The 72,089-nt window shown below is 46.8% G+C and overlaps 2 protein-coding genes across 3 annotated transcripts; one reads left to right on the top strand and one right to left on the bottom strand.

Moving 5' to 3' along the window:
* Positions 1-21,940: 21,940 nt before the first annotated feature.
* On the top strand, positions 21,941-23,327 carry LOC125553506 (probable CCR4-associated factor 1 homolog 11). The gene has a single exon (XM_048717278.1). The coding sequence runs from the start codon at positions 22,156-22,158 to the stop codon at positions 23,059-23,061; it is 906 nt and encodes a 301-aa protein (XP_048573235.1). The 5' UTR covers positions 21,941-22,155; the 3' UTR covers positions 23,062-23,327.
* A 1,502-nt stretch (positions 23,328-24,829) lies between these two features.
* LOC125550581 (probable U3 small nucleolar RNA-associated protein 7) lies at positions 24,830-30,866 on the bottom strand. 2 transcript variants are annotated; one of them, XM_048713605.1, is made up of 9 exons: positions 30,692-30,866; positions 30,525-30,660; positions 30,012-30,135; positions 29,804-29,893; positions 29,042-29,174; positions 28,442-28,560; positions 27,158-27,225; positions 26,848-26,896; positions 24,830-26,084 (listed from the first exon to the last, which is right to left on the bottom strand). In XM_048713605.1, exons 1-9 carry the CDS (start codon positions 30,849-30,851, stop codon positions 25,062-25,064), a joined length of 1,902 nt encoding a protein of 633 aa, XP_048569562.1. In that variant the 5' UTR covers positions 30,852-30,866; the 3' UTR covers positions 24,830-25,061. The 2 variants fall into 2 exon arrangements, with proteins under 2 accessions (XP_048569562.1, XP_048569561.1); XM_048713604.1 differs by having other exon boundaries at positions 30,525-30,674; positions 30,706-30,840.
* Between the last annotated feature and the right edge of the window lie 41,223 nt (positions 30,867-72,089).

The raw sequence follows: 72,089 nt of genomic DNA on the forward strand, positions 1-72,089 counted from the left end.
TGCCGAATTCAACTCCGGCGCTCCCGTGCGGCTCACCTCTTGGGTCGAGAAGAGCCCAAACTGGTGTTCGTCGGATGAGCTGATTGCGCTGCAAATGTGCATACAAAGCATGATCGGTAGGGATATCAAGCTCGTCGACATAATCCAAGTGATGCTGGTGCGCCGGATCCTCCCCTGCCAGAGCTGAAGCCGTCCTCTATGGGACTTCAACCCGAGGAAACACCATACCTTGGTGAGGCTCTTCGAAACGACTCATGAAGATGCCTGGAAGTTGCTTTTCAAGGGCAACGAGATACCGCCGGCCACCGATTCGGATTGTGGCCACGACATAAATCACCTCCCCAATGAGGTATGTTATTTTTAACACATCCCTTACTTGCTTGTTTCAAGGGTGATATCTAGTGCTTTCATTACCAGCTTTTTCAGTACTGGTCGAAGCAAGCGAAGAAGATTCGGTGTCCGGCTCCCCTGCCCGAAGAGCCAGTCACTCCGCGTTTAGCGAAGATGCTGGATCTGGTGCCTTACAAGGCACCAGAGAAGAAGGCCACAGGAAAGGCCAAGGGGGTCTGGAGTGGCCCCCGCCGCAAGGGCACTTCGGACGCGGCGTCTGAAGACAAGGCCCATTCCCCCGATGTCGAAGACGACGCAGATGATGATGAGGAGGAGGAGAGCGACTCTCCCCCCGACGGGGGGAGGAAGAAGAGGGCGGCCTCCACAACCCTGAAGGAGGAGGCGCCCAAAAAGGGGAAGGGCTCCCTAACGGGTAACTCCGCATGGGACATTGATGACAGTCCAGAGAGACCCCCCGCACTAAACCTCGGGCCGCATCGTAAGTGCTAACACCCTCTCCTCCTCATTGTATTGAAACGATTGGCAAATGTTATTGTAGTCTAGCCCACAACAGCTCCCAGCGATCCTCATCAGGAGGCTCGCTGGATTCCAAGGCGATGGCCAGCGACTCCCTGCCGGACGCACACTCCCCCAAGACCAAGGAGGATGCGGAGGTGCTATCCCAAAGGACTGTCTCCGGTGGGGGAGAGGCTCAGGAGGCGCCCAAAGGAGAAACCCCCGTCGCCGGACACCAAGGGGACTCAATCCCCAATGAGACTGGCGGGGAGGGCCGTACACAGTTCGACCCTCAACCGGACTCAATTCCGGAGACCGAGGCGGCTCCGGAATCCAGCATGCACCCTCCTTCGAAAGAAGGGGGGATACCTGTTCCGCCGGTGACCCCTGTCCAACCAGGGGCACCGGATAACCTGCTGGAGGCGCTACGAGGCGCTTCCATTATGGATGAGTACCGTACCCTTATGGGCGTGGTGATTGAAAAGGTTCAGTCCGCCAAGTGCAGATTAACCAAAGCCTGCAGTAGCTTGCTGACAAGTTTTTAGGTAAGAGACGCCGAACAAGGAGAAAATCCCAGTGTAGACCAGTAGCCCCTGAGACACTGTCCGGTGTTCGGAAAGAAAAAGCCGGACAGAGGATCAATCTCGTTTTAACAGGAAACTAACTTAATTTTTCTGAAATGCAGGCTCCCATGGCCGCTTGTTACAGGTTTGCAGCTTTGTTTTGCTCGGTTGTAGCAAAACCAGCCAGTGGTAGCTGTAACGCCCTCGATGCGGCTACATCTCCTACGTGTCGAAGCACGACTTAGAGGCTTAACCGCATTGAAAGCAATGTCACAAGTAAGGTAATCTTCACAACATCCCATGTAATACATAATAAGGGGAAAGGTAACATAGTTGGCTTACACTCGCCACGTCACACAAAGTACATAAATAGCATTACATCATCCAAACACTCATGGCCCGACTACGGTGCCAAAATAAAAGATCAACCCAACATGCGACACGGTCCCGATCGCCCCAACTGGGCACCACTACTGATCATCAGGGAAAGACACATAGTAACGACGGGAAGCTTCATCGAACTCCCACTTGAGCTCATGCGCATCATCTGGAACGGAATCATCAGGCCCTGCATCTGGTTTGGAAGTAATCTAATGTAACACCCCGGATATGATTTAGCCAATATGTACTCCAACTCTTGCCGTTTCCGACATTAAGTTATTTTATTTTCTCGGGTTCGGGTCTTTGTCTCCGTGTGTTGTTGTTGTCATGCATCTCATATCATGTGATCATGTGCATTGCATTTGCATACATGTTCATCTCATGCATTCGAGCATTTTCCCCGTTGTCCGTTTTGCATTTCGGCGCTTCGTTCTCCTAAGGTGGTCATTTATTCCTTTCTTTCATGTGTGGGGATTAAACATTTCTGGATTGGACCGAGACTTGCCAAGCGGCCTTGGTTTACTACCAGTAGACCGCCTGTCAAGTTTCGTACCATTTGGACTTCGTTTGATACTCCAACGGTTAACCGGGGGACCGAAAAGGCCTTGTGTGTGTTGCAGCCCAACACCCCTCCATTTTGGCCCAAAACCCACCAAAACCCTCTCCATCATCTAGAGCGTTCGATCACGATCGCGTGGCCGAAAACCGCACCTCATTTGGACACTCCTAGCTCCCTCTATGCCTATAAATAGGTCCTCCTCCGAAAATCCGGATCTCTCCCCCGTCCAAACCCTAAAATTCCCAGATCCGCCGCACCGGACATGTCCGGCCTGCGCCGGACAACGTCCACCGCCTCCGCCGCCAACCGGGGCGCGCCACGTGGCGAGCGGCGCCCCACATCGCCGCCTCAGCGTCGCCGGCCCGGGAATCCCATCTCCGGCCCCCGCGGCCCACTCGCCCAGCCGCCGCCCGGTGCCTTCCCTCCTCCGCGCCTACTCGGCCAAGCCGCCGCACCACCGCCACCGGCGAGCGCCGCCACCAGGGCGCGCCGTCCCCGGCGCTCCTCCCCGCCGTCCAACGCGCCGGCGAGCTGCCGCCGTCCGCCCCGCGTCGGCATGCGCCTCCTCCCCGCCGGCGTCTCACCGGCGACCTCGGGTCCGGCCGCCCCCCGGTCTTCTTCTTCCTCTCCGATCGTCTCCGGCGAACAGCTCCGGCGGACCTCGTAAATCGCGCCCCGATCCCGATCTGGATCTAGATCTCGGTTGACTTTCTCCCTAACCCTAATTTATTTGCCCTTGTTCATCGTGTCGTAACTCCGCATCCGTAGCTCCATTTTGGGCATATAGCATATCAAAATGTTCACCTCGAAGAGTACATCATTTCATCTCATTGCATCATTTTCATTTGAGTTCATCTTGATGCCCGAAATGCTGTTGGAAGTATGCTAGTTGAGATAATTGTCAGATCTGCTGCTCCATTTAGATATTTGTCATTTTTGCCATGATTATTGTGTGCGTGATATGCCCCTGAGCTCTACATGAGTTTTGTTATATGTTTTGCCATCTATCCAGAGGTGCAACCCATGTATTTTTGTGATGTGTGTGGTGACTAGCACAAGCTTACAAAGTGGTGCACTTGTTAATGCTGATTTCAGGGACTTAGCAATTCCACTAAGTCCTTGGTCTGTTTATCTCATTATGCCATATGTTCATGTTGTTTCCTAGTGATCCGTGCCTCTTTTGAGGATGATAGTAAGGATGTTTTGTTAATCTTGTAGTGCTCTATCCATCTATGTCTTTGTTTGCAATTATGGAGCACCCTAGCTTGAGTCAATCGAGCTCTACTTTTGTTATTTCGTGAATCTGGGCAGATTGTCTACTTGTTAGCAATTTTGCCGAGGATGTTGTAGTTGATCCGTGCATGCTATGTTATTGTTCTTGCCATGTCTAGCTTGTATTTTGTGTATTCTTGATGGGTGTATGCTTAGCTTGTCATGACTTGCTTTGTAGTGAGTGCATCGAGCTCGTAAACATGCCTACTTGATATCTGTTTTCAGCATGCTCCAGTTTTCACTAAGTCTGAGAACTGATTATGTTTTTGCCATGTTCACATGCTTGCAAATGTATTTTCTGATCCCTTTTGGCTCAAGGTCACTAAGGGACTTTTGTTAAGCTCTTTGAGTAGCTCCATGCCATATTTTACTTTGCCATGTTCAGGTCCTATAGTGTATAGTTTTGATGCTCCAAAGAGTGCTATCTGATCTGAAATTCCAGACAAGTGTTAACTTCACTAAGTCTGAAATCTGTTTACCAAATGCATTTTTTCCATGCTTGTTTGAACCTGTTAATGGATGAATTGGCCGTAGCTCAGTGCTAGTCTTTTGTTAAGCATCATGAATGGATTCCTGCCATGTATTTTGTTGCCATGTTTGGATGCTGTAGCATGTTCATCTCGTTGCATTTAGTTGATTACTTGCTGTAAATCGCAGAATGTGGCCATATTTGATTTGCTTGCCATTTCCAAACCGTAACACCGATTCTGGTGATCTTTATATCGTTTTCAAGCAATTTCATCTCATCTTTCCAGTGGCACACTTGGATTTCCAAGTTGAGGCTAGGTTCAGTCATTCCTTGTCAAATCTTGCATATGCATCCCGCATCGCATCCCGCATAGCATACCATGTTTGCATCATGTTGTTTGAGTTGTGCACGTGGTTGATTGTGTTCCTTGTTGCTTGTTTGTCTTGTTTGGGTAGAGCCGGGAGACGAGTTCGCTAACGAGGAGCCCGTTGAGTTTGCTTTTGAGGATTCAGTCAACTCTGACAACGTTGCAGGCAAGATGATCATACCCTCGAAATCACTTCTATCTTTGCTTTGCTAGATGCTCGCTCTTTTGCTATGCCTATGCTACGATGCCTACCACTTGCTTATCATGCCTCCAAAATTGCCATGTCAAACCTCTAACCCACCATGTCCTAGCAAACCGTTGATTGGCTATGTTACCGCTTTGCTCAGCCCCTCTTATAGCGTTGCTAGTTGCAGGTGAAGATTGGAGGCCGTTCCTTATTGGAACATTGATTTTACTTGTTGGGATATCATTATATTGCTATGTTATCTTAATGCATCTATATACTTGGTAAAGGGTGGAAGGCTCGGCCTCTCTCCTAGTGTTTTGTTCCACTCTTGCCGCCCTAGTTTCCGTCATATCGGTGTTATGTTCCCGGATTTTGCGTTCCTTACGCGGTTGGGTTATAATGGGAACCCCTTGATAGTTCGCCTTGAATAAAGCTTTTCCAGCAATGCCCAACCTTAGTTTTACCTTTTTCCACCTAGCCTCTTTTTCCCTTGGGTTTCCGGAGCCCGAGGGTCATCTTATTTTAAACCCCCCCCCCCCGGGCCAGTGCTCCTCTGAGTGTTGGTCCAACTGAGCGATGTCCGGGGCTACCAGGGGCAACTCTGGGCTGGCCTACCCGACATTTGGCTCATTTGAGTGTGCCCTGAGAACGAGATATGTGCAGCTCCTATCGGGATTTGTCGGCACATTCGGGCGGTGTTGCTGGATTTGTTTTGACTTGTCGAAGTGTCTTGTAGAACCGGGATACCGAGCCTGATCGGAACGTCTCGGGAGAATGTCTATTCCTTTGTTGACCGTGAGAGCTTGTCATGGGCTAAGTTGGGACTCCCCTGCAGGGATTTGAAATTTCGAAAGCCGTGCCCGCGTTTATGGGCAGATGGAAATTTGTTAATATCCGGTTGTAGATAACTTAAATCTTAACTTAATTAAAATGAATCAACTGTGTGAGTTACCGTGATGGTCTCTTATCGGCGGAGTCCGGGAAGTGAACACGGTGTTGGAGTAATGCTTGTCGCAGGTTGTTCTCTAGTTACTCGTTCGCGCTTTGCTGTCTCTTCTCGCTCTCTTTTGCGAACAGGATAGCCACCATACTCGCTTGCTACAGCTCCACATATATTACCTTGCCTTTCCTATGAGCTTAAGTGGTCTTGATCGCGAGGGTGCGAGATTGCTGAGTCCCTGTGGCTCACAGTTTACTTCCAAACCAGATGCAGGGCCAGACGACTCTGTTCCAGATGACGCGTTAGATCTCAAGTGGGAGTTCGACGAGGACTCACGCCGTTACTATGTTTCTTTCCCTGATGATCAGTAGTGGTGCCCAGTCAGGGTGATCGGGACCGTATCGCATGTTGGGTTTGTCTTTTATTTTGGCACCGTAGTCGGGCCATGAGTGATTGGTTGATGTAATGCTATTTATGTACTTTGTGTGACGTGGCGAGTGTAAGCCAACTATGTTACTTATCCCCTTATTATGTATTACATGGATGTTGTGATGATTGCCTAACTTGCGACATTGCTTTCAATGCGGTTATGCCTCTAAGTCGTGCCTCGACACGTAGGAGATATAGCCGCATCGAGGGCGTTACAAGTTGGTAATCAGAGCCATCCTGACCTTAGGAGCCCCATTGCTTGATTGTTATTAGCGGCCGAGTTGAGTCTAGAAAAATGTTTTGAGTCATTTAGAAATTATATATCGGAGAGTTTAGGAATTATTTTTACTTCCCAGTCTCCTCATCGCTCTGGTAAGGCTTCCTGACGCAGAGTTTTGACTCTTCTCTTCTCAAATTTCACTAAAAAAAAATTTAGGATCACGCGGGTATCTTGGAATCGTTCTGATGGTTTTGTGACGAGAACATTGTCTTGGTGCATCCTGTCAGGGGTTTTGTGGCAGTGTCCCGGGGAGTTGAGCTCCGAGGTGTTGTCGTCATAATTTTATTATTGTAGTTATAGAATACCTGAGTTTAGTACACCGACATCGAAAATCTCTTTTATGCAGTTCGTTGGTGAGATAACCTCGACGCCACCCAGTACTGGGGCGGGAGTTCGGGAGTAACGCCATAACTTGTATAACGGATGCTTTTCGAAGGTTGAGGTAGATGGTTTCCGAAGTTTTTCTCAGTTATGTGTTGAAGGATGGATACAGCTGGATGTAGGATTTGCTAGTTTTTGGTGAGATATTATGCTTCCCCTGTATCCCCAACACCTGATTTGCATAACTGGAAAGGTTCGGAGTTTCATAGGTGGGAATTCTTGTAGCTCTAGTTCTTCTTCCACGGATATTTGGTTTGAAATTGGGATTTCTTACCGAGTATTCATTCTTGATCCGTACCTTGTTGATTTATTTCTATACCTAAATTCTAAGTGGCTTCTCAATTTATGGATATGTGACCATTTCAAGAGGATTGCATTCGTTCATTTTGTTCGGATGTGGAGACTATACGTTGTAATTTTCATTCCATTGGATTCAGCTTCAATATTTGTCTATCAATGTGCTAATGGATGTCAACCTCTTCAGGATGGCTCCTCCAACGCGCACGACTCCGAATCCTGATCCGCCACCACCTCCCCCTTCTCCGGAGGCATGGCAAGCTGTGATGGCCACAACCAATGCAAACACGCAGTTGATCATGCAAATTCTTCAAGAGCGCAATCAAGCGAATCAAGGCAATTAAGGCAACCAAGGCAACAATCAGAATCACTTTGCTACACTCAACCAGTTCCTTGCTAACGGGCCAAAGAATTTTAGCAATTGTGTTGAGGCAACTGATGCTGACGATTGGCTCGTGGATCTGTGCAAGCATTTTGAGTGCAGTAACATCAGGCCTGAGGACTTTGTCAAGTTCGCTTCCTTCCAACTCAAAGACCAAGCTGCAGAGTGGTTCCAGCAGTATAAGGATTCCAGAGGTGGACGTGTGATTACCTGGGATGAATTCCGTCAAGATTTCAGAGCTCGCCATATCCCTCGGAGCGTGGTTGAAAGCAAGCGTGAGGAATTCCGCAACCTGAAGCAAGGCTCTTTGTCTGTCTATGACTACAACAAGTTATTCCAGAAGCTCGCCCGCTTTGCCAAGCAGGACGTCCCTGATGAGAAGAGCATGATATACCAGTTCAGGGGTGGTCTCAGAGAAGAAATCCAGCTAGCTCTTGTTCTCTTTGAGCCCTTGAGGTACGATGAGTTCTACAACATGGCATTCAAGCAAGATGCTGCTAAACTGAGGTGTGATGCTTCCAAGAAGCGAGTCCGAGATGCTACTCCATCTTCCTCTACTCAAGTGGCCAAGCAGCAGAAGTATTGGCTTCCTCCTCCGTTTCGTCAGCCGTATCAGAAGAGCAAAGGTGGCAGTGGATCTTCCCACCCACCCAACCCTGGCTTTCAGAACAAGACTTCGTCTCAAGCTCCAAGATCGAGTGCTCCGTACCACCGTCCGCTTTAAGAGGTCACGTGCAACAAGTGCCAACAGAAGGGTCACTATGCCAACAAATGCTTCAATCAGAGGCGTCTTCCTCCTCCTCCTGTGAGATCGGCAAGTACAGCTATGGTCAAGCATAACACCAAGTCCGCCAAGGTCAATTTGATGAATGCAGCTCAGGCAGAGGACTCGTCAGATGTCATCATGGGTAACCTTCCTGTTAATTATATTCCTGCAAAAGTTCTCTTTTGACACTGGTGCATCACATTGTTTCATCTCAAGACCATTTGTTTCTAAGCATGAGTTGCCTTTACAAGATTTGCCTAGTCAGTTATCTGTTGTTTCTCCGGGTAAATTCATGAATGCAAGCGCTATGGCCCCGGATGTTACTATCACGTTGGGCGACTACAAGTTTCTTTCTTCTCCGGTGGTTCTTGGTAATTCGGATATTGATCTTATTCTCGGAATGGATTGGCTTTCTAAGCACAAGGCGCATCTTGATTGTGCAGCCAGGCAGATTCAATTGACTCATTCGTCTGAGGATGTAATTGTCTTTGCCGCTCGTGATGATACCATCCGTCTGTTTTCTCTCAATGAGAAGGGTGAACTCGATGCCATCTCGCAAATTCCAGTCATTTGCGAATATCAATACGTCTTTCCAGAAGAGCTTCCAGGAATGCCTCCGCACCGGCTAGTTGAATTCGTCATCGATCTTGAGCCTGGCACGGAACCTGTGTGCAAACGTCCTTACAAGCTCGGACCTGAAGAGTTGAAGGAGCTAAAGAAGCAACTCGATATTCAAGAGAGAATGGGTCTCATCCAACCTAGTTCTTCTCCGTGGGGTTGTGGTGTTCTTTTTGTGAAGAAGAAGGATGGAACGGACCGACTTTGTGTTGAATATCGTCCATTGAACAAGAAGACTATCAAGAACAAATACCCACTTCCCAACATCAATGAGCTGTTCGAACAACTCAAAGGTGCCCAAGTATTCTCCAAGCTTGATCTCCGTATGGGTTATCACCAGATTCGAATTCGTGAGCAAGATATTCCCAAGACGGCCTTCAGGACAAGCTATGGTTCATATGAATACACTGTCATGTCTTTTGGCCTCGTCAACGCTCCTCCGACTTTCTCTCACATGATGAACTTCATCTTCAACGCCTACACCAATGACTTCGTTTTGGTCTATCTCGACGACATTCTAGTCTTTTCGAAGAACAAGGAAGATCATGCCAAGCACTTGCGTTTGGTGCTCGATAAGCTCAGGGAACATCAGTTCTACGCCAAGTTCTCCAAGTGCGAATTTTGGCTCGATGAGGTTCTTTATCTTGGTAATATCATCTCTGCCAAGGGCATTGCGCTGAATCCTGAGAAGGTGTCTACAATTGTGAATTGGGAACCTCCTCAGAACGTGAAGCAACTCCGTAGCTTCCTCGGCCTAGCAAGCTATTGTAGAAGGTTCATGGAGAACTTTTCTAAGATCGCGAAGCCTCTCTCTAATCTTCTCCAGAAGCACATCAAGTACGTTTGGTCTCCGTAGTGTGACATCGCTTTCAACACTTTGAAAGAGAAATTGGTCACCGCTCCAGTTCTGACTCCGCCTGATGAATCCAAATCGTATGAGGTCTTTTGTGATGCATCTCTCCAAGGTCTTGGCGCAATGTTGATGCAAGAGAAGAAAGTTGTTTCTTATACCTCTCGCCAGTTGAAGCCCAATGAAAAGAACTACCCCACTCATGACCTCGAGTTGGCGGTAGTTGTGCATGCTCTTTTGACTTGGAGACATCTCTTGTTGGGAAGAAAAGTGGACATCTTCACTGACCACAAGAGTCTCAAGTACATCTTCACTCAGCCTAATCTCAACCTCAGGCAGACTCGATGGGTCGAAATGATTCAAGAGTATAATCCGAGTATCGAGTATACTCCAGGCAAGGCTAATGTGATTGCTGACGCTTTGAGCAGGAAGGCTTACTGCAACAGCCTGATTCTCAAGCCTTATCAACCCGAGCTTTGTGAAGCTTTCCGCAAATTTAATCTACAAGTTTTTCCTCAAGGTTCCCTCGCCAACCTTCAAGTCTCTCCTACCTTGGAAGATCAGATTCACCAAGCTCAGCTTCTTGATGCTATGGTGAAGAAGGTGAAGATTGGGATTGCCAAGAGTCAACCCAAGTACAAGTGCTACCGCCTTGATGACAAGGATACTCTCTTCTTCGAGGATCGTATTGTCGTGCCCAAAGGTGACCTTCGTAAAGTGATCATTAACGAGGCTCACAATTCTCTCCTCTCCATCCACCCTGGGAGTACGAAGATGTATCAGGACCTCAAGCAGGCTTATTGGTGGACTCGAATGAAGCGCGAGATTGCTCAATTCGTGAATGAATGTGATGTCTGCAGAAGAGTGAAGGAAGAACACCAAAGGCCAGCTGGTCTCCTCCAACCTCTTGCCATTCCAGAATGGAAGTTTGACCACATTGAAATGGACTTCGTGACTGGGTTTCCAAAGTCCAAACGTGGCAATGATGCTATATTCATTGTCATCGACAAACTCACTAAAGTGGCTCACTTTCTGCCTATCAAAGAGTCTATCACGGCAGCTCAATTGGCGGAACTCTATACCTCTAGGATTGTCTCTCTGCACGGTATTCCAAAAGTGATCTCTTCAGACCGTGGCAGCATCTTTACCTCAAAGTTTTGGGATTCTTTTCAGAAGGCCATGGGCACCAACATCCGCTTCAGCACAGCTTTCCACCCTCAGACTAGTGGTCAAGTTGAGCGTGTCAACCAGATTCTTGAAGATATGCTCAGGGCTTGTGTGATCTCCTTCGGCATGAAGTGGGAGGATTGTCTTCCTTATGCTGAATTCTCCTACAACAACAGTTTTCAAGCAAGTTTGGGCAAGGCCCCATTTGAAATTCTTTATGGTAGGAAGTGCCGTACCCCTCTCAACTGGTCTGAAACCGGTGAGCGCCAGCTTTTGGGTAATGACTTAATCACAGAGGCAGAGGAAATGTGCAAAGTCATTCGGGTTAACCTCAAAGCAGCCCAATCCCGCCAGAAGAGCTACTATGATAGTAAGCACCGTGATTTGGCTTTCGAGATCGGAGATCGTGTTTACCTCCGTGTCTCTCCTATGAAAGGTACTCGTTGCTTCGGTATCAAAGGGAAGCTTGCCCCTAGATACGTGGGACCTTTCAAGATCGTCAGCAAGAGAGGCGATCTCACCTATCAACTCGAGCTTCCTTCAAACTTTGCAAATGTGCATGACGTGTTCCATGTCTCTCAGCCCCGAAAGTGCTTCAAGACTCCTGATCGCACCGTCAACTTCGAGGACATTGAGCTCCAAGAAGATCTCTCCTATCGTGAGCACCCCGTTGCTATTCTTGAAGAGACTGAACGCAAGACTCGCAACAAGTCAATCAAATTCCTCAAAGTCAAGTGGTCACACCATTCCGACCGTGAAGCTACTTGGGAACGCGAGGATCACCTCCATTCTGAGTACCCGGCGTTCTTTCAGTCCTAGATCTCGGGACGAGATCCTTTCGTAGTGGTGGAGTGTTGTAACACCCCGGATATGATTTACCCAATATGTACTCCAACTCTTGCCGTTTCCGGCGTTAAGTTATTTTATTTTCTCGGGTTCGGGTCTTTGTCTCCGTGTGTTGTTGTTGTTGTCATGCATCTCATATCATGTCGTCATGTGCATTGCATTTGCATACATGTTCATCTCATGCATTCGAGCATTTTCCCCATTGTCCGTTTTGCATTTCGGTGCTTCGTTCTCCTCCGGTGGTCATTTCTTCCTTTCTTTCGTGTGTGGAGATTAAACATTTCCGGATTGGACCGAGACTTGCCAAGCGGCCTTGGTTTACTACCGGTAGACCGCCTGTCATGTTTCGTACCATTTGGACTTCGTTTGATACTCCAACGGTTAACCGAGGGACCGAAAAGGCCTCGTGTGTGTTGCAGCCCAACACCCCTCCATTTTGGCCCAAAATCCACCAAAACCCTCTCCATCATCTAGAGCGTCCGATCACGATCGCGTGGCCGAAAACCGCACCTCATTTGGACACTCCTAGCTCCCTCTATGCCTATAAATAGGTCCTCCTCCGAAAATCCGAATCTCTCCCCCGTCCAAACCCTAAAATTCCCAGATTCGCCGCACCGGACGTGTCCGGCCTGCGCCGGACAACGTCCGCCGCCTCCGCCGCCAACCGGGGCACGCCACGTGGTGAGCGGCGCCCCACATCGCCGCCTCAGCGCCGCCGGCCCGGGAAGCCCATCTCTGGCCCCCGCGGCCCACTCGCCCAGCCGCCGCCCAGTGCCTTCCCTCCTCCGCGCCTGCTCGGCCAAGCCGCCGCACCACCGCCGCCGGCGAGCGCCGCCACCAGGGCGCGCCGTCCTCGGCGCTCCTCCCCGCCGTCCAACGCGCCGGCGAGCTGCCGCCGTCCGCCCCGCACCGGCATGCGCCTCCTCCCCGCCGGCGTCTCACCGGCGACCTCGGGTCCGGCCGCCCACGGTCTTCTTCTTCCTCTCCGGTCGTCTCCGGCGAACAGCTCCGGCGGAGCTCGTAAATCACGCCCGGATCCCGATCTGGATCTAGATCTCGGTTGATTTTCTCCCTAACCCTAATTTATTTTCCCTAGTTCATCGTGTCGTAACTCCGCATCCGTAGCTCCGTTTAGGGCATATAGCATATCAAAATGTTCGACTCACAGAGTACATCATTTCATCTCATTGCATCATTTTCATTTGAGTTCATCTTGATGCCCGAAATTCTGTTGGAAGTATGCTAGTTGAGATAATTGTCAGATCTGCTGCTCCATTTAGATATTTGTCATTTTTGCCATGATTATTGTGTGCATGATATGCCCCTGAGCTCTACATGAGTTTTGTTATATGTTTTTCCATCTATCCAGAGGTGCAACCCATGTATTTGTGTGATGTGTGTGGTGACTAGCACAAGGTTGCAAAGTGGTGCACATGTTAATACTGATTTCAGGGACTTAGCAATTCCACTAAGTCCTTGGTCTGTTTATCTCATTATGCCATATGTTCATGTTGTTTCCTAGTGATCCGTGCCTCTTTTGAGGATGATCAGTAAGGATGTTTTGTTAATCTTGTAGTGCCCTATCCATCCATGTCTTTGTTTGCAATTATGGAGCAGCCTAGCTTGAGTCAATCGAGCTCTACTTTTGTTATTTCGTGAATCTGGGCAGATTGTCTACTTGTTAGCAATTTTGCCGAGGATGTTGTAGTTGATCCGTGCATGCTATGTTATTGTTCTTGCCATGTCTAGCTTGTATTTTGTGTATTATTGATGGGTGTATGTTTAGCTTGTCATGACTTGCTCTGTAGTGAGTGCATCGGGCTCGTAAACATGCCTACTTGATATCTGTTTTCAGCATGCTCCAGTTTTCACTAAGTCTGAGAACTGATTATGTTTTTGCCATGTTCACATGCTTGCAAATGTATTTTATGATCCCTTTTGGCTCAAGGTCACTAAGGGACTTTTGTTAAGCTCTTTGAGTAGCTCCATGCCATACTTTACTTTTCCAAGTTCAGGTCCTGTAGCGTATAGTTTTGATGCTCCAAAGAGTGCTATCTGATCTGAAATTCCAAACAAGTGTTAACTTCACTAAGTCTGAAATCTGTTTACCAAATGCATTTTTTCCATGCTTGTTTGAACCTGTTAATGGATGAATTGCCCGTAGCTCAGTGCTAATTTTTTGTTAAGCATCATGAATGGATTCCTTCCATGTATTTCTTTTTCATCGGATTTTCCGCGGTTCTTTTCTGATCGCGATTTCTGATCCGATTTTCGTTTTAGTATAACTTTTCGCTCGTTTATCGGAATCAGGCGATTCAAGCGCCTGGAGTTTCGTCTCGAAACCCTCTTTCCGAATAATCAACTTAAACAAGTTTTTGCTACTATAAAATTTGCCCTAGATCCAGATTACTATAACGAAGTTGTTTTCTTTCGCCGTTTGATTTTTTTGCTTTGTTCGATTTGATTCTTTTTGCAAACCAGGGTTCTTAAGTTGAACTTTCTGGTTAGATCTTCTATTTGAGTTTTACCTGTGCATTAGATGAGTACTTATTGTATGCTTGTTGTTTGTCTGCGATAGAATACCCAAAGTGCGCCGCCTATTACTTCGAATCTCTAGGTTACTCGGATCATCAGCAAGGCAAGTAACACTTTGATCATACATTTTTCTACAACCCAGTTTTATTGCATTAGATCAACCTTCACACACTGCATGATTAGGATCTAATTAAATTGTGGGATGGGTAGTAGATGAGGTAGTACCTATTACATGTTTATTATCAAACCTTTGGGAGTTACTTCTATGTTTGCTTATTATGCCATGCTATGCTAGTAGACGTGGATTGGGTGAGTGAAATCCATGACAGATGTGAGATTGTTAATTAAGGGTTTATCTAAGGTGGCAACCTAACACACATCTGGGTGGATTGAGGCACCTGGGGTTTCCAGGACTTGCCTGTTTTCTTTTGGACCGCCACCCAGGCTCAAAGGGATCATGAGATTATTCATACTAGAAACTTCCGTGTGCAACCACAAGCCATTATGGGCTCTGGCATAGTTGACTAAGTTGTGCGAACTCTTACAGGGTAGACTAGCAGATGTAAGGGAAAGTAGGTGTACCGGTCTATCCGTCGTAAGGTGCTAGCGCTTCTGAAAGACTGTGTCTCGGTCATCCGTTTCTCAAACACCATGTAGTGCGAGAAATCAAACGGAGGCGATCGAGTCTTGTGGGGGAAAGTGCGCAAACCTCTGCAGAGTGTAACAAACTAATCATGATTAGCCGTGTCCCCGGTTATGGACATCTTGAGTATCTGGTACCTGGATTATCATGTGAATCTCGACATGTTACCCTAAATTAATATTGTTGGGTTTTAATGATGTTACTTAATTGGGATTGAGAATGCTGTCAACCATTCTCAATGTTTAACAACCACCATGATAGTAATTAATTTTATTCCTTTGAAGTAGGGAAAAATTGGCTTTACGCAAAAACTGTAACCATAGAGCTTTCCATCAGCCAAATATGCATATAGTATAGTTGTTGCATTTCCATTACTCTCTATGTGTTACCTTGCCAGCATATTCCATGTGCTGACCCGTTTCGGGCTGCAACGTTAATGTTGCAGACTTTTCAGACGACGATTGAGGAGTTTTAGGTCGTGGTTCTATACTCAGTGATGCCGTTGGAGTTGATGGACTCACTTATCTTCCAAGCCTTCCGCTGTTATCGTTGTTAGTTGTCCTTAAGCCATATTTATTGTAATAAGTTCTCTTTTGAGACACTCGATGTAATAAGTGTGTGATTGCTACTCTGCTATAAATCCTTCAAGTACTGTGTGGTGTCAGCATTACTGATCCAGGGATGACACCGGAGCACAGAGATCAGACTGGTTGAGGTCTGGTCGCTACACTGGACCTAAGCCCGAGACTGAGTGCTTCTACTGCAAACAGACTAGTCACTGGAATCGGAACTGCCGCAAGTATTTGGCGGATAAGAAGGATGGCAAGGTGAACAAAGGTATATGTGATATACATGTTATTGATGTGTACCTTACTAATTCTCGCAGTAGTACCTGGTTATTTGATACTGGTTCTGTTGCTAATATTTGCAACTCGAAATAGGGACTACGGATTAAGCGAAGATTGGCAAAGGACGAGGTGACGATGCGCGTGGGAAATGGTTCCAAAGTCGATGTGATCGCAGTCGGCACGCTACCTCTACATCTACCTTCAGGATTAGTATTAGACCTGAATAATTGTTATTTGGTGCCAGCGTTAAGCATGAACATTATATCTGGATCTTGTTTGATGCGAGACAGTTATTCATTTAAATCAGAGAATAATGGTTGTTCTATTTATATGAGTAATATCTTTTATGGTCATGCACCCTTAAAGAGTGGTCTATTCTTTTTGAATCTCGATAGTGGAGATACACATATTCATAGTATTGAAGCTAAAAGATGCAGAGTTGATAATGATACTGCAACTTATTTGTGGCACTGTCGTTTAGGTCATATTGGTATAAAACGCATGAAAAAACTCCATTCTGATGGACTTTTGGAATCACTTGATTATGAATCACTTGGTACTTGCAAACTGTGCCTCATGGGCAAGATGACTAAAACTCCGTTCTCCAGAACTATGTAGCGAGCAACAGATTTATTGGAAATCATACATACTGATGTATGTGGTCCGATGAATATTGAGGCTCGCGGCGGGTATCGTTATTTTCTCACCTTCACAGATGATTTGAGCAGATATGGGTATATCTACTTGATGAAACATAAGTCTGAAACATTTGAAAAGTTCAAAAAAATTTCAGAGTGAAGTGGAAAATCATCGTAACAAGAAAATAAAATTTCTATGATCTGATCGTGGAGGAGAATATTTGAGTTACGAGTTTGGTCTTCATTTGAAACAATGCGGAATAGTTTCACAACTCACGCCACCTGGAACACCACAGTGAAATGGTGTGTCCGAACGTCGTAATCGTACTTTACTAGATATGGTGCGATCAATGATGTCTCTTACTGATTTACCGCTATCGTTTTGGGGTTATGCTTTAGAGACAGCTGCATTCACGTTAAATAGGGCACCATCTAAATCCATTGAGATGACTCCTTACGAACTGTGGTTTGGCAAGAAACCAAAGTTGTCGTTTCTTAAAGTTTGGGGCTGCGATGCTTGTGTGAAAAAGCTTCAACCTGATAAGCTCGAACCCAAATCGGAGAAATATGTCTTCATAGGATACCCAAAGGAGACTGTTGGGTACACCTTCTATCACAGATCCGAAGGCAAGACTTTTGTTGCTAAATTTGGATCCTTTCTAGAGAAGGAGTTTCTCTCGAAAGAAGTGAGTGGGAGGAAAGTAGAACTTGATGAGGTAATTGTACCCGCTCCCTTATTGGAAAGTAGTTCATCAAAAAAACCGGTTTCTTTGACACCTACACCAATTAGTGAGGAAGCTAATGATGATGATCATGAAACTTCAGATCAAGTTACTACCGAACCTTGTAGGTCAACCAGAGTAAGATCCGCACCAGAGTGGTACGGTAATCCTGTTCTGGAGGTCATGTTACTAGACCATGACGAACCTACGAACTAGGAGGAAGCGATCATGAGCCCAGATTTCGCAAAATGGCTTGAGGCCATGAAATCTGAGATGGGATCCATGTATGAGAACAAAGTGTGGACTTTGGTTGACTTGCCCGATGATCGGCAAGCCATCAAGAATAAATGGATCTTCAAGAAGAAGACAGACGCTGATGGTAATGTTACTGTCTACAAAGCTCGACTTGTTGCGAAAGGTTTTCGACAAGTTCAAGGAGTTGACTATGATGAGACCTTCTCACCCGTAACGATGCTTAAGTCCGTCCGAATCATGTTAGCTATTACCGCATTTTATGATTATGAAATTTGGCAAATGGATGTAAAGACTGCATTCCTGAATGGATTTCTGGAAGAAGAATTGAATATGATGCAACCTGAAGGTTTTATCGATCCAAAGGGTGCTAACAAAGTGTGCAAGCTCCAGCGATCCATTTATGGACTGGTGCAAGCCTCTCGGAGTTGGAATAAACATTTTGATAGTGTGATCAAAGCATATGGTTTTATACAGACTTTTGGAGAAGCCTGTATTTACAAGAAAGTGAGTGGGAGCTCTATAGCATTTCTAATATTATATGTGGATGACATATTGTTGATTGGAAATGATATAGAATTTATGGATAGCATAAAAGGATACTTGAATAAGAGTTTTTCAATGAAAGACCTCGGTGAAGCTGCTTACATATTGGGCATCAAGATCTATAGAGATAGACCAAGACGCCTAATTGGACTTTCACAAAGCACATACCTTGAATTTTTTTTGAAGAAGTTCAAAATAGATCAGGCAAAGAAAGGATTCTTACCTGTGTTACAAGGTGTGAAGTTGAGTAAGACTCAATGCCTGACCACTACAGAAGATAGAGAGAAATGAAAGATGTTCCCTATGCTTCTGCCATAGGCTCTATCATGTATGCAATGCTGTGTACCAAACCTGATGTGTGCCTTGCTATTAGTTTAGCAGGGAGGTACCAAAGTAATCCAGGAGTGGATCACTGGACAGCGGTCAAGAACATCCTGAAATACCTGAAAAGGACTAAGGATATGTTTCTCGTTTATGGAGGTGACAAAGAGCTCATCGTAAATGGTTACGTTGATGCAAGCTTTGACACTGATCTGGACGATTCTAAATCGCAAACCTATACGTGTTTATATTGAACGATGGAGCCGTCAGTTGGAGCAGTTTTAAACAAAGCATCGTGGCGGGATCTACATGTGAAGCGGAGTACATTGCTGCTTCGGAAGCAGCAAATGAAGGAGTCTGGATGAAGGAGTTCATATCCGATTTAGGTGTCATACCTAGTGCATCGGGTCCAATGAAAATCTTTTGTGACAATACTGGTGCAATTGCCTTGGCAAAGGAATCCAGATTTCACAAGAGAACCAAGCACGTCAAGAGACACTTCAATTCCATCCGCGATCAAGTCCAGATGGGAGACATAGAGATTTGCAAGATACATACGGATCTGAATGTTGCAGACTCGTTGACTAAACTTCTCTCACAAGCAAAACATGATCACACCTTAGAACTCTTTGGGTGTTAATCACATAGAGATGTGAACTAGATTATTGACTCTAGTAAACCCTTTGGGTGTTGGTCACATGACGATGTGAACTATGGGTGTTAATCACATGGTGATGTGAACTATTGGCGTTAAATCACATGGCGATGTGAACTAGATTATTGACTCTAGTGCAAGTGGGAGACTGAAGGAAATATGCCCTAGAGGCAATAATAAAGTTATTATTTATTTCCTTATTTCATGATAAATGTTTATTGTTCATGCTAGAATTGTATTAACCGGAAACATAATACATGTGTGAATACATAGACAAACATAGTGTCACTAGTATGCCTCTACTTGGCTAGCTCGTTAATCAAAGATGGTTAAGTTTCCTAACCATAGACATGAGTTGTCATTTGATTAACGGGATCACATCATTAGGAGAATGATGTGACTGACTTGACCGATTCCGTTAGCTTAGCACTTGATCGTTTAGTATGTTGCTATTGCTTTCTTCATGACTTATACATGTTCCTATGACTATGAGATTATGCAACTCCTGTTTACCGGAGGAACACTTTGTGTGCTACCAAACATCACAACGTAATTGGGTGATTATAAAGGTGCTCTACAGGTGTCTCCGAAGGTACTTGTTGAGTTGGCGTATTTCGAGATTAGGATTTGTCACTCCGGTCGTCGGAGAGGTATCTCTGGGCCCACTCGGTAATACACATCACTATAAGCCGTGCAAGCATTGTAACTAATGAGCTAGTTGCGGGATGATGTATTATGGAATGATTAAAGAGACTTGCCGGTAACGAGATTGAACTAGGTATTGAGATACCGACGATCAAATCTCGGGCAAGTAACATGCCGATGATAAAGGGAACAACGTATGTTGTTATGCGTTTTGACCGATAAAGATCTTCGTAAAATATGTGGGAGCCAATATGAGCATCTAGGTTCCGCTATTGGTTATTGACCAGAGACGTGTCTCGGTCATGTCTACATAGTTCTCGAACCCGTAGGGTCCGCACCCTTAAAGTTCGGTGATGATCGTTGTCGGTGTCAAAACCGGCGGATCTCGGGTAGGGGGTCCCGAATTGTGCGTCTAGGCCGGATGGTAACAGGAGGCAAGGGACACGAAGTTTTACCCAGGTTCGGGCCCTCTCGATGGAGGTAAAACCCTACGTCCTGCTTGATTAATATTGATGATATGGGTAGTACAAGAGTAGATCTACCACGAGATCGGAGAGGCTAAACCCTAGAAGCTAGCCTATGGTATGATTGTTGTTGTGTATGTTGTCCTATGGACTAAAACCCTCTGGTTTATATAGACACCGAAGAGGGTTAGGGTTACACAAAGTCGGTTACAATGGTAGGAGATCCGCATATCCGTATCGCCAAGCTTGCCTTCCACGCCAAGTAAAGTCCCTTCCGGACACGGGACGAAGTCTTCAATCTTGTATCTTCATAGTCCAGGAGTCCGGCTGAAGGTATAGTCCGGACACCCCCTAATCCAGGACTCCCTCAATCGTATTATGTGTTTTTTGTGTTTTGATGTACCGAAAGTAGTTCGGAGTCCCGGATATGATCAGGGACAAGACGAGGAGTCTCGAAATGGTCGAGACATAAAGATCGATATATTGGACGACTATATTTGGATACCTGAATGGTTCCGGGTGAGATCGGGAATATACCGAAACCCCCCGGGAGGTATATGGGCCTTATTGGGCTTTAGTGGAAAGGAGGGGAAAGGATCAAGGGAGGTAGCGCCCCCCTCCCCCCAAGCCCAATCCGAATTGGGAGGGGGGCGAACCCCCCCCCCCTTTACTTCCTCCCTCCTTCCTCTTCCTTCCCTCTCCTAATCCAAGTTGGAAAGGGGGAATCCTACTCCCGGTGGGAGTAGGACTCCCAATGGCACGCCCTAGAGAGGGACGGCCCTCCCCTCCTCCACTCCTTTATATACGGGGGCAGGGGGCACCTCTAGACACACAAGTTGATCATTGATCCCTTAGCCGTGTGCGGTGCCCCCCTCCACCATAACCCCCCTCGATTATATCATAGCGGTGCTTAGGCGAAGCCATGCGTCGGTAGCATCCTCATCACCGTCACCACGCCGTCGTGCTGACGAAACTCTCCCGTGAAGCTTTGCTGGATCAGAGCTCGCGGGACGTCATCGAGTTGAACGTGTGCAGAACTCGGAGTTGCCGTGCGTTCGATACTTGGATCGGTCGGATTGTGAAGACGTTCGACTACATCAACCGCGTTCTCATAAAGCTTCCGCTTACGGTCTACGAGGGTACGTGGACGATACTCTTCCCTCTCGTTGCTATGCATCACCATGATCTTGCGCGTGTGTAGGATTTTTTTTTTGAAATTACTACGTTCCCCAACACTCCGACGATAACAGGTTCGAGCGTGTCGGCGCCAGGTTTGCAGCTCTGTTGATTCTGGTTCCAGAAATTCTAGTGGCAGGTTCCAGCACTTCCGACAGCCGTTTGCAGCTCTGCCGCGGCCGGTTGTAGCTCCGGCGATGGCCGGTTCCAACATGGTTGGTGCCCCCGGTTGTAGCTCTTCCGACGGCTAGTTCCAGCATTTCTGATGCATGGTTGCAGCTCCATCGGTGGTCGGTTCCGGCCAAAAAATGTCGGCCCCATCGCAGGGTCGAGCGTGTCGTCTCCAGCGCCGGCGTCCGACCCTCGGCGACATCCCTCATCGTCTTCAAAACGAAAGAGAAAGAAGAGTTCCTTTGCGTGGAAAAAGAAGTGCCTACGGGTGTTCAGAGCAAAGGGATAAGGGACACACGTGTCACGTTTCTGGTGGTTGCTTCATCACATGGGCCAACGTGCGCGAGGCTGCCTGCTGAAGACTTGGCCGGTGCTCCGGTTTTAAATGTTTTCCTAAAATATTCAAGTCAAAATTCGAAATCCATAAAGAGAAACGGAAAGACAAATCCGGCATGGTATTGGTTAGTGTCTGAGTTTTTATTTTTGTCCTTTCTGTATTTCAAATGCTGGATTTATCGTTTTTGTAACTCTTTCTGTATTTTGAATTTTGATCTGAATTTTTTATATAGGTTGTAGACATGTCTTGTGAACATCCACACAAAAATATCGGATCTTTTTGACACACCTAGGTTTGATTTTTATTTTTATTTTCAAAGACGGAGCATGTTAGTGTTGCATCACCTGATACTTCCCCACGCTGCGAGTTCTTATGGCCCACTTCCCTGCCCAAAAAAATATAAAGAGTTCGTATGACCCACGCTGCTTAGCTTCTCTGAATTACAGCCGATCCGTGTCCGACCACCGCAATATCCTTCCTCGTCCGACTACGACAACGACTCTACTTCCTCTCCTTTCCTTATAATGCGAACACACCACCCGCCTAGCTAACACGAACGCAGAGCTACAAGCTTCTCCTGTTGATCAGAGGCATCGATCAGCATGAACCCGGCCGCCGGTATGTTCCCAGTGTTTCCGCCGCCGCCGCCGCCACCTTTCCACCATACGTTCCCGATGCAGCCCCCGCCGTACTTCTACCATGCACCCATGTCGCCGGTATGGGCATCGTGGCCAGTCCCTGTGCGCTCCGTGTGGGCATCCAACTTCAAGCATGAATCGGCCAACCTCTGCCACGTCGCCAGGAGAGCCCAGTACGTCGCCGTCGACGTGCACTACCCGGGCGTCGTCCACCACCCCGGCAAGGACCACAACGCCCTCACCGTGGAGGAGCGCTACGCCCTCGTGAAGGCCAATGTCGACGACCTGAAGCCGCTGCAGGTCGGCATCGCGCTCTACGACAGCCACGGCGGGTACATCGCCGCCTGGGAGTTCAACCTCCGCGACTTCCGCCCCCATGCCGACCCGCGCGACGAGAACTCCCTCGCGTACCTCGCCGGCCGCGGCCTCGACGTCGGCGCGCTCCGCGACCACGGCGTCAGCGCCGACATGCTAAGCAAGAAGCTGTTTGAATCCGGCCTGGTCGGCGCTCGGCGTGGGCGATCGCGGAGTTGGATCACCTACGCCGGGGCCTACCACGTCGCGTACCTGCTCAAGGTCGTCACCGGCGGGGCCGCCCTGCCGCGAGACGTGGCCGGGTTCAACGGCGCCGTGCGGCGTTACCTCGGCGACCAGGTCTATGATGTCGTCAGGATGGCGGCCGACTGCCCGGCCATGCCGATCGGGCTGGAGCACATCGCCGATTACCTCGGCTTCCATCCGCCGCTGGGGAGCCCTCGCCTCGCAGCTGCTGCCAGCGTGCACGCGCTGCAGGTCTTCATGCGGCTGAAGTACGTAGAGCTCGGCGGCGACGTGCGAAAATACCGGGGTCTTCTTAAAGGCCTGCACTAGCTAGGTCGATCTCACACCAGCAATGCTGAGCTCAGAATTCAAAGCTCGTGCAAGGAAGACTGATGCTGATTTGCGTCCATGGTAACTCTGATCAAGCCCTTGAAGTCCGAAGTCTGAAGAATTCCGTTTCGAAAAAAGTCAACAAAAAAAAATAGTACTCCTTCCCATCGAAGAGAGTACCAAACCAGCGGCACTTACATGGATCGAAGAGAGTACTCTTAGTACTAGTTTTTTTTAAAAAGTTCAAGCATAGAGTACGAAAATTTCCGTTTCAATGAAGTTTCATAGTAGCCCAGTAAAGTTTCATAGTTTCACAACAACAAAAAAGTTCAGGTAACAGGTAGGTAGCAAGGAAGTACAGAGAGTTCGGCGGTTGACTTGGAGAGGTACCGACGTACAGGCATCCACTACGTCGATCTGACACCAACTATGCTGAGTCGATACTTTGAAGTTCGTGCAAGGAAGACTTATGCCGACTTGCATCCTTTGGTAGCTCTGATCAAGTTCTTGAAGTCTGAAAAATTATTAGTACTCCACTTTTGAAGTTCAAGTATTAGATTTTCCTTTTTTTTCAGTATAGCTTCATAGTAATGTTGTCCATGTAATCGCAAAAAATATGTTGAAGTTATAGTATAAAGATACCCAGTTCCTTCTTTTATTTTTTGCAACACTACCTAGCAGCGTTCTATTGAAGAAATATCTTGTAAACTCTTTTCTAACTTTATACAAGAAAAATTGTTATGCAATTTGCTCGTCATACTCTCGGAAAAATAGTAATGTTGCCCAGGTAGCAAATCAAGTTTTAAATATATGCATCATATTTTTCCAAGACACGTCACACTAGCTGCGCCCCTCTACAGGAGAGAGGAAAATGAAATATCATTGCTAATTACTTCCTCGCTTCTCAATTAATCAACGATCTAGTTATATTCTCAATTAACCGAAGCATGCTCGTGAGGAAGTAGGCAGCCGAGCTTCAAAACCAGAGGATTCATGATGGCACTCGAAGCACCCAGGAAAATATCTAGTGTTACCAGCACTAGAATGCTCCCATTTCAAAAACAAATCAAATTTAAATGTGTCAAAAAAATCTACAAGTATTTGTGGATGTCCACAAGACATGTATGCACAGCTCCTAAAATATTCAAGTCAAAATTCGAAATCCATAAAGAGAAACGGAAAGACAAATCCGGCATGGATAGCGTTGAGTTTTTATTTTTGTCCTTTCTGTATTTCAAATGCTGGATGGATTTGTCGTTTTTGTATTTCTTTCTGCATTTCGAATTTTGATCTGAATTTTTCATTGGTTGTAGACATGTCTTGTGAACATCCATACAAAAAATCGGATTTTTTTTTGACACGCTTAGATTTGATTTTTATTTTTTCAAAGTCGGAGCATGTTAGTGTTGCATCACCTGATACTTCCCCTAAAGCACCCACCCCAGATCGTCCGCTTCTTTCTGCGCGCATGTGCTAATTCTTGCGATTGAGCTCTCATGAAATTACTACCAAATCTGAATTATCTCGGTCATCCGTTGGTTTGAATTTTGATTCCTATTTCGGTTGTTTTCAGTTGGTGGCTTGTTGCATCATACTTACAAATGGAAGAGAGCTGGAAGTATCTGATTTGATTACATCTACTTAACCTTTTCTAAACCAAACACATTCTAGGTTGTAGCATTCCCAGTGTGGTGCTCACCATAAGTAAAATGCACATGTAACTTGCACAATAAGTTGTGTTGACACCCAACCCAAAAGGCTCCACCAATACATCAAATAAACCTCTCAAGCCCCAAGCCTAGCCCATTCATACAAGATAATAGGATGTCCAACTCAAGAAGTGAGCTAAATTTCAACTAGAACATCAAGTTATTTCGAGACAAAAATTTGCTGCATCCTTTCCCACCGTTGTCTCATGTGGCATGTCCACATGGACTCAAATACTACCTGCCAGCTACATGATAGATGATACTACAGCACAAACTGCTAGATAAACAAGATCATGATTGCTTGTTCTTGGCAAACCGCTGCAGGGCCTTTGGCAGCTCGGCCTTGTCGCCGACCCGCTGTTTCTTGTCGGGATGCCCACCGATTTCATTGTACTGGTCCAGTAGAGGCCTCTTGGCTCTGAGGACCTCTTCTTCCTTCTTCTTGGCCCGCTTGCTGGGTTTGCTCCTGCCCTTGGTCTTATTCTTCACCTTCGTGCTCTTGGCGGCCTCCACCGCATCTTCAATCTCCTCCTCGACTTCTTTTTTGGTCTTGTTCTCTTTCTTCTTTGGCTGTCTCACGTTACCGATCATATTTGGGTTAAGCATCACAGTCTCCGGCTGAAGCTTATTGAGGAGAGCATGCACCTCCCTCTCCCTCCTTTGCTTGGCAGTCTCCACAGGGTTCTCAACAAAGGTATCAAAGTTGGCCTCGCCTGATCCAGGAACGAGAATGGAAGAAAACCCCGTGGAGTGCCCAATCGAACAGATATCCTCGTAAGGGCGGAACAAAACCTTACCGACCTGATATCCCTTTACCATCCTATGCTTCAAATAAACTTTATAATCATGGCCCCCAGCATCCCTGTATATCTCTACTAGAGATCCATCACTGGCGGCCAACAACCCCTTCTGGCTGAAATCCAAGGACTCAGCTCGTGCAGCGTGTGTATGCACAACCTCATACTTCCTGAGATCCCAAATCTTAATCTTCTTGTCAAGACCTGCAGTTGCCATAAGATGACCACCCCTCTCGAATGCAACAGCAGTCACATGGCCATTATGGCACAGCATTGTGACAAGTGGCTTCACGCTGGTTGGCTTCCACATGGTAACTTTGCCATCAGCATGCCCAAGGCCGATGACAGCGTTGTACGGATTTACCCGCATAACATCTGTATGCCCAAGACCTGTCCTGTGATTTGCAATCATCTCGCCGGTGCTCATATCTTGGTAGTGGAGCTGCCCAAAGCTGTTTATCGATGCCAAGAGGAAGTGTTTATCCAGAAACTGAAGTTTCAGCGCTTTGCCATGTTCCTGTGAAACAGAAGAATTGTCAGAGATCAGAGAAGTTACAACTATTTCAGAGATGTCATGTCTTGGATATATATACACCAAGTACAAGCTGGATGATGAGCAGCTCTAAAATTATGCTTCTACAGCTTAAGAAACAAAAGCATTTTCAAAAGAAATTACCAAACAACAAACTTGCAGTAGCTTGAATGTTTATAGTTAGTACAAATAAGTTCATCTCGGAATGCTCTGTGGAAAAAAAATATTATATTCATTAACGCGGTACGGTAGAAACGGCGGCCATGGATGAGATGTAATCTTAGCGTTAGCACAGGTGGATGGGGGGCAAGCCTTCTGGGGCCTCATGTAATCAAACTTTTTGTAATTTTTCTCCTTCAACCTTAATGGAACAATCTATTCAGCTCATCGAGATCGGAGCAGAGCCATGCTACTTTACTAGTTCTCCAAGTTTAGTACGAATCAGCACATCGCAGTACTTTTAGTACAAATGAGTTTGGTATTGAGATGAGCTCATTTAGGACCAAATCATTTTGACGTAGCTACATAAATAATTGAGATATATCAATATATCATTCATCAGTTCTGCAGGGTTCATAAGAAAATGGGAATAGGGATATTCTGTATTCTATTTTACTATTATCTAGTCTTTTCTCATAATGAATGCAAGCATGTGTTAAATGATGAAACAGTATTGCAATAAATTATGAAAATCATCAATAGTTAGAGCATAGTTACCAAGAACGCAAAGGTATTCAAAATTACTTACCTTCAAACAGTGAATTTCTGTGCCATGATGATTGTATATGTAGGGGTACCTGTTTCAACAATACTCTTGTTAAGAACTCTAGAAAATCAAAGAAATGGTACCAAAATCAGCATGAGTGGTCACAACAACTCTTCAAGGTTCATGGTAGTATATAACTATATATAGAATAATGTAGTGAATCATGCAGTCATGCTGCATAACTCTAGCCATGTGGCCGGAAATCAAACTAAGACTAGCAGACGAAACATATTGATATATTTTATGAGCAAGGGATATATGTCGCAAAGCTTAAACAGGGTCAAGAAATTACTTCTTCTGGGCGACTGCAAAGAGTTGCTCATTGTGTAAGAATGCCACATCGCGCACAGTTTCCCTCACCTATAAAAAGAGGATCAGAAGTGTTAAAAATAGAGGATCAGAGAAGTAAAGTATGTGCATAAAGTGCAACCAAAGTGTCTAGTCACTGTAATTATAAAAGACAAGGATAGTTCTGGAGAAAAGTGGGAGACAAGAGTAGGATTTGACCAGGTAGAAATAATAGGAGGGATCATTTTCTTTAATCATCATCAAATGTGAACACCAGAAAGTCTTTGTGACAATAAAGACCATCAAGGTCCAAAAGACCAAAACACAAAATAGGCGCTGCCTAGGCGCTCCATGGTGCGGTGCTACAGCCCTAGGCGGCCAGTAAGGTCCTCCAGTGAGGAATCAACATCCTCTGGCAGCAGACAAGAGGTGGCGGCGACACGAGGAGCAGCAGCCCTGCAGCGAGAAGAGCGGCTGGCGGCTGCGGTGCGAGGAGAATTATGAAGCGAAGGCACCCTCGTGAAGCAGAAGACGGACATGCATGGGGGAAGCCCATAAATAGCAGATATGTAGACGATCGGGATACATGAATGATTTAGATGGATGCCTAAATGGCTTGGTAAAGCTAGGGTTCCACACGAGCCAGAAATCACCATATTCATGACATGAGAACATCATCTTTCCAGACTCCATAACCCCCCCCCCCCCCCCCCCCCCCCCCCCCACCCCCCCAACCCCCCCCCCCCCCTACAGCCACAACATGGAGGCTCGCTGCTGCCGTGACTGTGAAACTTCACGCTCCTGCTACAACGACCTGGACTGTAACTCCACCTTCACTTCTCCCTCACTCTGCTCTATGTAATTCTAGCCCTCAGTTGCAATGTGCTGGGCTCAGGTGTCCAGTTGCCTGCTTACTGTCATGTTCCAGGTGGCCGCCTAGGCCCATCACCCACCTAGCGCAGTCCTTTTTTGAACCTTGGAAAGCATTGCAGTAAGTAAATATGCATAAAAATCCCGACAAGGAGGCAATGGAAAATTTTGTGAGGACTTGCTCAGCATTTTTATTATTTTTCTCATGGGAATAGAACCACACTACAACCTTCTGTTAGTTTTTTGGTTGCATGGAAGGCACACACTTTTATTACAACTGCATTTTCACTAAACATTTAAGATCATACTAGACCAATCTTGCCAGCTTAATTTTTGAAAAAAGCACTAAACTTCAAGTGGTGAATGTGTTACCAAAATCCAACATGCTGGGAAACTGCTAAAAGTTCTGTGAGCTGACCTGAAACTCCTTGATGAGATTCATACTCAACATATCCATCATACCAATATGACCTTTTCTCCCACCTACGATCATGTACCGACCATTTGAGGTGTATTCTAGAGTATAAGGACCAAGTTCTGCATAAAAAATGAGCTAGTTAGCCCCCTTAACTCAATTTGCATACATATAAGGAAGTTGACAGTCAGCATTCATCAATGGGGCAATATAGATATTAAATATATATCTGTCGGCACATGCAAGCATAGAAAAACTCACATCCATTATTCAAATAAGTAAAACTGTTAATGACAAAAACCTGATAGTGCCAATAACTCTATGATGATATGGTTATAAACATTCAGAAAACTAACTATTGGCCTTCTCTCATGTACACAATAAGAAGGGTACAAGTCTTACAAAGACAAACCAAATAAGTATCAGGAAATAAAATACTTCAATTTGGAAATGCTAATCAACTAACTGTACTACACAAGAACACAAGTATCATCAATGATGTTCCATATCAACATCTGTATTGTACATTGTTGTTATTGGTACTGGATCATGTAACAATGGTGGCACAGCTTCAAAGAACACAATTTTTGTTTACATATTTACCAGGTAAGATCATATCAAATGGTTTTCTTTTACTCGAAATGTCGACATCACCACGAATCTGTTCCTGCGTATATCTATATGTCTTCTCCAAACCTTCAGGCTCCAAGTAGCCCCCCTCGATAGGTAAAAACCACTGAAAATTGAGTTAGCAACAAATCAGTAATATGGAAAGTCTCCCATGTTTGCAAAAGTCAAATTCGAAATATGTTAAATACAAAGATCAAGAAGCATAAGGTGGCCAAATAATAAAAATAGATACCGCAGGGAATTTCAATGGGTCAATTGGTATATTGCTGCCAATAAGCACCATAAGTTTATGCAAAAGTACATCAAAGAGGCACGAAAATGATAGATATGTCGATCATTGCCCATGAGGTAGTATGAATTAACCTAAAGGAACTCCAAAGGGATTATCAGCAATACAGTAATTTTACTTCCTGCACAGGACATGAATAAAACCCTACTCGACGACTAGCACCTCTTTGGGAAGAACACCAGATAAAACCATATCACACTTAACATGTAAATCCTATAAATATAGGTCCATCACTTCATCCAAACAGATCCACATGATGCCAGTCAACGGCTAAAGACTACTGAACAACTAGAGATGAGCTATATGATAGAATATTGTATTGTAGTAAGTCAACAGTACAGAATACCAGATTCCATCATATCATACTCACTGTTATTCAGCTACTTATACATGTGCTTGTCGCAACAAATTCAGAGACATTCTACAACAAATCCACAATACCGCACCTTTTCAGCCTGCGCAGCAGCTTTGGCAGATATTCCGATTAGCTTCTCTTTTCCGGTGAGCTGCCCTTTCAATTTCTTATCACGCAGAGCCTGCAACAGAATCACAATGAAACAAAAATGCCAATACATGCTTTTCAATCAGCAGAGATAGCAAAGCAACTAGTGCTGAACTTCAACGACTACACTTGTAGGAGAGTAATTATCCTACCGACAAGTTAGCAGCCTTCCCCCGCGAAAACCTGACCACCTTCATCTCCATTTCATCCACGGAGTTTTGGTGGTTCTTCATCTCTTTGGGATCTTCCTCGGTAGCGATCCCCATCCTGCTCACCCTGCATGGAAAATGGAAACTGTGAGGCGGATGCGTGAGCAAATACAAACAAAGCCACTCTTCAAAACAAGACTCGAGGGGATATCTTGAATTGACAAGTTAAATTCGCAGCAGCAACATTCTTCTAGCCTGGCTTCTATTGGAAGAAAAAAATAGACTGCTACTCCACCAGACCTGGCTTTTCTTTCGGTTAGTGGGATGTGAAAACCGAAATTTGCACCTGAAATAGTAAAACCGATAATTCTACAGAACATGAAAGCGCCGACTTTCAGTTTCAGACTCTGTCACTTTGAGCAGGATTGTGTTTCAATTTTTGACAGCATAACATCCTGAATATGTAGCGTCAAACACAAGAGGCGTGCAGACAAGAAATTGATAATGGTAGTATACCTGAAAGTATATGCGCCGGGCGACGGTCTTCTTCGGCGTGCTGGACTGCCGGCGCTGCGTAGCGGGGCAGGAGCCTGGAGGGAAGGCGTGGGGCGGCAGCGGAGGCGACGGCGAGGAAGGGAGGGTGGTGGCGGAGGGGCTAGCGAGGGCCTGTGTCGGCGGCGGAGGGGCTAGCGAGGGCCTGTGTCGGCGGCGGCGGCGCTGACGAGGGCGAGGGCCTGTGGTGGCGAAGCAGGCAGAGCAGCGCTTGTGGCGGCGGCACGCTGCGATGGCTGATTCGGCCGCTCGGGTGTGGGCACGACAGGGAACTAGGGCACGATAGGACATCACCAGCGCACCACGTCGGCCTTCAGGCCTCGGGCCTTTAGCGAGAAACAATGGGCCTAAACATTGTGGTGGTAATACTACTTCGTTTTTTCGGTTAATCAGGGGTTATAAAACCGAAAAATGTGTACTTATTCGGTTAGTAATTATCGGTTTTGTCCAGTAGTAGTATTTTGGTTTTTTTTTTACGAATCAACCTGTGGTTGAGTTGGTTAGGTGGACAGTGGTATCCCCAACCCATCAGGGTTTAAATCCTGGTGATTGCATTATCAAGATGATATGCCGGCTCAGTCTCTCGGAGGTGCTCATAGGGGTAGGGTGTGCGTGTGTGCGTTCATAGGGGTGAGTGTATGCGCATGTATATGAGCGCTTGTGTCTGTACTGATGCTAAAAAAAAGTATTTTGGTTTTTTTTATTGTTTACTAGCAAACATGCCCGTGCGTTGCAACGGAAGAAAAAAACCCTTTGATGTCTTAAGACCTCCCTGTCATATATGCCCGTGCGGTGTCCTGGGAGAAAGTAAATATTGTGTATTCAAAATTAGTGTGAATTGTATGTGGAAAACACAATCACTGTTCATAATAAATTTAGTTTATCAAGATCTGTGGAACTTAAATGAAATACTTTAACAGTCATCTTGTTTATCTGATTTTGTGCATTGAAACTAAACTTTTACTGAGAAACAAAATAGGTCAAAAATCTTGACATGTACCATTAGAACTATAAGGGGAAAAATACTCCAATTGGTAGAGCAACTAAAAATAACAAACCTGTTGGTTGATCAACGCTCAACAAATAATTGTTTCAGTGCAATCTCGGAATACGCTGCTAGTAAAAGATTACAAAGACAATCTAACTTTCGTCGATCGCCAGAACTTCATTACAAAGCCAGCCAAAAATTCCAGTAAGGTTGTCTTCATCATACCACGTTCAAGATTAATTATTAAATGAAAACAATGCTCTAAGAGAAACTCATTTTATTTTTGTACTAATCTCCTTTTATCAAAGTACGTATACAATTAAACAGATTATGACAAACTACTTTAATCCATTTATTCCTTTTACAAGCAACTCTTTCAGTCCTTTCAGTTTGGTTATAAGTTTACAATGATACTTGTAAGACGACACAAATAGTTATAATGAACTGAATACCAATAAATAGTAGAGGATGTTAAAAATTCCTAAAGTAGTAGGTTGACATAATAAAGTAAACTTAGTTACGGATACTACCTTTCTTTCACTCATTCTCATGACCTTCGTACATGACAAATTTAGCAGCGGCGTTTTCCTCTTGCCCTCATCCGTTCATTGCCATCAATTTTTCATCTTGAATCAGTCTAATTGATCTCCTTACAGCCACGGAGAATGATTTTGTGAGAGAAACCAATGTCATCCTGGACACGCCCGCCTCCCTCCCTTGCCCGGCTACTCACCGTTTCCGCCAGCTCCGGCAACTTGTCTAACATGGCCCTTTTTCTTTCATCAGCAAGTCCGCAACACCGTCAGGCCACCTGTTGTGGCTTGCTGAGCACCCTTCTCCCGGCCCACTGTTGGTGCTAGCTGCTAGCGATAGGCGTGATTTTGCATGCTACCATGCTGTGGCCTGTGGACACCAACCACCGCCGTCCGCTTCGTCGCTCTTGCGGGAGGCCGTCCCCGCCCTTCCTGCTAGCCGCCGGCATCGCCGCTGCTGCTAGCTGCTAGGATTTCACTGGTGCCATGTGTCTCGTGCGCGTGGACGGACTAAGCTGTCAACTGGATCGGCGTGTATGCTCCTACTGGCTTTGTGCGTGTCGGCGTTTCCGTTTTGTTTTTCCGACGAACTTTTCATGAGCTAGCAATCGATCTGAGCGATCCATCAGACGGAATTGTTCACGTAATAAAAGCTGAATACCATACAAACTGGAAATGACACGCTTGTGTAGCAAAAACTTTAAAACGTACGATCTCGTGCCCTACCAATCTAGACTGTCCGATCGATCCGATCGACACCTTGGTGCAATCCCGCAAGGCCGGCTGGGCTAGCACTTGTTGGGCTTCTCTGAGATCGCGCAGGTTAGATGGGCGTCTCTCCGCTGGTCAGCGATCAATCTTAAAAAAAATGAGATGGATTCAGATGGAGATTGATCGTTGTTGCTCAGAAAAAGATGAGACCGATCGCTTTGATCGCTAGGAGGCTCCACGAAAGGAACAGATCAGGAGACGTTAACCTTTCTTTTTTAATAAAAATATATAGGAGAAAAAAAGGAAAAGAGAAATCTCAGCCATCAATCATAAGTTCAACACAAAATCAACGGATATAAAAGGGTGACTTATGGAGAACTATGAAAGCTTCCTCCTTTTAATATTAGGTATAGATATAGAATTATTTCTTTTTTTTCAAAAATTGGTGAAAGAATAAAATTCTTGAACATATTTATAATTCTTGGATATTTTCTAAATTCACGAAAAAATAAATTTTGCAAACGTTTCTTCATATTCAAGAAAAAATATTTCATGAGCATTTTTCAAAAGCCGTGAATATGTTATTCAATTTTGTGAACTTGTGGAGGGCGTGGCATATACGCAACGAGATTGTTCACAACAAAGCCCCGCCACCCATGGAAGTTTCACGCAGATTTTTGACGAGCTACCTGGACTCTATCATTGGCATAAAGTCTAATCTTGCCGCTGAATCGTCCAAAGGAAAATCCCTGATATTATATGGAGCAACTCGGCCTCTTATAGGCAAAAGTGCAGACCCCAAGTGGGCTGCTCCTAGCGTTGGATTTGTCAAGTTAAACACTGACGGTTCCTTTGCTGAGGATGGCTCGGCTGGTGCAGGTATGGTGTTAAGGGATGAGAGGGGTGCCATCATCTTCTCTTCCTGTAGGCAATTGTTTCACTTTCGGGACGCACTCGAAGCTAAGCTATGTGCATGCATGGAAGGTTTATCATTTTCTATCCAGAGAAGCGACTTGCCATCTCAACCTGCACAGGCAGTAAAATTGATTCAAGCTTCAGATATTGATAGATCGGTCTACTCGTCCATCATCAAGGAGATTAGATATATTTTGTCCCTTCATGATTTTTGTATTACTCATGTTAATCGTAGCCAAAATAAAGTTAGTGACAGTTTAGCATATTTTGCTCGTAGCGAGGGTAGAACCATGACTTGGCTTGGTTCGGGACCTCCACATGCTTTGGAGTTGGCAGCGATGGATTGTAAGGACTTGATGCTTTGAGTAATACAAATTTCTACCCGCAAAAAAAAAAAGATTTTAGAAAGATGCATGGTTGGGGGCACCCCACATATGGTGCAATAACTAGGGCTGTATTGAGTTGTTAGATGTAAATTTGTCACATCGCACATGTCCCGAGTCAAGTTGATCGTGATATTTCTTTCTGTAGGGCTTTGTTGGGGCCTCGCCTAGCAGTGTGAAATGAATTGCTCACATGTTTGGAGCCCATCCACGTGTCGCATGAGCCGGACAAATTTATGTGGAATCTGCACCAAAACAACAAGCTCTATGTCAAGTATTTATATGAGCCCAGTGAAGGAAATATGCCCTAGGGGCAATAATAAAGTTGTTATTTATATTTCCTTATATCATGATAAATGTTTATTATTCATGCTATAATTGTATTAACCGGAAACTTAGTACATGTGTGAATATATAGACAAATAAAGTGTCACTAGTATGCATCTACTTAACTAGCTCGTTAATCAAAGATGGTTAAGTTTCCTAGCCATGGACAAGAGTTGTCATTTGATGAACGGGATCACATCATTAGAGAATGATGTGATTGACTTGACCCATCCATTAGCTTAGCACGATGATCGTTTAGTTTGTTGCTTTTGCTTTTTTCATAACTTATACATGTTCCTATGACTATGAGATTATGCAACTCCCGAATACCGGAGGAACACTTAGCGTGCTATCAAACGTCACAACGTAACTGGGTGACTATAAAGATGCTCTACAGGTGTCTCCGATGGTGTTTATTGAGTTGGCATAGATCGAGATTAGGATTTGTCACTTCGTGTATCGAAGAGGTATCTCTGGGCCCTCTCGGTAATGCACATCACTATAAGCCTTGCAAGCAATGTGACTAATGAGTCAGTTACGGGATGTTGCATTACAAAACGAGTAAAGAGACTTGCCGGCAACAAGATTGAACTAGGTATTGAGATGCCGACGATCGAATCTCGAGCAAGTAACATACCAATGACAAAGGGAACAACGTATGTTGTTATGCGGTTTGACCGATAAAGATCTTCGTAGAATATGTAGGAACCAATATGAGCATCCAGGTTCCGCTATTGGTTATTGACCTGAGATGAGTCTCGGTCATGTTTACATAGTTCTCGAACCCGTAGGGTGCGCACGCATAACGTCCGGTGACGATCGGTATTATGAGTTTATGTGTTTTGATGTACCGAAGGTAGTTCGGAGTCCCGGATATGATCACGGACATGACGAGGAGCAAGATTGACGAGGAGTCTCGAAATGGTCGAGACATAAAGATCAATATATTGGAAGGCTATGTTTGGACATTGGAAAGGTTTCGGGTGAGTTCAGGCATTTACCAGAGTACCAGGGGGTTACCGGAACCTACCAGGGAGTGTATGGGCCTTGTTGGGCCTTAGTGGGAGAGAGGAGGAGGCGGCCAGGGTGGAGGGCGCGCCCCCCTCCAAGCCCAATCCGAATTGGGTGGGGGTCGGCCCCTCTTTCCTTCCCTCTCTCTCCCCCTTCTTTCCTCTCCTACTCCAACTAGGGAAGGGGGATCCTACTCCCACCGGGAGTAGGACTCCCCCCTTGGGCGCGCCATGAGAGGGCCGGCCCTCCCCCTCCTCCACTCCTTTATATACGGGGGAGGGGGCACCCCATAGACACACAAGTTGATTGTTTAGCCGTGTGCGGTGCCCCCTCCACAGATTTCCACCTCGGTCATATCGTTGTAGAGCTTAGGCGAAGCCCTGCGTCGGTAACTTCATCATCACCGTCATCACACCGTCATGCTGACGAAACTCTCCCTCGACCTCAGCTGGATCTAGAGTTCGTGGGACGTCACCGAGCTGAACGTGTGCAGACCGCGGAGGTGCCGTACCTTCGGTGCTAGGATCGGTCGGATTGTGAAGACGTACGACTACATCAACCACGCTGTCTTAACGCTCCGCTTACGGTCTATGAGGGTACGTGGACAACACTCTCCCCTCTCGTTGCTATGCATCACCTAGATGGATCTTGCGTGTGCTTAGGATTTTTTTTTTGAAATTACTGCGTTTCCCAACACCCAGAGTGATGCCCCTGTCGATAACCAAAATCCTCTGGTTTCTACAACGAGGTGTAGTTTTGAGTAATTGGGAAGGTAGCAATTGGTTGTGTATTTTTGTTGGGGAACGCATTAATTTCAAAAAAAAATCCTACGCACACGGAAGATCATGGTGATGCATAGCAACGAGAGGGAAGAGTGTTGTCTACGTACCCTCGTAGACCGTAAGCGGAAGCGTTGTGACAACGCGGTTGATGTAGTCGTATGTCTTCATCATCGACGGATCCTAGCACCGAAGGTACGACACATCCGTGATCTGCACACGTTCGGCTCGGTGACGTCCCACGAACTCACGATCCAGTAGAGTGTCGATGGAGAGCTTCGTCAGCATGACGGCGTGATGATGGTGATGATGATGCTACCGGAACAGGGCTTCGCCTAAGCACCGCTACGATATGACCAAGGTGGATAATAGTGGAGGGGGGCACTGCACATGGCTGGAAACAATCAACTTGTGTGTTCTAGGGTGCCCCCTACCCCCATATATAAAGGAGCAAGGGGGAGGCCGGCTGGCCTAGGGGCGCGCTAAGGAGAGGGGGAGTCCTCCTCCTAGTAGGAGTAGGACTCCCCTTTTCCTAGTCCAACTAGGAAGGGGGAAGGGGAAAGGAAGGAGAGGAGAGGGGGAGGAAAGAGGGGGTGCCCCCCTCCTTGTTCGATTCGGACTCCCAAGGGGGGCCGCAGCCAGCCCTAGGCCCCCTCCTCTCTCACACACAAGGCCCATGTAGGCCCATTAGTTCCCCCGGGGGTTCCGATAACCCCCGGCACTCTGATAAATATCTGGTGACTCCTGGAACTCATCCAGTGTCCGAATATAGTCGTCCAATATATCAATCTTTATTTCTCGACCATTTTGAGACTCCTCGTCATGTCCGTGATCACATCCGGGACTCCGAACTACTTTGGTACATCAAAACACATAAACTCATAATGCCGATCGTACCGAATGTTAAGCGTGCGGACCCTACGGGTTCGAGAACTATGTAGACATGACCGAGACACGTCTCCGGTCAATAACCAATAGCGGAACCTGGATGCTCATATTGGTTCCTACATATTCTACAAAGATCTTTATCGGTCAAACCGCATAACGATATATGTTGTTCCCTTTGTCATCGGTATGTTACTTACCCAAGATTTGATCGTCGGTATCTCAATACCTAGTTCAATCTCGTTACTGGCAAGTCTCTTTACTTGTTCCGTAATGCTACATCCCATAACTAACTCATTAGCTACATTGCTTGCAAGGCTTATAGTGATGTACATTACCGAGAGGGCCCAGAGATACCTCTCCGACAATCGGAGTGACAAATCCTAATCTCGATCTATGCCAACTCAACAAACACCATCGGAGACACCTGTAGAGCACCTTTATAATCACCAAGTTACGTTGTGACGTTTGGTAGCACACAAAGTGTTCCTTCGGTATTCGGGAGTTGCATGATCTCATAGTCATAGGAACATGTATAAGTTATGGAGAAAGCAATAGCAACAAACTAAACGATCATCGTGCTAAGCTAATGGATGGGTCTAGTCAATCACATCATTCTTTAATGATGTGATCCTGTTAATCAAATGACAACTCATGTCTATGGTTAGGAAACACAACCATCATTGATTCAACGAGCTAGTCAAGTAGAGGCAAACTAGTGACACTCTGTTTGTCTATGTATTCACACATGTACTAAGTTTCTTGTTAATACAATTCTAGCATGAATAATAAACATTTATCATGATATAAGGAAATATAAATAACAACTTTATTATTGCCTCTAGGGCATATTTCCTTCAGTCTCCCACTTGCACTAGAGTCAATAATATAGATTACATTGTAATGATTCTAACACCCATGGAGTCTTGGTGTTGATCATGTTTTGCTTGTGAGAGAGGCTTAGTCAACGGGTTTGCAACATTCAGATCCGTATATATCTTGCAAATCTCTATGTCTCCCTCCTTGACTTGATCGCGGATGGAATTGAAGCGTCTCTTGATGTGCTTGGTTCTCTTGTGAAATCTGGATTCCTTTGCCAAGGCAATTGCACCAGTATTGTCACAAAAGATTTTCATTGGACCCGATGCACTAGGTCTGACACCTAGATCGGATATGAACTCCTTCATCCAGACTCCTTCATTTGATGCTTCCGAAGCAACTATGTATTCCGCTTCACACGTAGATCCCGCCACGACGCTCTGCTTGGAACTGCACCAACTGACCGCTCCACCATTTAATAAAAATACGTATCCGGTTTGTGACTTAGAGTCATCTGGATCAACGTCAAAGCTTGCATCGACGTAACCATTTACTACGAGCTCTTTGTCACCTCCATATACGAGAAACATATCCTTAGTCCTTTTCAGGTATTTCAGGATGTTCTTGACCGTTGTCCAATGATCCACTCCTGGATTACTTTGGTACCTCCCTGCTAGACTGATAGCAAGGCACACATCAGGTCTGGTACACAGCATTGCATACATGATAGAGCCTATGGCTGAAGCATAGGGAACACCTTTCATTTTCTCTCTATCTTCTGCAGTGGTTGGGCATTGAGTCTAACTCAACTTCACACCTTGTAACACAGGCAAGAACCCTTTCTTTGCCTGATCCATTTTGAATTTCTTCAAAACTTTATCAAGGTATGTGCTTTGTGAAAGTCCAATTAAGTGTCTTGATCTATCTCTATAGATCTTGATGCCCAATATATAAGCAGCTTCACCGAGGTCTTTCATTGAAAATTCTTATTCAAGTATCCTTTTATGCTATTCAGAAATTCAGTATCATTTTCGATCAACAATATGTCATCCACATATAATATCAGAAATGCTACAGAGCTCCTGCTACCTCTTGAGCACTGCGTTGCTTTTCCCTTGAAGAGGAAAGGGTTGTGCAGTAAAGCAGCGTTAGTATTTCCCTTAGTTTTTGAGAACCAAGGTATCAATCCAGTAGGAGACCACACGCGAGTCACCTCGTACCTACACAAACAAATAAGAACCTCGCAACCAACGCGATAAAGGGGTTGTCAATCCCTTCACGACCACTTGCAAGAGTGAGATCTGATAGAGATGATAATAATAAGATAAGTATTTTTGGTATTTTTATGATATAGATTGAAAGTAAAGATTGCAAAATAAAATAGATTGGAAACTTGTATGATGGAAAATAGACCCGGGGCCATAGGTTTCACTAGTGGCTTCTCTCAAGATAACATAAGTACTCCCTCCATTTTTATATACAAGGCCACTATGGAATATAAGTTTTGCATCTATACAAGGCCACCAACAGTAATCGAGGCAAAATTAATGATATTTTCTCGTACTAGCAACCTATTTAATAGTTGCATGCATGCAGTCATAATGACAGTCAGCTACTTCCTCCACTCAGTTTTCTTACATGCATGTGGGGTATTAATGATCCCAGTAAATGAAAAGAAAGGCTGACTTCCAAAGCAGACATTAAATTTTACATTGGTACCTGTAATTTGAGTTTGTGGCCTTGTATATAAAAATGGAGGGAGTATTACGGTGGGTGAACAAATTACTGTCGAGCAATTGATAGAAAAGCGAATAATTATGAGAATATCTAAGCATGATCATGTATATAGGCATCACGTCCGTGACAAGTAGACCAAAACGATTTTGCATCTACTACTATTACTCCACACATCGACCGCTATCCAGCATGCATCTAGAGTATTAAGTTCATAAGAACAGAGTAACGCCTTAAGCAAGATGACATGATGTAGAGGGATAAACTCATGCAATATGGTGTAAACCCCAGCTTTTTATCCTCGATGGCAACAATACAATAAATGTTGTTTCCCTTTCTGTCACTAGGATCGAGCACCGCAAGATTGAACCCAAAGTTAAGCACTTCTCCCATTGCAAGAAAGATCAATCTAGTAGGCCAAACCGAACTGATAATTCGAAGAGACTTGCAAAGATAAACCAATCATACATAAAAGAATTCAGAGAAGATTCAAATATTGTTCATAGATAATCTGGATCATAAACCCACAATTCATCGGATCTCGACAAACACACTGCCAAAGAAGATTACATCGAATAGATCTCCAAGAGAATCGAGGAGAACTTTCTATTGAGATCCAAAGAGAGAGAAGAAGCCATCTAGCTACTAGCTATGGACCCGAAGGTCTGAAGTAAACTACTCACACATCATCGGAGGGGCCATGGAGTTGATGTAGAGGCCCTCCATGATCAATGCCCCCTCCGGCGGAGCTCCGGAAAAGGCCCCAAGATGGGATCTCTTGGGTACAAAAGGTTGCGGCGGTGGAAATAGGGTTTCGTGGTGCTCCTGGATGTTTGCGGGGTATATGAATATATATAGGAGGAAGAAGTAGGTCGGTGGAGCAACGAGGGGCCCACGAGGGTGGAGGGCGTGCCAAGGGGGGTAGGCGCGCCCTCCCTGCCTTGTGGCCTCCTCGTTGATTGCTTGACATCCAATCCAAGTCCTCTGGATCACGTTTGTTCCAAAAATCACGCTCCCGAAGGTTTCATTCCGTTTGGACTCCGTTTGATATTCCTTTTCTACGAAACACCGAAATAGGCAAAAAAAACAACAATTTGGGTTGGGCCTCCGGTCAATAGGTTTGTCCCAAAAATAATATAAAAGGGTAAAATAAAGCCCGTTATCATCCAAAACAGATAATATAATAGCATGGAATAATCAAAAATTATAGATACGTTGGAGACGTATCTGCTCTCACTCACTTTCTTGTAAATACAGGCTTCTCCAAAAGTGTGTATAAAACCATATGCTTTGATCACACTATCAAAGCATATATTCCAACTCCGAGAGGCTTGCACCAGTCCATAAATGGATCGTTGGAGCTTGCACACTTTGTTAGCACCTTTTGGATCGCCAAAACCTTCTGGTTGCATCATATACAACTCTTCTTTAAGATATCCATTAAGGAATGCAGTTTTGACATCCATTTGCCAAATTTCATAATCATAAAATGCGGCAATTGCTAACATGATTCAGATGTACTTAAGCATCGCTACGGGTGAGAAGGACTCATCGTAGTCAACTCCTTGAAATTGTCGAAAACCTTTTGCAACAAGTCAAGCTTTGTAGACAGTAACATTACCGTCAGCGTCAGTCTTCTTCTTGAAGATCCATTTATTCTCTATGGCTTGCCGATCATCGGGCAAGTCAACAAAAGTCCACACTTTTTTCTCATACCTGGATCCCATCTCATATTTCATGGCATCAAGCCATTTTGCGGAATCCAGGCTCGTCATCGCTTCCTCATAGTTCGTAGGTTCGCCATGGTCAAGTAACATGACTTCCAGAACAGGATTACCGTACCATTCTGGTGCAGATCTTACTCTGGTTGACCTACGAGGTTCGGTAGTAACTTGATCAGAAGTTTCATGATCATCATCATTAGCTTCCTCACTTACTAGTGTAGGAATAACTCGAACTGATTTGAGTGATGAACTACTTTCCAATAAGGGAGAAGGTACAATTACCTCATCAAGTTCTACTTTCCTCCCACTCACTTCTTTCGAGAGAAACTCCTTCTCTAGAAAGGATCCATTCTTAGCAACGAATATCTTGCCTTCGGATCTTTGATAGAAGGTGTACCCAACAGTCTCCTTTGGGTATCCTATGAAGACACATTTCTCTGATTTGGGTTCGAGCTTATCAGGTTGAAGCTTTTTCACATAAGCATCGCAGCCCCAAACTTTAAGAAACGACAACTTGGGTTTCTTGCCAAACCACAGCTCATAAGGTGTCGTCTCAACGGATTTAGATGGTGCCCTGTTTAACGTGAATGCAGCCGTCTCTAAAGCATAACCCCAAAACGATAGCGGTAAATCAGTGAGAGACATCATAGATCGCACCATATCTAATAAAGTGCGGTTACGACGTTCGGATACACCATTACGTTGTGGTGTTCTAGGTGGCATGAGTTGCGAAACTATTCCGCATTGTTTCAAATGAAGTCCAAACTCATAACTCAAATATTCACCTCCATGATCAGATCGCAGAAACTTGATTTTCTTGTTACGATGATTTTCCACTTCACTCTGAAATTCTTTGAACTTTTCAAATGTTTCAGACTTATGTTTCATTAAGTAGATATACCCATATCTGCTCAAATCATCTGTGAAGGTGATAAAATAACAATATCCGCCGCGAGCTTCAATGTTCATTGGACCACATACATCAGTATGTATGATTTCTAATAACTCTATTGCTCGCTCCAGTGTTCTAGAGAACAGAGTTTTAGTCATCTTGCCCATGAGGCATGGTTCGCAAGTACCAAGTGATTCATAATCAAGTGATTCCATAAGTCCATCAGAATGGAGTTTCTTCATGCGCTTTATACCAATATGACCTAAACGGCAGTGCCACAAATAAGTTGCACTATCATTATCAACTCTGCATCTTTTGGCTTCAATACTATGAACATGTGTATCACTACTATCAAGATTTAGTAAAAATAGACCACTCATCAAGGGTGCATGACCATAAATGATATTACTCATATAAATAGAACAACCATTATTCTCTGATTTAAATGAATAACCGTCTCGCATCAAACAAGATCCAGATATAATGTTCATGCTCAACGCTGGCACCAAATAACAATTATTTAGGTCTAAAACTAATCCCGAAGGTAGATGTAGAGGTAGCATGCCGACGGCGATCACATCGACTTTGGAACCATTTCCCACGCACATCGTCACCTCGTCCTTAGCCAATCTCAGCTTAATATGTAGTCCCTGTTTCAAGTTGCAAATGTTAGCAACTGAACCAGTATCAAATACCCAGGCACTACTGCGAGCATTAGTAGGGTACACATCAATAACATGTATATCAAATATACCTTTCACTTTGCCATCCTTCTTCTCTGCCAAATACTTGGGGCAGTTCCGCTTCCAGTGACCAGTTCCTTTGCAGTAGAAGCACTCAGTATCAGGCTTAGGTCTAGACATGGGTTTCTTCACTTGAGCAGCAACTGGCTTGATGTTCTTCTTGAAGTTCCCCTTCTTCCCTTTACCCTTTTTCTTGAAACTGGCGGTCTTGTTGACCATCAACACTTGATGCTCCTTCTTGATTTCTACCTCCGCAGCCTTTAGCATTGTGAAGAGCTCAAGAATCATCTTATCCATCCCTTGCATATTATAGTTCATCACAAAGATCTTGTAGCTTGGTGGCAGTGATTGAAGAACTCTGTCAATGACACTATCATCAGGAAGATTAACTCCCATTTGAGTCAAGTCGTTGTGGTACCCAGACATTCTGAGTATATGTTCACTGACAGAACTATTATGCTCCATTGTTGGGGATATGACCCGCCCAGGAGGGGCCGGGTCAATCACAATGGCGGTTCACCTGTATGAAGCCCAAGAGTATACAAGATGGCGGTTCATAGTTAGGCTTGTAAGAGGCCCAAGCACAGAGGCGGCTTAAGGCCCGTAAGTATAAACCACCATGTATGTATATACTTGTAATGTAAGGCATGTAAGGTACGTCACCGAGTCGGACACGTTGTATGATCTGGCTGGGACTCTGTAGGCCGCAGGGCGTCAACTTGTGTATATAAGGGGACGACCCGACAGCGGCTTAGGGCAAGAAACATCAAATCAAGAGCCAGGCAAAGCGTGTTTGCTCCCTGGTAATCGAAACCCTAGCAATACCACCTCAACTGGAGTAGGCCTTTACCTTCACCGCAAGGGGCCGAACCAGTATAAACTCTCTGTGTCCTTTGTCCCGTTTAACCCCTTTAAGCTAACCTCGTCGCAATGGCTCCACAACTAAGTCCTCCCATGAGGACATTTGCCGTGACACTTCCACGACAGTTGGCGCCCACCGTGGGGCCAGCGCACGGTGGTTTCGAGTTCTTAAAGGCAGCTTCGAAGGGCTCAAGGGATACATGTGTGCTGGATGACCAAGAGTCATCACGGCAGGCTCTACATCGACGATGCAGGCTGGGGCCCCGAGGCCGGCTCAATTGAGTATGGGTATCGGGTCCCCTTCGGCGGAATCCACATCTTCATTGGCAAGATCGGCGAGTCGGTCCCTAAGCCGTACATCTGCACAGACATCATCGAGACGTCTTAGCGTGCATGACCCGCCCTGGCTCAGCCAGCCGTAAAGCACGTCTTCGTTGGGTTCACCCATGGGGCTGAGTTGGAAGGCTCCGTCTCCGACGGTGAGACGGAGATCTGCTCTGATGATGAGTCCACGGGCGAGACTAATTCAATGTATCAGCTACAAGATGAAAGGCTTGGGGGCTGTTCCGACGGCGAAAATATTCCGGAACCCCATGAGCTGCCAAACAGGGTGGCGATCTTCATGGCTGGCACAAAGCCGGTTCTTGGCTCGACAGCTGTTGCGGCTATAACTTCAGGAGCAGCTGCGGTCACGGCACCTGGGGCTAGCGGTTCAGCTCGCCCGCTGGCTCAAGTTTTAGTAGATCTGTTGGATGCTCTGGCGACTCTGATGGAGGTTGAGGTAACCCCAGAAAACCAGGAGCAACAAAAGGCAGAAGTGGCTAAATTACGCGATGGAATAGCGCAAGCTAAAGCAGACTTAGCGACAGAGAACGCCAGGATGGCCGCAGAGCAAGCTGTTTTGGACGCCCAAGCACAACGGATTCAAGCAGAATCATATCGGCTTAGGGTGGATCAGAACGCTTCACATGAAGTCTTGAGGAGGAAGCAACGTAGTCGTTTGCCCTTGGTTTATGAGTCAAGGGACCTCTTCAGCACCCCTGGAGCTGGGGCCAGTAACCCGCCGGTGGTGAACCGGATAGTTGAACCGCCAGGCCAGCCACGTATAAACAACACTTCGCCTCAGCATGTGATGACACCGCCTGGTCATCACTCCACCCCTCTGGACAACATGATTGCGGTAGCTACACGATTGGCGGCTCTACCCGATGAAGGTGAAACTCCAGTGGCGGTTGAAACCCGAAGGGCTAGGGAGCTTCTTCAAATAGCTCTGGTGCAGCAGTAGGCTTACTCTTATAGCCGCGATCGGATTCATGAGACCCCTCGCCCGAGCCGGAGCTACAGCAGGCACATTGACTCGCCGGCGGTCTCAAGTACTGAAACACATAGTAACCAACCTCATGACCCGGCACGCAATGGAGCTAACGCACGAGATTTGGTGGACCAAGCCAGAGCGCGTCGGGAGGTTGAGCTGGCGGCTCAATAGGTGGCTCATCAGATTGCGCCGGTTTACCCGACAGCTTCAATTGAGGCAGGAGTGACTTCCAAGGCTTTCGATGTGTCGTGTCTAACGGCAGCGATACAAAAAGAGTGTCTGCCTAAGGATTTCAAAGGCCCTCGTAAGGTGCCAAATCACACAGCCGATCAACCTCCTGAGGCGTGGGTGGAGAGATATGAGATGGCCATGGAGATGCTGGATGTTAGTGAAGCTGCTTACGCCAAGTACTTCACCATGATGTTAGAGGGGACGGCTCATACCTGGTTGAAGGGATTGCCTGCTAATTCCATCGGGTCATGGGCGGAGTTGAAGGCCCAGTTTATCTAGAATTTCAAAGACACGTGCAAGCAACCTATGTCGATTGTGGATCTAGTTTCTTGCGTTCAGGCCGAGGGTGAGTCTACGACCAGCTGGGTATGACGGGTCTCAACCATCATACATTCTTCGATAACATCAACGTCGGCTCAGCGGTTCTGATGTTGGAGAAAAATTGCCAGTTCATTCCACTCAAGCAGAAGCTGGGGCGGCTCAAGCGTCATTGTAATGACATGGGTGAGCTGATGATGGCTCTAGTTAAGTATGACGACTTTGATGGTACCAAGGACCCCAACTCGGAGTGAGGGAGTCCTAGATTAGGGGGTATTCGGATAGCCGGACTATACCTTCAGCCGGACTCCTGGACTATGAAGATACAAGATTGAAGACTCCGTCCCGTGTCCGGAAGGGACGTTCCTTGGCGTGGAGGGCAAGCTTGGTGATACGGATATGAAGATCTCCTACCATTGTAACCGACTTTGTGTAACCCTAACCCTCTCCGGTGTCTATATAAACCGGAGGGTTTTAGTCCGTAGGACAACATACACATCAACAATCATACCATAGGCTAGCTTCTAGGGTTTAGCCTCTCCGATCTCGTGGTAGATCTACTCTTGTACTACCCATATCATCAATATTAATCCAGCAAGACGTAGGGTTTTACCTCCATCGAGAGGGCCCGAACCTGGGTAAAACTTCGTGTCCCTTGCCTCCTGTTACCATTCGGCCTAGACGCACAGTTCGGGACCCCCTACCCGAGATCCGCCGGTTTTGACACCGACATTGGTGCTTTCATTGAGAGTTCCTCTATGTCATCGCCGTCAGGCTCGATGGCTCCTACGATCATCAATAGCGATGCAGTCTAGGGTGAGACCTTCCTCCCCGGACAGATCTTCATCTTCGGCGGCTTCGCACTACGGGCCAATTCGCTTGGCTGTCTGGAGCAGATCGAAAGCTACGCCCCTGGCCGTCAGGTCAGATTTGGAAGTTTAAACTACATGGCTGACATCCGCGGGGACTTGATCTTCGACGGATTCGAGCCACTGCCGAGCGCGCCGCACTGTCACGACGAGCATGATCTAGCTCCGCCGCCGAACAGTGCCCTAGAGGCCGCACCCCCGTCAGCTCCGACCCTTAATTCGGAGCCAACTGCGCCGATCGAGGATGGGCGGCTGGACGCCACCTCGGGGGCTGCGACCCCAACGGCGATTGAGCCGAACACCAGCCCCGTACTCTACGAGACTCATGACTCCAAGGAGCCGGACTCCGAACCCTCCGCGCCCCTGCCGATCGAATCCGATTGGGCGCCGATCATGGAGTTCACTGCCGCGGACATCTTTCAGCACTCGCCTTTCGGCGATATCCTGAAGTCACTGAAGTCTCTCTCTTTATCAGGAGAGCCCTAGCCGGACTACGGTCAGCAAGGTTGGGGTACGGACGATGAAGAAATTCAAAGCCCACCCACCACCCACTTTGTAGCCACTGTCGACGACTTAACCGACATGCTCGACTTCGACTCCGAAGACATCGACGGTATGGACGCCGATGAAGGAGATGATGAAGAACCAGCGCCTACTAGGCCCTGGAAAGCCACCTCGTCGTATGGCATATACATGGTGGACACCCCAAAAGAGGGAGATGGCGATGGAACAGCGGAGGATGACCCCTCCAAGAAACAGCCTAAGCACCAGCGTCAGCGGCGCCGCTCAAAATCCCGCCAAAACAAACACGGTGATTCCAGCACGGGAGATAATAATACTCCGGAAAGCGCTGAAGAAAACCCCCTCCAGCAAGATTTAGCACAGGAGGATGGAGAAACCAGCCCTCATGAGAGAGCGGCAGACAGAGAGGTCGAGGACGATAATTATATGCCTCCCTCCGAAGACGAGGCAAGCCTCGACGACGACGAATTCGTCGTGCCAGAGGATCCCGTCGAGCAAGAGCGTTTTCAGCGCAGGCTTATGGCCATGACAAGAAGCCTCAAGAAAAAACAGCAATAGCTTAGAGCTGATCAAGATTTGCTAGTCGACAGATGGACTGAAGTCCTTGCGGCCGAAGAGCATAAACTCGAACGCCCCTCCAAGAGCTACCCAAAGCGCAGGTTGCTACCCCGATTAGAGGAGGAAGCACTTGATGCGGCCGACTGACCACCTCATGGCTGCGACAGAGAGGCCTCTCGGCCCTCCACTCAAGCCACACCCCGTACCAAGGCACGGGAATATGCGCCGGACTTACGAGACATGTTGGAGGACAAGGCAAGGCAAACAAGATCAATCTACAGATCGCGTGGGCGCCCCACGGCTCGAGACGGTAACCGTCACGCCGGCCACAAATTCGGCAGGGCCGAACACAGTAGACAAGGCTCATTGGAGCTACGTCATGATATAGCCCAGTACAGAGGCGCCGCACACCCACTCTGCTTTACAGATGAAATAATGGATCATCAAATCCCCGAGGGTTTCAAACCCGTAAACATCGAATCATATGATGGCACAACAGATCCTGCGGTATGGATCGAGGATTATCTCCTTCATATCCACATGGCCCGCGGCGATGATTTCCACGCCATCAAATACCTCCCACTCAAGCTTAAAGGACCAGCTAGGCATTGGCTTAACAGCTTGCCAACATGATCGATCAGTTGTTGGGAGGACCTGGAAGCCGCATTCCTCGACAATTTCCAGGGCACTTATGTGCGACCCCCAGACGCCGATGACCTAAGTCACATAATTCAGCAGCCAGAGGAATCGGCCAGGCAATTCTGGACATGGTTCCTAACAAAGAAAAATCAAATAGTCGACTGTCCGGACGCTGAGGCCCTAGCAGACTTCAAGCACAATATCCGTGACGAGTGGCTGGCCCGGCACCTTGGACAGGAAAAGCCGAAATCTATGGCAGCACTCACGACACTCATGACCCGCTTTTGCACGGGAGAAGACAGCTGGCTTGCTCGTAGCAACAATATGACCAAGAACCCTGGTAATTCGGACACCAGGGACAGTAGTGGCAGGTCGCGTCGCAACAAGCAGAAGCGCCGCATTAATGGCGACAATGCTGAGGATACGGAAGTTAATGCCGGATTCAGAGGCTCTAAATTCGGTCAGCGGAAAAAGCCATTCAAAAGGAATCCTAGGGGCCCGTCCAGTTTGGACCGAATACTCGACCGCTTGTGCCAGATACATGGCACCCCCAAAAAGCCGGCCAATCACACCAACATGGATTGTGGGTGTTCAAGCAGGCAGGCAAGTTAAACGCCGAAAATAAAGACAAGGGGCTGCATAGCGATGACGACGAGGAGCCCCGGCCGCCGAACAATAGTGGACAGAAGGGTTTTCCCCCACAAGTGCGGACGGTGAACATTATATACGCAACCCACGTCCCCAAAAGGGAGCGGAAGCGCGCGTTAAGGGACATATACGCGGTAGAGCCAGTCGCCCCAAAGTTCAACCCATGGTCCTCCTGCCCGATCACCTTTGATCGAAGGGACCATACCACTAGCATCCGTCATGGCAGATTCGCCGCATTGGTTCTAGACCCAATTATTGACGGATTTCATCTCATTAGAGTCCTTATGGACGGCGGCAACAGCCTGAACCTGCTTTACCAGGATACAGTGTGGAAAATGGGCATAGATCCCTCGAGGATTAAGCCCACCAAAACGACCTTTAAAGGCGTAATACTAGGTGTAGAGGCCAACTGTACAGGCTCAGTCACACTTGAAGTGGTCTTCGGATCTCCGGATAATTTCCGAAGCGAGGAGTTAAGCTTCGACATAGTCCCGTTTCGCAGTGGTTATCACGCACTGCTCGGGCGAACCGCATTCGCTAAGTTCAATACGGTACCGCACTACGCATACCTTAAGCTCAAGATGCTAGGCCCTCGAGGAGTAATTACGGTCAATGGAAACACCGAACGCTCCCTCCGAACGGAGGAGCACACTGCGGCCCTTGCAGCGGAAGTACAAAGCAGCCTCTCCAGGCAGTTCTCCAGTCCGGCCACTAAACGACCGGATACCGTCAAGCGCGCCCGGAGTAACCTACAACAGGACCGTCCGGCACGATCTGAGCAGGCGTAGCAATGCGGCCCCAACCCCAACCCTCGCAAAAAGGCGATGCCAGTACTTCGCGTACATAATTACGCTCTAGAGATACCATGGGTACAGGGGGAGGGCACCATCATGGCACGCCCAAAACACGGCTTAAACCGTACCAGGGGCTGCCGATTTTTTAATTTTCTCTTACTTTCAGGACTCCATCCTTCGGAAGGCCTGTTCGGCAGTTTAATTGCCGCATAAACGATGCAAGAACCAGGGAAGCAGACAAGCCACGCCGCATTACGGAACTCCAGGTGGTCTCTATCACGAGCAGTATACCTGTTCCGTATACTATTCTGCAGCTCGCCCCTGGAATGGACATGTTAACTAGTCCAACCTTCCACTTATCGCATTATTTGTATCGTTCTGCTTTGATCGCAGCCCTTTTAAATAAACAATGCATTGCTTTCGTCTATTTTTACATTACCTTTTTTCTTCATATATGTTCCTTAAAGACATGTTGCCCCCGTACATGTTGGTACGGCCAAAATACGCCAGGGGCTTTAGTACCCCTCAATATGGTGTGAGAAGTCCGAACACTTTAACAAGTGCGGCACCCCGAACTTATACCATTATATGCATCGGCTCCGAATCATGTCTTGGGTCAATAGTTGGGTTTGCCTGGCTCCTATGTTTTGGTGCCTTACGTTCCGCTATATCGGCTAAGGTAGCACTAGGAGAACCACTGCGATTGTGCCCCAGTTGAGCTGGGTCGAGCACCTCAGTGGAGAAAGCTAAAACTGACTGTCATGATGAAGCGAGAGCTGGTCGCTGTTCGAGAGGTTTTTCGAGTCCCTAAAGACTTATGCCGCTTAGGGCGAGGAGCCGGCTCTGTCCGGCCAAGGCGTGGATAGCGCCCCGAACTCGGTCTTTCGAATACCAGGGGCTTCGCCGAAATTTAAAATTATAGTATTCTATGGCTAAGTGAGAGTGTTCACGCATTATAGTCCGATTGCCTTGTTCGTTGGGCTGAGCGCCTCCCTCGAAGGACCCAAACATGGGAAAAAGAGCGCTCAGGTTTATCCCTGAACACCCCAGCACTAGCGGCACGGGGGCAGAAGCTGACGACTCACCATCTCTCAGAGTTGATAAACAGCCGCACAGAAGGTAATATTTTAAATTCCAACAGCATTGCTTAGCGCATATAAACAAGTTTTCAACGCACAGGACAAAACGAGCAAGTTTCACTCAAAAATTACATCCCTAGAACATTCATCCGCCACAAGGCAGGCACCCTTCAGAACATCCTTATAGTAATTTTCGGGCTTGCGATGCTCTTTCCCCGGCGGTGGCCCATCCTTCACAAGCTTCTCAGCATCCAGCTTGCCCCAGTGCACCTTAGCACGGGCAAGGGCCCTACGGGCACCTTCAATGCAGACGCAGCGCTTGATGACTTCGAGCCTTGGACAGGCCTCCACCAGCCGCCACACCAGCCCGAAATAGCTCCTAGGCAGAGCCCCTCCAGGCCACAGCCGAACAATGAGGCCCTTCATGGCCTGTTTGGCCGCCTTGTGGAGCTCGACCAGTTGCTTCAGCTGGTCGCTCAGGGGCACGGGGTGTCCGGCCTCAGCATACTGAGACCAAAACACCTTCTCTGTCGAGCTGCCCTCCTCGGCTCGATAGAATGCGGCGGCATCGGACACACTCCGGGGAAGATCTGCGAACGCTCCTGGAGAACTCCGGATTCGGGTAAGTAACAAGTAACTCACGTTTATGTGTTTGCTTTGCATAAAGAATGCCTTACCCGCCGCTATCTTCTGCACCTCATCCAACTCCTGGAGGGTCTTCTGGGATTCGGCCTTGGCAGACTTGGCATTTTCAATAGCCACCGCGAGCTCGGACGCTCGCGTCTTTGAGTCAAGCTCCAAACTCTCATGTTTTTCCATGAGAGCCTAGAGCTCTTGCCGCACCTTGCCAACCTCGGCCTCATACTTCTCCCGCTCGGTGCGCTCCGAGGCCGCCCTCTTCTCGGCCTCGACCAGCGCTTGCTTAAGGGTCGCCACTTCAGACGTGACCCCTACAATAGCCACGATAATCCTATCATTCTTTGCAATTGCACCTTTTTATATATATTTAAAAACAAGGTATTTCTTACCTTCATTGTCCTCGAGCTGCTTCTTGGCACGCCCGAGCTCTTGCTCGGACCGCTCGAGGTTCTGTTTTAGCGTGTCCACTTCCGCAGTCAGTGCGGCGGACGCAAGCAAAGAAGCCTGCATATGCATATTGACTCATTTTTGTTAGACTCTTGCGAATTTTATTTGATCCTCTATTCGGCTTTTCTTCCCGAACACCAAACAGAGCATCAGGGGCTACTGTCTATGCGGTAATATTATTTACACATTCTTTACTTACCTCAAAGCCTGTTAAAAGGCTAGTACAGGCTTTAGTCAGTCCGCTCTTGGCGGACTGAACCTTCTGGACCACCGCACTCATAATAGTGCGGTGCTCCTCGTTGATGGAGGCACCTTGGAGCGCCTCCAACATATTGTCCGGCGCCTCCGGTTGGACGGGGGCCACCAGCACGGTGGACTTGCTCCTCTTGGAGGGAGGTCCCCCGCCGGACTCTGGAACCTTTGAAGGTTCCGGAGTGGTGTCCGGCCTAGAGCCAGACTTGGAGCCCTGGGGGGTTTCGTCCCCTTTACTCCTGGAGTCCGGGAGGTCGCCTTGCGGCGCCTCTAGGACCACCTCCTCCCGGCTTGGAACCTGTTGGGACAACACTTCGGTGTCGTCCGTAGGGCGGGGGGAGGAAGCCGTCGGAAGCGAGTTCACATCCGACGAGTCCAGTGAGCCGCTCGATGACGCGTCGAGCTGGTCTTTGGGTGGGCTGCATAAACACATTCGACGTAAGGGAAAGCTGTGCAATAAACGAATACTATGAATTACTCTGGTATCCGGATACTTACGATTTTGCCAGGGGCTTGGCCCTGGGCTGCCACTCCTCTCCGCCATCGTCGGCATCGGTGGAGTAGTCCGGAGGAAGGGTTTTCCCCTTCTTGGACCCTTCGGCCTCCCCAGAGAGGGCGGCCTTCCTTTTCTTCTCTCCCCCCGCTGGAGGGGGAGAGGTCTCTTCTTCTTCCTCCTCGTCTTCACGGGAGGAATGCGCCTCAGAACCGTCGGATGATGGATCCGACACCTCCTGGCGCCGGGCACTCTTTCGAGTCCCCGCGGCCTTTTTCGCGGCCTTTTCTCCGGCACCACATAGGCTGCTGGAACCAGCAGCTTTGCCAAGCGAGCGTCCGCTGGGCCTTCGGGCAAAGGAGCCGGACAGTTGATCTGTCCGGATGTCACCTGCCAATCCTGTCAAAGGTAAGGGAGTTTAGATCCCGCATGGAGTCAAACTATGAAAAACTGATACCCTGTAAAAGGAAAAAAAACAGCTTACCGCGAGAGCGTGACGCTGCGCACTGAATCCACGATCCTCGGTAGCAGATGCGGGAGCCTCGGCGTCCTTGAAAAGCACCTTCCAGGCATCTTCGTACGTCGTGTCGAAGAGCCTTCTCAGAGTTTGGTGCCGCGCCGGGTCAAACTCCCACAGGTTGAAAGCCCGTTGTTGACACGGGAGGATCAAGCGGATGAGCATAACCTGGACTACGTTGACAAGTTTGAGCTTCTTGTCCACCAGGGTTTGGATGCATGTTTGGAGTCCGGTCAGTCTCCCTTCTTACCCCACGACAGGCCCGTCTCCTTCCAGGAGGTGAGCCGCGTAGGGGGTCCGGATCAAAACTCAAGGGGTGCGACCCATTCGGCGTCGCGCGGCTCGGTGATGTAAAACCACCCCGATTGCCACCCCTTCAGGGTCTCCACAAAGGAGCCCTCGAGCCATAGGACGTTGGCCATCTTGCCCACCATGGCGCCTCCGCACTCCGCCTGGTTGCCACGCACCACCTTCGGCTTGACGTTGAAAGTCTTGAGCCATAGGCCGAAATGGGGGCGGATGCGGAGGAAGGCCTCGCAGATGACGATAAACGCCGAGATGTTGAGGACGAAGTTCGGGGCCAGATCGTGGAAATCCAGGCCGTAGTAGAACATGAGTGCCCTGACAAATGGGTGGAGAGGGAAGCCCAGTCCGCGGAGGAAATGGGGGAGGAACACCACCCTCTCATGGGGCCTAGGGGTGGGGATGAGCTGCCCCTTTTTGGGAAGCCGGTACGCGATGTCGTTAGACAGGTATCCGATCTTCCTTAGCTTTTTGATGTGTCCCTCCGTGACGGAGGAGACCATCCACTTGCCTCCCGCTCCGGACATGGCTGGAGAAGGTTGAGGTGGGGAGTGCGGACTTGGGCGCTGGAGCTCGAGTGCGCAAGAATGGATAGGCGAAGGAGGAAGAAGGCGTAGGTGAAAAGGTGGATCCTTATCCCCTTATATGGGTGGACGCAACTATATGTCCCCACCAGCCTGGTAAAACTCGCTTATCTCCAAGCGCCGTAATCAATGGCGCGGTTGGGTTACCCACGCCCGTATTGATGAGAATCCCGGGATAAGGGGACACGATCTCTGCTTTAACAAGACGTGCCAAGGAAACCACCTCGCGTGACGCGCTGAGGTGGGATAATGAAACGACTCAGATAAAGGCTTGGCCGTGGTGTGACACGCTACGGAATACGTCAGCAGTAGATTGGTGTAAATATTATTCTCTCTATGGCAATATGTGGAAACTTATTTTGCAGAGCCGGACACTATCTTTTGTTGGAAATATGCCCTAGAGGCAATAATAAAAGCATTATTATTATATTTCATTGTTCATGATAATTGTCTTTATTCATGCTATAATTGTGTTATCCGGAAATCATAATACATGTGTGAATAACAGACACCAACATGTCCCTAGTAAGCCTCTAGTTGACTAGCTCGTTGATCAACAGATAGTCATGGTTTCCTGACTATGGACATTGGATGTCATTGATAACGAGATCACATCATTAGGAGAATGATGTGATGGACAAGACCCAATCCTAAACATAGCATAAAGATCGTATAGTTCGTTTGCTAGACTTTTTCCAATGTCAAGTATCTTTTCCTTAGACCATGAGATCGTGTAACTCCCGGATACCGTAGGAGTGCTTTGGGTATACCAAACGTCACAACGTAACTGGGTGACTATAAAGGTAGACTACGGGTATCTCCGAAAGTATCTGTTGGGTTGACACGGATCAAGACTGGGATTTGTCACTCCGTATGACGGAGAGGTATCACTGGGCCCACTCAGTAATGCATCATAATGAGCTCAAAGTAACCAAGTGTCTAGTCACCGGATCATGCATTACAGTACGAGTAAAGTGACTTGCCGGTAACGAGATTGAACGAGGTATTGGGATACCGACGATCGAATCTCGGGCAAGTAACATATCGATTGACAAAGGGAATTGCATACGGGGTTGCTTGAATCCTCGACATCATGGTTCATCCGATGAGATCATCGTGGAGCATGTGGGAGCCAACATGGGTATCCAGATCCCGCTGTTGGTTATTGACCGGAGAGTCGTCTCGGTCATGTCTGCTTGTCTCCCGAACCCGTAGGGTCTACACACTTAAGGTTCGGTGACGCTAGGGTTGTGAAGATATGTATATGCAGTAACCCGAATGTTGTTTGGAGTCCCGGATAAGATCCTGGACGTCACGAGGAGTTCCGGAATGGTCCGGAGGTAAAGAATTATATATAGGAAGTGCTATTTCGGCCATCGGGACAAGTTTCGGGGTCACCGGTATTGTACCGGGACCACCGGAAGGGTCCCGGGGGTCCACCAGGTGGGGCCACCTGCCCCGGGGGCCACATGGGCTGTAGGGGGTGCGCCTTGGCCTGTATGGGCCAAGGGCACCATCCCTAAAAGGGCCCATGCACCTAGGGTTTGGGGGAAACCCTAAAAGGGGGCGCCCCCTTGCTTGGGGGGCAAGCCCCCCACCCCTTGGCCGCCGCCCCCCTAGGAGATTGGATCTCCTAGGGCCGGCTCCCCCCCTAGACACCCCTATATATAGTGGGGGAGATGGAGGACATCTCACCTCAGCCTTTTGGCGCCTCCCTCTCCCCTATTACATCTCTCTCTCGTAGTATAGGCGAAGCCCTGCTACTGTGACGCCCTGCATCCACCACCACGCCGTCGTGCTGTTGGATCTTCATCAACTTCTCCTTTCCCCTTGCTGGATCAAGAAGAAGGAGACGTTACGCTGACCGTACGTGTGTTGAACGCGGAGGTACCGTCCGTTCGGTGCTAGGATCTCCGGTGATTTGGATCACGTCGTGTTCGACTACCTCATCCCCGTTCTTTGAACGCTTCCGCTCGCGATCTACAAAGGTATGTAGATGCATCCGATCACTCGTTGCTAGATGAACTCATAGATGGATCTTGGTGAAGCCGTAGGAAAATTTTTGTTTTCTGCAACGTTCCCCAACATCTTTGTGTTCAAAATCTTCTATGAAGTACTTGGAGGAGGAACCCGCCTTGCAATGCCGAAGACAATCTGCGCGCCGGCCTCGTCGTCATTGAAGCCTGGTTTAGGGGCTACTGAGGGAGTCCTGGATTAGGGGGTGTTCGGATAGCCGGACTATACCTTCAGCCGGACTCCTGGACTATGAAGATACAAGATTGAAGACTCCGTCCCGTGTCTGGAAGGGACTTGGCGTGGAGGGCAAGCTTGGCGATACGGATATGAATATCTCCTACCATTGTAACCGACTTTGTGTAACCCTAACCCTCTCCGGTGTCTATATAAACCAGAGGGTTTTAGTCCGTAGGACAACATACACATCAACAATCATACCATAGGCTAGCTTCTAGGGTTTAGCCTCTCTGATCTCGTGGTAGATCTACTCTTGTACTACCCATATCATCAATATTAATCAAGCAGGACGTAGAGTTTTACCTCCATCGAGAGGGCTCGAACCTGGGTAAAACTTTGTGTCCCTTGCCTCCTGTTACCATCCGGCCTAGATGCACAGTTCGGGACCCCCTACCCGAGATCCGCCGGTTTTGACACCGACACGGAGGATGACAGATCGGGAAAGGGAAAGAAGAAAAATGGCATGAAGGGACAACGGTACAACTCTGCCGGCCAGGGTGGCAACTGTAAGCGCATGGCTGATGACTTCGTGGCTAACACAGGTGCACACAATGATAATCAACGTCGTAGGGGGCTGTAGGGGCCGCCGGTTTCGAGGGCACGATTCGAACCTGAAGCAATGTTAAACCAGCCGTTTCCAAAACACGGAACGAATCGTAAGCCAGCTACTCATTCATGGAAGGATTGCAGCATAATGAGAAGCTTTCGGGAATCCATCCAGCGCCACCATGGCCCAAATAGCGGGTCAGGGTACGGTTCTCATGGTCCGGGTCATGGAGGCGGCGGTTCAAGTTTTGGTTTTCAAAATCACGGTAACCAAGTTGGTTACAATCAGCAGAGTAATCATGGAAATCAATAGCAGCAACAGTCCGGTTATCAGAGTAACCCGAAACAATTGAATAGTGGGCAGTACCACGTTTTCGCCACTAGTTTGTGTAAACGGGATCAGAAGCTTCATAAGAGAGTCGTGAACACAGTTGACCCGGCGGTCCCACGTTATCTGCGATGGTCAGAGCAGCTTATTGTGTGAAGTCGGGAGGATCATCCGCCCTGGGTCGATAATCTGGGTCATCTGGCTTTGGTAGTGGCACCTCAAGTTGGAGGTTATAAGTTTACTAAGGTGCTCATGGATGGAGGTAGCTGCATTAACATCCTATATTATGAGACCTTCCAATGCATGGGACTGACAGATAAGAATCTTAAGCCGTCAAACACTGTCTTCCATGGTGTCATGCCAGGTAAATCAGCCTACCAGGTGGGTAAGATTTCATTGGAAGTGGCCTTTGGAGATGAGCACGATTCCAGATCTGAGACATTAACCTTCGAAGTAGTTAAGATCAAAAGCCCTTATCATGCTCTGTTTGGGCGGCCGGCCTATGCTAAGTTCATGGCGAGGCCCTGTTATGTCTATTTGCAGCTTAAAATGTCGGGTTATAAGGGCACCATCACAGTGCATGGGAGTCGCAAGGTGGCCCTGGAATGTGAGGAAGGAAATGTGGCTTATGCTGAATCAGTTTGTGCAACAGAGGAGCTGAAATTTTACAAAGACAATGTTGACCCGGCAGACATGACATCCTTGAAGAAGTCAACCACAGAGCATGATCCTTCGTTAAAGTTTAAATCGACGGACGATACTAAGATGGTTGATTTTTTCCCTGGCGATTCATCTAAACAGTTCAGCATCAGCGCTAATCTGGACCCGAAATAGGAAAGCGCGCTCATCGAGTTCATCCGTGAGAACTGGGACATCTTTGCATGGAAGCCTTCTGACATGCCGGGTGTACTGAGGGAACTCGCTGAGCACACTCTTAATATTGATCCGAAGTTTAAACTGGTCAAGCAATTTCTTCGACGGTTTAACGAGGAGAGGCGGAAGGCGATTGGTGAGGAAGTGGCCCGGCTTTTGGCGGCCGGGTTTATCATTGAAGTTTTTCATCCTGAGTGGTTGGCTAATCTGGTGCTGGTACTCAAAAAGAACGGCACTTGGCGTATGTGTGTGGATTACACGGACTTAAACAAGGCTTGTCCAGCTGATCCGTTTGCTCTCCCTTGTATTGATCAAATCATTGATGCTACGGCGGGTTGTGAGCGTTTGATTTTTTTGGATGCCTATTCCGGTTATCATCAGACCAAAATGGCAGTTAAGGACCAGGAGAAGACAACCTTCATTACTCTGTTTGGAGCCTTTTACTATGTGTCTATGCCTTTTGGGCTCAAGAGCGCCCAGGCGACTTATCAGCGGTGTGTAAATTGCCTTCACAATCAGATTGGGCGCAATGTTCATGCTTATGTGGATGACATCATGGTGAAGTCAAGAGAGAAAGAGACCTTGATTGATGACTTGAAAGAGACATTTGATAATCTTCGAGTCTACAAGATGATGCTTAACCCGGCCAAATGTGTCTTTGGTGTGCCAGTAGGCAAGCTATTGGGTTTTCTGGTTTCTAACAGAGGCATTGAAGCTAACCCGGAGAAGATCAAAGCCATTACATCTCTGGCTAAACCGGCGTGTATCAATGATGTTCAGGGACTGGCGGGTCGTATCGCGGCTTTGAGTCGGTTCATAAGCCAACTGGGTGAGAAGGCTATTCCCCTTTACCAGATGATGAAAAAGACAGATCATTTTGTTTGGAGTGATGTTGCTGATCGGGCGTTTGAGGATCTGAAGAAACAGTTGGCTGAGCCGCCTGTACTTGCTGCCCCTATTGATAAAGAGCCTTTGTTGTTATATGTGGCTGCTAATAGCCGGGCCGTCAGTGTAGCCATTGTGGTAGAAAGGAAGCAGGCAGGCAAGGAATATTCGGTTCAGTGGCCGGTTTATTATATCAGTGAGGTGCTTATTGAGTCTAAACAGAGGTACCCACACTGGCAGAAGCTTGTTTATGGGGTTTTCATGGCAAGCCGAAAGCTTATGCAATATTTTCAAGGTCATCCTATCACTGTGGTGAGTTCTGCTCCTTTAGGAGATATCATTCAAAACAGAGAAGCCACAGACCGGGTTGCTAAATGGGCCATTGATCTCAGTCCTCACGGTTTAAAGTATGTGCCACTCACGACCATCAAATCCCAAGCACTGGTGGATTTCATCAATGATTGGGCAGAGTTGCAAGCGCCTGAGGAAAAGCCAGATAACACATATTGGACTATTCACTTTGATGGATCCAGACAACTAGAGGGCTTGGGGCTGGAGTTGTTTTGACTTCCCCATGAGGTGACAAGTTTTCCTATGTTCTCCGGTTAATGTTCCCCTGTACTAACAATGCAGCGGAATACGAGGCCTTGCTTCATGGTATTCGGATGGCTAAGGAGATGAGCTTAAGCTAGGTGAGGTGCTTTGGCGATTCAGATCTGGTGGCTCAGCAAGTTTCGGGCACTTGGGATTCCAAGGATCCTCTTATGGCGGCTTATCACCGGGAGGTTGATGCCATTGCAGGCCATTTGAAGGGTTACCAAGTTGAACATATTGATCACTGGAAGAACTAGGCGGCTGATACCTTAAGCCGGCTAGGATCTCAGCGTAAGCCAGTGCCTCCCAATACGTTTTTGGATATTCTGCTTAACCCTTCTGTGAAAGTGCCTTCAGAGGAGGACCTTGCTGTTCCTGACCCATAAGCACAATTGGTGGTGGTTCTCCATGATTTTCCTGATTGGACGGTCCCGTATTTGGCTTACATGACCCGAGGTGAGTTGACAGAGGATGAGGTCTTGGCCAGGTAGATAACCCGACGATCTAAGTCAATAACAATTGTCAATGGAGAGTTGCACCATCGCAGCGTCACGGGAGCATTTCAATGTTGCGTCTCTCCTGAAGAAGGCTGTGAGATTTTACGAGAAATCCATGAAGGGGAATGTGGTCATCACGCCGGCTCTAAATCTCTGGTAGCCAAGGCTTTTCGTCATGGATTTTATTGGCTAACGGCTCATGCTGATGCTGAGGATTTGGTAAGTAGATGTGACGGCTATCAAAAATTTGCATGACGAGCTCATGTGCCGGCTCAAGAATTGAGGATGATTCCAATTACTTGTCCGTTTGCAACTTGGGGGCTTGATATGGTTGTGCCTTTGAAAAGGTCCAAGGATAAGAAGACGCACCTCTTGGTGGCGGTGGGTAAGTTTACTAAGTGGATTGAAGCAGGGCCGGTTAGTAAATGTGATGCGGCAACGACGGTTCAATTCATAAAGAAGGTGATCTTCTGTTTTGGCTTTCCGCACAACATCATAACAGATAATGGCACTAATCTTTCTAAAGATGCTATGGAAGAATTTTGTCAACGGGAGCATATCCGGCTTGATGTTTCCTCTGTAGCTCACCCTCAATCCAACGGGCAGGCAGAATGAGCAAATCAGGAGTTCTGCGAGGTATCAAGCCCCGTCTTATGGTTCCTTTGCAAAGAACGTCGGGTTGTTGGGTGGAGGAGTTACCTTCAGTGTTATGGAGCATCAATACGACCCCCAACAGGTCTACGGGTTACACACCTTTCTTCATGGTTTATGGGGCAGAGGCGGTTCTCCCTAGTGACATCCGTCATGATTCACCTTGGGCGGCGGCTTATGTTGAGGCCGACAATGAAAAGGCGCGCCAAGACGCACTTGACTTATTGGATGAGGAGCGTGACCTCGCGGCGGCCCGTTCAGCGATTTACCAGCAAGACCTATGGCGTTATCACAGCCGCCGGGTCAAAACCAGAACCTTTCAAGAAGGCGACTTAGTGCTCCAGCTCATCCAAGATCAGACAGATATGCACAAGTTATCACCACCTTGGGAAGGACCTTTTGTGGTGAGCAAGAATTTACATAATGGGTCATACTACCTTATTGACGTTCGAGACAACAAGGACTCATGCACATCGGAGGAGGAGACCGGTCGGCCGTGGAACGTTGCTCATCTTCGTCCCTACTATACTTGAGCCTCCGGCTCTCATGATGTACATAGTTATCTGATGTATATATTAATTATAAGCAGTATAATAAAGCTGGCACCCCTGAACAATTCAGGGCCTCTGTTGTTTTACTTATTCACAGCTAAGTTTGTATCATCATTTAAGAGGCTTGACGCCCACAACTTCCAGGACCAAAGAGAGTTGGATGCATATCACAACTCAAACATACGTTCCTGATGATCACTTGGGGGCTTCCTGCTCATTGAGCATAGCTGTCAGTACCCTTTTGATCCGGCGCAATGCCAAAACTTATATGATCACTTGGGGGCTTCCTGCTCATTGAGCATTGCTATGTCTCGAGCTAGCGTTGGTTTTCCCCGAAGAGGAGGGGGTGATGCAGCACAGTAGCGTAAGTATTTCCCTCAGTTTTTGAGAACCAAGGTATCAATCTAGTAGGAGGTCACGCGCAAGTCCCTCGTACCTGCACAAAACGGTAGCAACTCGCAACCAACGCTTAGGGGTTGTCAATCCCTTCACGGTCACTTACGAGAGTGAGATCTGATAGAGATAATATTTCTGGTATTTTTGGTATAAAGATGCAAAGTGAAAAGTAAAAGCAAAACAAGTAAAATAAAGTAATGGAGATTGATATGATGAGAATAGACCCGAGGGCCATAGGTTTCACTAGTGGCTTCTCTCAAGAGCATAGATATTCTACGGTGGGTGAACAAATTACTGTTGATCAATTGATAGAATTGAGCATAGTTATGAGGTTATCTAGGTATGATCATGTATATAGGCATCACGTCCATGACAAGTAGACCGACTCCTGCCTGCATCTACTACTATTACTCCACTCATCGACCGCTATCCAGCATGCATCTAGAGTATTAAGTTAAAAACACAGTAACGCCTTAAGCAAGATGACATGATGTAGAGGAATAAATTCATGCAATATGATAAATACCCCATCTTGTTATCCTCGATGGCAACAATACAATACGTTCCTTGCAACTCTTTCTGTCACTGAGTAAGGACACCGCAAGATTGAACCCAAAGCTAAGCACTTCTCCCATTGCAAGAACTACCAATCTAGTTGGCAAAACCAAACGGATAATTCGAAGAGACTTGCAAAGATAACTCAATCATACATAAAAGAATTCAGAGAAGATTCAAATATTATTCATAGATAAGTTGGATCATAAACCCACAATTCATCGGTCTCAACAAACACACCGCAAAAAGAAGATTACATCGAATAGATCTCCATGAGAGAGGGGGAGAACATTGTATTGAGATCCAAAAAGAGAGAAGAAGCCATCTAGCTACTAGCTATGGACCCGAAGGTCTGAAGTAAACTACTCACACTTCATCGGAAGGGCTATGGTGTTGATGTAGAAGCCCTCCGTGGTGGATGCCCTCTCCGGCGGAGCTCCGGAACAGGCCCTGAAGGAAATATGCCCTAGAGGCAATAATAAAGTTATTATTTATTTCCTTATATCATGATAAATGTTTATTATTCATGCTAGAATTGTATTAACCGGAAACATAATACATGTGTGAATACATAGACAAACAAAGTGTCACTAGTATGCCTCTACTTGACTAGCTCGTTAATCAAAGATGGTTATGTTTCCTAACCATGAACAATGAGTTGTTATTTGATTAACGGGATCACATCATTAAGTGAATGATCTGATTGACATGACCCATTCCATTAGCTTAGCACCCGATCGTTTAGTATGTTGCTGTTGCTTTCTTCATGACTTATACATGTTCCTATAACTATGAGATTATGCAACTCCCGTTTACCGGAGGAACACTTTGGGTGCTACCAAACGTCACAACGTAACTGGGTGATTATAAAGGAGTACTACAGGTGTCTCCAAAGGTACATGTTGGGTTGGCGTATTTCGAGATTAGGTTTTGTCACTCCGATTGTCGGAGAGGTATCTCTGGGCCCTCTCGGTAATGCACATCACTTAAGCCTTGCAAGCATTGCGACTAATGAGTTAGTTGCGGGATGATATATTAATGAACGAGTAAAGAGACTTGCCAACAACGAGATTGAACTAGGTATTGGAATACCGACGATCGAATCTCGGGCAAGTAACATACCGATGACAAAGGGAACAACGTATGTTGTTATGCGGTCTGACCGATAAAGATCTTCGTAGAATATGTAGGAGCCAATATGGGCATCCAGGTCCCGCTATTGGTTATTGACCGGAGACGTGTCTCGGTCATGTCTACATTGTTCTCGAACCCGTAGGGTCCGCACGCTTAAGGTTACGATGATAGTTATATTATGAGTTTATGCATTTTGATGTACTAAAGGTTGTTCGGAGTCCCGGATGTGATCACGGACATGACGAGGAGTCTCGAAATGGTCGAGACATAAAGATTGATATATTGGAAGCCTATGTTTGGATATCGGAAGTGTTCCGGGTGAAATCGGGATTTTACCGGAGTACCGGGAGGTTACCGGAACCCCCCGGGGAGCTAGATGGGCCTTATTGGGCCTTAGTGGAAAAGAGAAGAGGCAGCCCATAGTGGGCCGCGCGCCCCTCCCCTCCCTTGGTCCGAATTGGACAAGTAGAGGGGGCTGGCCCCTCTCTCTCTTTTCCCCCCTCCGCGAGTCCTATTCCAACTAGGATTGGGGGGGGATCCTACTCCCAGAGGGAGTAGGACTCTCCTGGCGCGCCCCTCATGGCCGGCCAGCCTCCCCCCTTTAGTCCTTTATATACGGAGGCAGGGGCACCCCAGAGACACACAAGTTGATCCACGTGATCTTTTCCTTAGCCGTGTGCGGCGCCCCCAGCCACCATAGTCCTCGATAATATTGTAGCGGAGTTTAGGCGAAGCCCTGCTGCTGTAGTACATCAAGATCGTCACCACGCCGTCGTGCTGACGGAACTCTTCCCCGACACTTTGCTGGATCGGAGTCCGGGGATTGTCATCGAGCTGAACGTGTGCTAGAACTCGGAGGTGCCGTAGTTTCGGTGCTTGATCGGTCGGATCGTGAAGACGTACGACTACATCAACCAAACGCTTCCGTTGTCGATCTACTAGGTATGTAGATCACACTCCCCCCTTCTCGTTGCTATGCATCACATGATCTTGCGTGTGCGTAGGAAATTTTTTGAAATTACTACGAAACCCAACAGGCCCCAAGATGGGATCTCGTGGATACAGGAAGTTGCGGCGGTGGAATTAGGTTTTTGGCTCCCTCTTTGGTCTAATGGGGGTACGTAGGTATATATAGGAGGAAGGAGCACGTCGGTGGAGCTCCGAGGGGCCCACGAGGCAGGGGGTGCGCCCAGGGGGGGCATGCCCTCCACCCTTGTGACCTCCCCGAAAACTTCTTGGAGTAGGGTCCAAGTCTCCTGGATCACGTTCGGTGAGAAGATCACGTTCCCGAAGGTTTCATTCCGTTTGGACTCCGTTTGATATTCTGTTTCCTCGAAATACTGAAATAGGCAAAAAACAGCAATTCTGGGCTGGGCCTCCGGTTAATAGGTTAGTCCCAAAAATAATATAAAAGTGGAAAATAAAGCCCAATATAGTCCAAAACAATAGATAAAGTAGCATGGAGCAATCAAAAATTATAGATACGTTGGAGACATATCAAGCATAGCTGTCAGTACCCTTTTGATCCAGCGCAATGCCAAAACTTATATGATCACTTGGGAGCTTCCTGCTCATTGAGCATAGCTGTCAATACCCTCTTGACCCGATGCAATGCCAAAACTTATATGATCACTTGGGGGCTTCCTGCTCATTGAGCATAGCTGTCAGTACCCACGTGATCGGCGCAAGGCCAAAAGTTTATATGGTCACTTGGGGGCTTCCTGTTCAAACATAGGTGTATTCACCAAAGAGAACATAGATGTCGGTACCCTCTTGATCGGCTCAACGCCACATTTGTAAGTATGTCACTTGGGGGCTTCCTGTTCAAACATAGGCGTATTCGACCAAAGAGAACATAGCGTTACTACCCTCTTGACCAGGTTTGTTCAAACATAGGTGTATTCGACCGAAGAAAATAAGCTCTGACTAGGTCGTCCTACCTGTAACACCAACACTTCAACTCCATCAGGTCATCCTGATTGACCCGCCGAACTCTTAACGATCAGTCTTTACGGCGTATTCGACCAAGATCTGAGCTCGATTAAGGTTCAAATGGCGGCTCGTCATGCGAGAGTACTGTTTTACAGAGTCAGATGGATCCAGGCTTCATAAGCCACCTTCCTTGAAACTTGGATAAATCGGCCCATTACACTGTTGCTCCGGCCCCGCGTACTCCTCATAAGTCTTTGAGCAAGACCAGACTTATCTAGGGTTCAAATGTCGATTGGGCACACTATGACTCAGGATCACGGCAGCACGAACAATCCAGTGGCTCCGGCTAGTTTCGTTGAAGATGACACTTTACTTTGACAGTCTACTAAAGCCCTGAATTTCTTGTGATTTCTTATTCGCGTTTGAGGTTTTTCGCTATTTTCTGGTTTTTTATAAGTTGGGCCGAGCTGCCCTGTTTACGGCTCACACTTGAAGCATGCTTTGGGTTTATACAACCTGTCAGGAGGACTGACTCTAAATTGCCAAGGCGTCGTGAATACCATGGTCGAGGTTATAATTCTAACACCTTTAAATTGCACGAAGCTGATAAGCCGGCAGCTTAAATATATATCGCAGATATGTTATTTTACTTAGCAGTTATCAGATCGGCCCTGGTCACGGACTATTCATCCCCAACGGATTTAATTGGGTATCATGACCCGCCCAGCGGTAAGCTACCAGGGCCCTTGTGTTTTCTTTGTGTGTAGGATCATAATAATTCACATCTGCATAAGTCAAAGATTATCATACAAGGAGTGGTTCTTTAATCGGTGGATCATCAGTGTTATGGAAGACAGAAAAGCGTGCACGATGGCACGGCCGATTCAAGTTTTAACTACTCTATTACATAGCTCCATGAGCCAACATAAGGACAAGTGTTTTATCAAAGCTTAAAATCTTTCAATCGCCTGGCGGTTCACTCTTCTTGATTTCGCTGACGGGAGGCCTTCGGTTCATCCCTTGCCGGTTCTTCTTCCTCCTCCACCGTCTGGAAGTTTGGTTTGGATTAGTCAAAGCCATGCAAGGCGAAGAATTCAGCCTCGTTGTCAATCAGATTGGACGGGTCAATATCAGGGCGAAAGTGTGCTTACGAATCAGCGGAATTAAGTCCATCACTTTATACACAGGTGTCTGCATCTTCTGATTATCGTCATCGTAAGCCGGCTGGTACTTGAAAGATTGGTCTCTTCAGCGATGACTGTTGCATGAGGACGAATCTCTTTTGCATATGCGGCAAAGTCTTGCTGGTCAAAAGAGGTTCCATCTTCCTTCAAACTAGGATACCCACTAGCTACATCTGTCGGGTCTAGTTCCGGTACCCATGCTTTGGCACGGCTCAAGGCTATTACAGCTCCTGCTCTAGCACAAGACCGTTTGATTTCTTGAAACCTGGTGGGCAAGATGGACAGTTTCTTCAAAACATCACTTAACAGGTTTGGCCCTTGACTCGTTGGGGAGATAATAGCGAGAGTCCGCTGAGCTCCAGTGTATAATTGCTCAACAAGAGTATAAACCGCCTTGAGCTTCACCAGTGTGTCTTGGCTAAGGTTGCTGCCCTTGGGACCCGAGTAAGTTAAATATTGGTTAAATGGCAGCTTACATTATGACGACAAATACTCACTTGGGATAAATAAAAAGGTGACTTAGCGAAGATAGCAGAAACCATCTGATACACGTAGTGTTTTAAACCCATGAGTTCAGTGGTAACTTCCTCAAGAGCCGCCTCTGCTTTATCAGCACGCTGTATCAAGGCAGTCTTTTCCTTAGCCCAAGCCTCTTTATCCGTGGTAAAGCTGGTCTTCAATTTTTCCGAGTCAGACACACTAAACTGGAATTTTGACTCAGCCTTCTGGGTCTCAGTTTCCTGAGCCGCCAGCCGGGTCTTGGCCTCATTCAGTTGAGATTCCAATTCAGTGGTAGCAGCCTACAGGAAGCATAGATTTAACAAACATACTTCATGGCGGATTACAACAATTAAGTCCCAAGCGCTTTGCAAGCAAAAACACTTGGTACTTGGGGGGCTAATGTCTATCAACGCAAAAAAATTAACGGAAACGGCTTTATAAATAAAAAGTCCCAAGCGCTTTGCGAAGCAACAACACTTGGCACTTGGGGGCTAATGCATATTGCTTATCTCATCCTAAGGATGAGCCGGGTCTGCTGTAAACAGTCTCAGCCGACTCATGAGGGCTATGCAGTTAAGTTCTACTCTTTTACACAGTGATTAATAGGACCGGTTCATTCATACTGATTAAACCGGCCCTTGGGGATTACAACTGCAAAATTATCCTATTTTCAGCATCTGGTTTAGTTTTAAACCAGACTTGGAGGGAGTCAAGGACAGAAGCTTGTAAGTTTGCTAATGTCTACATATTATTCAATCCTGTCATAATCAGAAGACTTGGGGGCTGGCAGGATATATAACTTATGTAAGCCGGATGATGTACCTCATACTTCTGGTGCATTTGTTTAATCATCTCAATTTCCAAGTCACGGCTGGAGTGTACTTGACTGAGATAACCAGATAATATTTCGCTATTACTCAATTGAACATAGTGGGAGACATCAAACCTCACTTTCTGTCTTTCCATGACTTCTTGTTTGGCAGAATGTCTAGCTAATACAGTTGGGTTCCCTGGTTCAGTAAAGCTAGTGCCAGTGATCAGAATGTCATCAGTTTGAGTCTATGGCGGGTTAAGTGAGCTTGACGGTTCAGTAGTTGACGGGTCAATGTTGGCTTCATCAACAGACAACTCAGGCATCTTAGGTTGAGTATTGGAAGCAGGATCTTCTGGTTGTTCAGAGGTTTCTGGTGCAAAGGTTGGCTGGTCCGGTTCAGCGGCTTTAGGATCTTCGGCCGGTTTTGTCACCTTCGCTTTCTTGTTGGGCTTTGCTTGACCGCTAAAAAGAATTTGGACAAGTCAGCATAATGGTGAAAATATAAAGGTACAGAAGAAAGATAATTATTCTTACCCAAGGGAAATCTTGAAAGCCGGCAGTTGAGTCTGCGATGAATCACCAGAAGAAGAACGGGAAATCTCCTGCAATCAAAGGAATTGAGTGGTTAATGAAATAAACCCGTCGGTAAATAAAAGAGTTAAGGTTAAAAAGAACCTCATTTTGGCGTTTTCGAGGAGTGTTTGGTAAACCGGAGGATAAATCTTCACATCCACTGGTCCAAGTCTGGCGGCAGCTCTCGTGTTGCTGTCGTTTCAAAAGAAAGTGAGGATCTAAATAAGCCAAGGGGTGTGAAAACCTTACTTTCTAGGTTACTGATACATCTCCGTCGTATCTACTTTTCCAAACACTTTTGCCCTTGTTTTGGACTCTAACGTGCATGATTTGAATGGAACTAACCCGGACTGACGTTGTTTTCAGCAGAATTGCCATGGTGTTATTTTTGTGCAGAAATAAAAGTTCTCGGAATGACCTGAAAATCAGCAGAGATTATTTTTGGAATATATAAAAAATACTGGAAGAAAGATCCACGTCAGGGGCCCACACCCTGTCCATGAGGGTGGGTGCGTGCCCTACCCCCCTGGGCGCGCCCCTGCCTCGTGGGCCCCCTAACGCTCCACCGACCTCAACTCCAACTCCATATATTCATGTTCAGGGAGAAAAAATCAGGGAGAAGGATTCATCGCGTTTTACGATATGGAGCCGCCGCCAAGCCCTAAACTCTCTCGGGAGGGCTGATTTGGAGTCTATTCGGGGTTCCGGAGAGGGGAATTCGTCGCCATCGTCATCATAAACCTTCCTCCATCACCAATTTCATGATGCTCACCGCCGTGCATGAGTAATTCCATCGTAGGCTTGCTGGACGGTGATGGGTTCAATGAGATTTATCATGTAATCGAGTTAGTTTTGTTAGGGTTTGATCCCTAGTATCCACTATGTTCTGAGATTGATGTTGCTATGACTTTGCTATGCTTAATGCTTGTCACTAGAGCCCAAGTGCCATGATTTCACATCTGAACCTATTGTGTTTTTGTCAATATATGAGAGTTCTTGATCCTATCTTGCAAGTCTATAGTCTCCTATTATGTGTTATGATCCGTTAACCCCAAAGTGACAATAATCGGGATACTTATCGATGATGAACTTAGTTTGAGGAGTTCATGTATTCACTATGTGTTAATGCTTTGGTCCGGTACTCTATTAAAAGGAGGCCTTAATATCCCTTTGTCGGTGTCAAAACCAGCGGATCTCGGGTAGGGGGTCCCGAACTGTGCGTCTAGGCCGGATGGTAACAGGAGGCAAGGGACACAAAGTTTTACCCAGGTTCTGGCCCTCTTGATGGAGGTAAAACCCTACGTCCTTCTCGATTAATATTGAAGATATGGGTGTTACAAGAGTATATCTACCAAGAGATCAGAGAGGCTAAACCCTAGAAGCTAGCCTATGGTATGATTGTATGTTGTGATCATTGTCCTGCGGACTAAAACCCTTTGGTTTATATAGACACCGGAGAGGGTTAGGATTACACGAGGTCGGTTACAAAGGAGGAGATATCCATATATGTATTGTCTAGCTTGCCTTCCACGCCAAGTAGAGTCCCATCCGGACACGAGACGAAGTCTTCAATCTTGTATCTTCATAGTCTAATAGTCCGGCCAATGGAGATAGTCCGGCTGTCCGGAGACCCCCTAATCCAGGACTCCCTCACCCTTAGTTTCCAATAGGAGCCCGCTGCCATGGGAGGGTAGGACAAAAGATGTCATGCAAGTTCTTTTCCATAAGCACGCATGACTATATTCAGAATACATGCCTACATTACATTGATGAACTGGAGCTAGTTCTGTGTCACCCTATGTTATGACTGTTACCTGATCAATCGCATCCGGCATAATTCTCCATCACCGATCCAATGCTTATGAGCTCTTCCTATATTGTTCTTTGCTTATTTACTTTTCCGTTGCTACTTTTATCATCACTACAAAACCCAAAAATATTACTTTTGCTACCGTTACCTTTTTGCCACCATTACCACTACTATCATATTACTTTTCTACTAAATACCTTGCTACAGATACTAAGCTTCCAGGTGTGGTTGAATTGACAACTCAGCTGCTAATACTCGAGAATATTCTTTGGCTCCCCTTGTGTCGAATCAATAAATTTGGGTTGAATACTCTACCTCGAAAACTCTTGCGATCCCCTATACTTGTGGGTTATCAAGAACATTTTCTGGCGCCGTTGCCAGGGAGCATAGCTCTATTCTTTGAGTCACTTTGGGATTTATATCTGCTTATCATTATGAAGAACTTGAAAGATCAAAGAACCAAGATTTTTCCCACAACTACGAGAAGAGGCAAGGAACTGCCATCTAGCTCTGCACTTGATTCACCTTCTGTTTTGAGTAAACTCGCGACACCTATACATGCTATTAATTATGATATGTCGCATGTTATTGATGATGCCACTTCTGCTTTGCATGATACTTATGATGAAACTACTTCTATGCTTGATAATACTATGCCACTAGGTGAATTTCTTGATCAACAACTTGCTAGGTGTGACGCCCCCAATTTTACCGTACACTAATCATACACGCAAATATGTACGATCAAGTTCAGGGACTCATGGTAAGATATCACAACACAACTCTACAAATAAAATAAGTCATACAAGCATCATATTACAAGCCAGGGCCCTCGAAGGCTCGAATACAAGAACTCAATCATAGACAAGTCAGCGGAAGCAACAATATCTAAGTACAGACATAAGTAAACAAGTTTTCCTTAAGAAGACTAGCACAAACTGGGATACAGATCGAAAGAGGCGCATGCCTCCTACCTGGGATCCTCCTAAACTACTCCTGGTCGTCGTCAGCGGGCTGCACGTAGTAGTAGACACCTCCAGTGTAGTAGGAGTCGTCGTCAACGGTGGCGTATGGCTCCTGGAATCCATCACCTAGTCGCAGCAATCGGGTATAGAAAGGGGAAAAGGGGGGAGCAAAGCAACCGTGAGTACTCATCCAAAGTACTCGCAAGCAAGGAGCTACACTACATATGTATGCATTGGTATCAAATGGAATAAGGGTATCATATGTGGACTGAACTTCAGAATGCCGGAATAAGGGGGGGATAGCTAGTCCTATCAAAGACTACGCTTCTGGCCACCTCCATCTTGCAGCATGTAGAAGAGAGTAGATGGTAAGTTCACCAAGTATCATCGTGTAGCAATATCCTAACCGATGATCCTCCCCTCGTCGCCCTATGAGAGAGCAATCACTGGGTTGTATCTGGCACTTGGAAGGGTGTGTTTTATTAAGTATCCAATTCTAGTTGTCATAAGGTCAAGGTACAACTCCAAGTCGTCCTGTTACCGAAGATCACGACTATTCGAATAGATTAACTTCCCTGTAGGGGTGCACCACATTTCCCAACACGCTCGATCCCCTTTGTCCGGACACACTTTTCTGGGTCATGCCCGGCCTCGGAAGATCAACACGTCGCAGCCCTACCTAGGCACAATAGAGAGGCCAGCACGCCAGTCTAAATCCTATGGTGCAGGGGTCTGGGCCCATCGCCCATTGCACACCTGCACTTTGTGAGGGCAGCCGGAAGCAGACCTAGCATAGTAGGCGTTCCATTCCAATCCGGCGCGCGCTGCTCAGTCGCTGACGTCACGAAGGCTTCGGCCGATACCACGATGTCGAGTGCCCATAACTGTTCCCACGTAGTTGGTTAGTGCGTATAGGCCAGTGGCCAGACTCAGATCAAATACCAAGAACTCGTTAGACGTGTTATTTTAAAGTA

This window comes from Triticum urartu, chromosome 4 (genome assembly GCF_003073215.2).
Source record: "Triticum urartu cultivar G1812 chromosome 4, Tu2.1, whole genome shotgun sequence".
Classification (NCBI taxonomy): domain Eukaryota; kingdom Viridiplantae; phylum Streptophyta; class Magnoliopsida; order Poales; family Poaceae; genus Triticum; species Triticum urartu.

What these genes read in the sequence shown, in the direction of transcription:
- LOC125553506 (XM_048717278.1), top strand. Translation starts at nt 22,156, where the DNA reads ATGAACCCGGCCGCCGGTATGTTCCCAGTGTTTCCGCCGCCGCCGCCG.
- LOC125550581 (XM_048713605.1), bottom strand. Translation starts at nt 30,851, where the DNA reads ATGTCCTATCGTGCCCTAGTTCCCTGTCGTGCCCACACCCGAGCGGCC. An exon ending in ACACAGGCCCTCGCTAGCCC is followed by an intron (nt 30,661 to 30,691) that starts CTCCGCCGCCGA and finishes CCTCGCTAGCCC; the next exon opens with CTCCGCCACCACCCTCCCTT. An exon ending in TTTGCAGTCGCCCAGAAGAA is followed by an intron (nt 26,897 to 27,157) that starts GTAATTTCTTGA and finishes TTGTTGAAACAG; the next exon opens with GTACCCCTACATATACAATC.